At 45.9% G+C, this 60,948-nt stretch overlaps 3 protein-coding genes across 3 annotated transcripts; 1 reads left to right on the forward strand and 2 right to left on the reverse strand.

Annotated features, from left to right (window-relative positions):
* Nucleotides 1-4,959: 4,959 nt before the first annotated feature.
* LOC309374093 (uncharacterized protein C8orf76-like) lies at nucleotides 4,960-16,272 on the forward strand. Its single transcript, XM_081918918.1, has 6 exons — nucleotides 4,960-5,134; nucleotides 7,194-7,289; nucleotides 8,827-8,970; nucleotides 9,799-10,289; nucleotides 13,112-13,244; nucleotides 14,136-16,272. The coding sequence occupies exons 1-6, from the start codon at nucleotides 5,018-5,020 to the stop codon at nucleotides 14,307-14,309; spliced, it is 1,155 nt and encodes a 384-aa protein (XP_081775044.1). The 5' UTR covers nucleotides 4,960-5,017; the 3' UTR covers nucleotides 14,310-16,272.
* Nucleotides 16,273-18,534: 2,262 nt separating this feature from the next.
* Nucleotides 18,535-29,365, reverse strand: FAM83A (family with sequence similarity 83 member A; the record flags this gene model as incomplete). Its single annotated transcript, XM_081919031.1, has 4 exons — nucleotides 18,535-19,859; nucleotides 23,034-23,158; nucleotides 26,025-26,192; nucleotides 28,883-29,365. The coding sequence occupies 4 exons, from the start codon at nucleotides 29,363-29,365 to the stop codon at nucleotides 19,310-19,312; spliced, it is 1,326 nt and encodes a 441-aa protein (XP_081775157.1). The 3' UTR covers nucleotides 18,535-19,309.
* A 5,783-nt stretch (nucleotides 29,366-35,148) lies between these two features.
* On the reverse strand, nucleotides 35,149-60,413 carry TBC1D31 (TBC1 domain family member 31). Its single transcript, XM_081918710.1, has 22 exons — nucleotides 60,258-60,413; nucleotides 59,381-59,527; nucleotides 58,737-58,852; nucleotides 57,231-57,409; nucleotides 56,693-56,844; nucleotides 55,300-55,459; nucleotides 54,132-54,332; nucleotides 53,222-53,398; nucleotides 51,970-52,049; nucleotides 51,536-51,682; nucleotides 51,199-51,332; nucleotides 50,235-50,368; nucleotides 49,947-50,126; nucleotides 47,646-47,878; nucleotides 45,921-46,073; nucleotides 43,528-43,663; nucleotides 42,347-42,439; nucleotides 41,516-41,656; nucleotides 40,812-41,006; nucleotides 39,052-39,202; nucleotides 36,325-36,456; nucleotides 35,149-35,435 (listed from the first exon to the last, which is right to left on the reverse strand). Exons 1-22 carry the CDS (start codon nucleotides 60,332-60,334, stop codon nucleotides 35,296-35,298), a joined length of 3,258 nt encoding a protein of 1,085 aa, XP_081774836.1. The 5' UTR covers nucleotides 60,335-60,413; the 3' UTR covers nucleotides 35,149-35,295.
* Between the last annotated feature and the right edge of the window lie 535 nt (nucleotides 60,414-60,948).

The following is a 60,948-nucleotide window of genomic DNA, read 5'->3' on the forward strand; positions in this document are numbered from 1 at the left end:
AAAACTGGAGAGGGTTTGGAGGTCAACGGGGAACTCGCAAAGAACTGTCCACTCTGCACTAGAGAGATCAACTCCATATTTGAGATCTGTTGCCTGGGGCTGCTCATACTAGATCTCTTTTGTTTGCTATTTTTGTTCGAGTGTGTTGTGGGACACTTTCCAGCAGCAAAAGCAATTTAGCACTGATTAAATAAGCCCTCCAATGTAGTGGTGCCGTTTCTGTTTGCGTTCCTGTTTTTGAAATGGGGGTGGCATTTTGTTTTGTTTTGTTTTGCAAAGCTTCTTTGGCCTGACGATACCCATAGGATGTTGTTTCAGCTTGCCTATGTTTACAGCCCAGCTTTCCCCAACTCTGCTTAAAAAGGAAAATATTGAAAAATGATAGCGTTGCAAGCACAAGGTTGCGAGGTGACGACCAGCACTGTGACGAGATGAAGCGTGGGGCTGCCTGTTATGTTGCTCATTTTCAAAGTGGCTTCCTTCCTAATTTCTGGAAAAACTCTGCTCAGCAATTTGCTGTTTTTCCTAGGAAATGTTTTGGGGTGTAATACAGGGTGAGAGAATTGCACTGAGCGCCTCAAGGGTCCCCAGATTTTCCTTCCATGAAACTGCTGCCGCTTTTCCTGTACGTACCCTAAGCATATTATTTATCCTGATTTGCAGTTTGCAATTACTGTGTTGCGATTTATTCGGGATACGAGAATGGTGCTTTGGTAATTGCCAGTAAAGATTTGAGCAAGTTGCTAAATCTGTTTTGCCTGGTTTATCGTAATAGCGGGTGACCCACTGCTGTTACAAAAGTTTTGGGATTTTTACTTGACTGGTGCACAGTTTTCACCCTTCCTTGCTTCCCAAAGTGATGAAGGGGGAAACAAGTTTTTTGGGGGGGAGGGTGGGAGGGGGAGAGGCAGGCTTGCTCATCTATGGTTTACTGTGAATGATGGTGGTCCTTTTGTGAAAGCAAGAAAAGAACTGGACAGACCTAACCCCAGGACTGGAAGACGCTACAAGGATTGGATCGTCCACGATGTGCCAAAGTTTTTTTTAAAAATAAACACTTCTTCAGATGGCAAATGTTCTGCACTGTAATATGACTGGTTCAATGACAACTTTTACAAAGGAGGGAAAATCTGGTTTTAATACAGACCGTTTTTATTCTGCTACGCGGAGGGGAAGTTTAATGTTTTGAAGACATTTAATTGAGAGGAGAGTTGGTGACCCATTTTTCATCTGGCTTGTACCGATAACTATGTTCTTGGTATATAAAGATGGGCTTTAACTGCCTGTGTTCTTTGATAATGTGATTTAAGCTTATAGCTTTGAGTGACCAAACATTTTACAGAGTAAAAGTTCTTAGAAACAAGTAAACTTAACGGCTATTTTCTGTGTCTTATTTATCAGGATTTGCACAGAGGTACATACATACAGTCTTTTATTTAAAATGGTGGAAGTTGCAGTGGACTTCCATACACAAGCATGTGCAGTACGATGAGTTATGTAGGTGTGGTTTGTCTTCTAGAGCGGATGTCAGTCGCTTTAAGAGATTTGAATTGTTTCAGAAAGACCCGGACCCTCTATTAATCCACACAACTGAAGAAAACGCAACAGGGCTAGCAGCTTGGAACACAGCAAGAAGTGCTCAAAGACCGCTGCAGGAATAATAAAAAGTCTGCGCCAAATATGTCAACAAAGAAATAATATCTGCTTGCTGGTGGTGTGTCCCCCTCCAAGATGGAAGCAGGACGGAGCCAGAAAGCATGTTCATACAAACAGATAGCCTTATGTCCCTCCCAGCATGTTCTTGGGATGTACAAACTCGTACATGCCTGGAAGCCAACTGATTTTTAACTGGAGGTATGTGTTTCTTAATGGAGCCATTGCCTAAGGGCTGGTGAAACTGACCGCCCATTAAATGGTCTTCCTAGCAAGGTGCACTGAATACCTTCTATCTTTGTAACATTAACCAGCGTTTTCTCAAAATTCTGCCCCTAAATCAGGGGGAAAGACCTGTAGCTGCCCAGATGTTGTTAGACTTCAACTGCCCATCACCCTCAGCCAGCATTGCCACAAGTCTTGTTGGGAGTTAAAGTCCAGTTAAGCTGCACCCCCTAAACAGTTCATATGTTTAGTGCTGGCCCCATTGTTCCGACAATGAGAATATGTTTCAGCAACATGTTTTAAGGATCAGGCTACCTACTGAATTGTTATTCGATGGATGAGTTGGTTTTTGTGTATGTTTACAATAGGGCGGCAGGTAGGTTCTGTTGAATACTTCTAATTAAAACAAAAACTCCACCATGAGCTATGATGGTTCCTCTTATAATCTTAATGTGTTTGGATTTTCTTTTGGCCAATTGTGATCTTCGATCAGTCTGCAATTCTCAACATTTTCAGTGCTTCAAAAGTTTGTTTGACATGTTTTCATATACTGCAAAATGAGGCCCTTTAACACACTTATATATTATTACCCTTTTCCACTGCTGTAATAACCACCTGCCATTGTAAAGAGTTTTGCATCCGCATTTCTTTTTACAGGGTGCTGAGCTGACGTTTGCTAGCTATGAGATAATTGGGGAGGGGAATCAGCCCCTATTTGATTTGCGTCTTTTCATAATATAGGTGAGCACCCTGTTGCAATTCTCTCCCATTGATTTTCCACTTACGTCTAAGTGAAAAATCAAACATAATTGCAGCAACGAATGCCTTCATGGACCAGCAAAATCACATTGCCTATCCAGAAGGGAACACATTGTACTGTATTAAAGACTTCAGGCGGCAGTTCTGTGGGTTGCTTGATGCAAAACGTTGTAGGCATCTGTCTGTCTCGAGAGACAATGGAGTGCACCTCCAGGGGTGAAGTCAAAACTCTGTTAGCACCAAAGTGACCTCCCTAGGGTGCAAGCCTGGGTAGTGTGTATGGAGGTCTTGGGATGCCCACCTGAGAAGACTCCCTTTCGGCCTTGCTAATGTGGTCCAAAGGAAAGCAGAGCAATACGTTTGGCACCAACTTGGCTGTAGGAGTTGCCAGAAGGAGGTTGGTACAAGGCAACCATCTAAGCGACTCAACTCTGGGTTTGTGTAGGGTTCACTCCTTCGCCTTTTCTTTTCCTGAAGTTATCCCTCAAGGCTGTGGAGGTTTAGTGAAATATACTCTGAGACAAGAGTGGATTTCATTCTCTTTATTCAGCTCATAGTGTTCAGGAGGAATGGAAGTTCCCCCGAACGTCTGCTTTATATACATTATTTACACAATGGGCTCCACATGATTGGCTAATTCAGGGATTCTCCAGTAGGCCAATCAGGTTGCGGATTCACTTTCACCTGGAGCTGGATTGGGTGGCTCCTGTGGACCAATCAGACTGCTGCATTCTGAATCCTATTGTTCTAGGCATAGCTGTCAACTTTCAGATTTGAAAATAAGGGATCAGCAGCATAGCTGTCAACTTTCGGATTTGAAAATAAGGGATCAGCAGCCTCACCTGTCCCGGAGACAGTCTACGGGATATCTAACAATCCAGGATAGCAGCGGGAAATGGCTCTGAAATAAGGGAATTTCCTGCAAAAAAAGGGAAGGTTGACAGCTATGGTTCTAGGACCAATCAGACTGCTGCATTCGGAATCTTATTGTTCTAGGACCAATCAGACTGCTGCATTCTGGATCCTGTTCAACTCAGTATATAACATTTAGGATCAGAATTTACCTTCTCCTAGATGGGCTACTTTCTCAGGTGGATGAGACCCATCTGCTACTCACTTCCCATGCAAATAAAATCTAAAGTGGCCAGTCCTCAGAAGATAACATCACTACCATTCAAATCTGTTGCCTTGGACATTCCTTAGCTATGGATCCCTGCTGGCATTTTCACTATCAGGAACTGCTTTTACACTTTTGACGCACATCACAGTATGGAGTCAGTACCTGTGATGTTCCTGCGACAGCTGTATGGGTGATAGGTTGGTATTGTTATTTTTTTGAAGGCCAGGCTTCTTGCTTGTGTGTCTCACTGTATAAGATAAGCTTCCTCAACCTCGGTCCTCCAGATGTTTTGAGACTACAATTCCCATCATCCCTGACCACTGGTCCTGCTAGTTAGGGACCATGGGAGTTGTAGGTATCTGAAGAAGTGTGCATGCACACGAAAGCTCATACCTAGAACTAACTTAGTTGGTCTTTAAGGTGCTACTGGAAGGAATTTTTTTATTTTGTTTTGTATACCAGTTGTACAAGTGACGATAAAGTATTTCGATTTCAATATTTCAATTAAATATATATAAGTTGTAAAACTATTTCTGTACCCTCGTGTCATAAAATGTCAGGGCAGTGCAAGAAACATCATAAAAAACCCCACAGCAGAGTGGTTTGGCACTTATGCGCTGCTTGAAGCATATTTCCTACAGTACAAGCATCTGGTCAGCGGCTGTGAACAGGATGCCGGACTAAATAGGCCATTGGTAAACAATGCTATCCTAATGCTCTTCTCCCTATATTCCAGATTAGGGTGGACCACAGTTCACAACAGCCCGGCCATATCAAGGAAAGTCGAGGCTACCCCAAGAAAGCTGAGGAGGAGATGCAAAACACCCGCCAGATGGCAGTGAGGTCTAAATTCAGAGCTGGGTTTTGCATGCAAGCCGGATTCCTCCATCCACAGACATACTTGACGTTTTAACTGCTGAAGCACCGAAAAGAGAGTGGGGTATAAAGCTAAGGAGTAAGCGCGCGAGGGCGACACAGATGCGGTGCAATCGGTGCTACGCAAGCCCCGCCCCCGTTTGCCCGCGCCGCGTTCCAAGCGCCCGCGGACGAGTAATGCCTTCCCAAGGCGACCCGGAAGCTCGCACCTTGCGTACGCCTCTATTTTCATTTGCAAGTCTATGAGTTTTCTCCGTAAGTCCGCCCCGTGACTCAGGCTTGTCTAGCCTGCGACGCAGCTCCGTCCTCTGTGATCCGGAAACGGGATACTCTCTAGGAGCGTGGGCTTCCGGCGCGCTCGCTCGCCTCTCTTCCCAAGGCGGCATGGCGCTGCCTTTCGACTTCGAGGAGTCGGTCTTCGAGGGGCGCTGCCGGGAGGGGAAGGGACGCGGCTCCGCTTCCCCTTCCCTCGGCTACAGCCCCCGGTGCTGTGAGCCCGAGGTGAGGGAGAGAGAAAAGGCTGGGGGTGGGATGGGAGGAGGCCCCATAGAATCCTGGGAAGTGTAGTTTTTAACCCCTTCCCCCCCACAGAGATACATTTCCCAGGATTCATTGGGGGAAGCTATAAATGGGCTTTAAAAGGGTGTTGGTCCAACCTCGCAGCTCCCAGGGCAGGTTCTGTCCATGCTTCTGCCTTCCCTGACCTGGTACCCCACAGATGCTTTGGACTTAAACTCCCAGCAGACTGAAGCTGGTTGGAATTGTCATCCAAAACATCTGGAGATTGCTGCCTTTGTTCTGGCAAGGCGGTTGGGGGGTGATTCCCCCCCCCCATTTGGTGTTTGTTTATTATTGCTATTATTATTATTATTATTATTATTATTATTATTATTATTATTATTATTATTGCAATTATAATTAATATTAATATGCCACCCATCTGGCTGGTTGCCCCAGCCACTCTGGACGGCTCCCAACAAAATATTAAAAACACAGGGACTTCAAAGCAATCCATTACAATTTATTGCAGCCTACCTAACAGGATGGCCCTAGCAGGGACGTGGGTGGCGCTGTGGGTTAAACCGCAGAGCCTAGGGCTTGTCGATCAGAAGGTCGGCGGTTCGAATCCCCGCAACGGGGTGAGCTCCCATTGCTCGGTCCCTGCTCCTGCCAACCTAGCAGTTTGAAAGCACGTCAAAGTGCAAGTAGATAAATAGGTACCACTCTGGTGGGAAGGTAAATGGCATTTCCATGCGCTGCTCTGGTTCACCAAAAGCGGCTTAGTCATGCTGGCCACATGACCCGGAAGCTGTACGCCGGCTCTATTGGCCAGTAAAGCGAGATGAGCGCCGCAACCCCAGAGTTGGCCACGACTGGACCTAATGGTCAGGGGTCCCTTTACCTTTAACAGCATGGCCCCTCTGGAATTTGTCACACGCACACACAAATTTGTAAACCTGCCTGTGGCTACCCAGAGCTTGATCTTTCACGCATCCTTTCAAACATATGTGTGTGGAGAGGATCCCTAATTTTTTTTGGGTGAGGGCGGGAAAAGCGAGAGAGAGAATGAGAGAGAAAAAGAAAACCTGAAATATAGGACAAAACTCTTATCAATACAAGACGTAGCATTTTACATTGAAATATGGGACAATCCTGCATTATACAGGACAGGTGGCAACCCTATCTGGAGAGGACCAGGTTGGGGAAGGCTGATGTATGAAGTAGAAGGGAACTCAGTATCATAGCATTGTAAAGGGACCCCCAAGAGTCATCTAGTCCAAAGAGTCTGTTTAAAAAACTCCAATGAAGGAGAGTCTACCACCTTCCAAGGCAGTTATTCAAACTGCTCCTAATTTTTTAAAGGGACGTGGGTGGCACTGTGGGTTAAACCACAGAGCTTAGGACTTGCCAATCCGAAGGTTGGCGGTTCGAATCCCCATGACAGGGTGAGTTCCCATTGCTCGGTCCCTGCTCCTGCCAACCTAGCAGTTCGAAGGCATGTTAAAGTGCAAGTAGATAAATAGGTACCGCTCCGGTGGGAAGGTAAACTGTGTTTCCGTGCGCTGCTCTGGTTCGCCAGAAGCGGCTTTGTCATGCTGGCCACATGACCTGGAAGCTGTACGCTGGCTCCCTCGGCCAATAAAACGAGATGAGTGCCGCAACCCCAGAGTCGGTCATGACTGGACCTAATGGTCAGGGTTCCTTTACCTTTACCTTTAATAGTTTGAAGAGCCTTGTATGCCTGTTGCAGGGTGTGTATGTGTATGAAATCAGAGTCTTGTAAAACTTTGCAGCAGGAATGGTGGAACCTGTGGCTCACCAGATTATTGCTGGCTGGAGCTGATGGGAATGAAGTCCAGCATCTGGAAGGCCACAGTCTCCCAATCCCACTTTGAAAGTAGACAGTTTATTCTTTTGGCATGAGTTTTCATAACTAAGAGCCTGCTTTGTCACTCTGATGGATGGGTGTATCCGGCATGCAAGAGTCAATTGATATTTATGGAATCGATTGGTAACCCAAGCAACACAACTGATTTTACTCCCCTTTTCCTCCCTGCAGTGGTTTTGTGAGGAAACAGACTGGGATGATGATGCCGAATGTGTCAACATTAAAAAATTCAGAGGAGATTTGGCATACAAGCAGCGAGAATTTAAGGTATTCTGGATACTATTATTTGAATTGTGTATCTTTCAGGCACATTATAAAATCTTGCACATGAGAGCATGCTTATATCGTTTGTCCTCGGGGTATTTTTTGAACGAATAAATAAAATAAATACTGACTCAAATCAGAGGGTTCCCCTCACTGTTTATCTTTGATTTTTTTTTTAATTGTACGTTTAAATTTTGCATCTTGCCCACTTTCCTTTTCATATTTTGGTGTTGTTGCAATTGGTCCCAGGAATTTGGTAAAGGGTAAGGTGATAGGGACGCGGGTGGCGCTGTGGGTAAAACCTCAGTGCCTAGGACTTGCTGATCGCAAGGTCGGCGGTTCAAATCTCCGTGGCGGGGTGAGCTCCTGTCGTTCGGTCCCAGCTCCTGCCCACATAGCAGTTCGAAAGCACCCCTAAGTGCAAGTAGATAAATAGGTACCGCTTTATAGCGGGAAGGTAAACGGTGTTTCCGTGTGTGGCGCTGGTGCTGGCTCGCCAGAGCAGCTTTGTCACACTGGCCACTTAACCCAGAAGTGTCTCTGGACAGCGCTGGCCCCAGGCCTCTTAAGTGAGATGAGCGCGCAACCCTAGAGTCGGACACGACTGGCCCGTACGGGCAGGGGTACCTTTACCTTTAAGGTGACAAGGAGGTGGCAGAATGCCAGCTGGGTGCTAGCCTGGGGTTACAGCAGCATCATGTGCACATCAATGGGACTTGCACCTACATAAGGGTGTATAGTACTGCACACTTTAAACAAGAAACCTCAGAAGCCAAATGCCACACTCCACACTTTTCTGTCTAACCCTCAAGTCTTAAAGGGTAAAGGGACCCCTGACCATTAGGTCGAGTCATGACCGACTCTGGGGTTGCGGTGCTCATCTCGCTTTATTGGCCGAGGGAGCCGGTGTACAGCTTCCGGGCCATGTGGCCAGCATGACTAAGCCACTTCTAGCAAACCAGTGCAGCGCACGGAAACACCGTTTACCTTCTCACCGGAGCGGTACCTATTTATCTACTTGCACTTTGACGTGCTTTCGAACTGCTAGGTTGGCAGGAGTAGGGCCCGAGGAACGGGAGCTCACCCCATCACGGGGATTCGAACTGCCAACCTTCTGATTGGCAAGTCCTAGGCTCTGTGGTTTAACCCACAGCGCCACCCGGGTCCCATAACCCTCAAGTCTTAATGACCATTTTAAAAATGTCTGCCCCCCCTCAAGCGATCTTACCTGGCTGGAACACTTCCTTGAACTGTGATAATGCCCCTTGTTTGCCTTGATGGAAGATGGGAAAGTGGTGTGCATCTGGCCACACCCACCAGTGCCATGTGGCCCCCAGAAGGTTACCTAGAATTGAATGTGGCTCTCAGGCTGAACGGAAAAGGTTCCCCATCCCGCTTTTCAGCATTAATATTATTTCTTACCCTAGAACTTGGGCCTTGATCTTGCTTTATGCCTAATGATTGCGCACAGATCTCAGGCCACTCAGTCTTCCTGAGTTGCACTAAGTTCAAGCTCGGTATTTGCAAAATCTCGTTTCAGAAGGCTCTGTGCGAATATTCCGGCTGCCTTGCGTTGCTGTCTCCCAGCAACGCTGCCATGCGGAGAGATGTGCAAGAGAGCCAGGCTCGTTGCTTTGCTCACCTGGGGAGACACAAGGAAGCCTTGGAGATCGCAGAAACGCTGGTTGGTAGTTTCCCCATTTCCCCCCTCTTTTTTTTGTTGTTGTTGCACATAACACCAGTCTTGAAAGACCTACATTGGCTCCCAGTATGTTTCCGAGCACAATTCAAAGTGCTGGTGCTGACCTTGAAAGCCTTAAATGGCCTCAGCCCAGTATACCTGAAGGAGCATCTCCAAACCCATCATTCTGCCCAGACACTGAGGTCCAGTGCTGAGGGCCTTCTGGCGGTTCCCTCATTGCGAGAAGCAAAGCTACAGGGAACCAGGCAGAGGGCCTTCTTGGTAGTGGTGCTGGTATCTCTACCTTGATCGATCCCACTTCGCTCTCCCCTGGCGCAGATGGGTAAACAAGCCTGAAAAGGGATAGCTTAGCATCCGTGCCCAAAGCTTGGGTTGTGGTTTATTTCTCCCTAACAAATCACAATTGGTAAACCAACTACAAACCATTGTTTGAGGCTGGTTCGCAGGTATGGTTTGTTCAGGCAAAGAAAAGCCCAAATCTTGCCTTTGCTGAGTTTGGACCTAACCCTAAGGTCTCCACTTCCTGTCTTGTTTCCATGCTTCTGCCAGGCAGCAAACGAAATCGGAGGCACTGTGAGCTAATAGCTTGCTCAGGCAATAATTTTGACTTTTCGTTATGTGCTATCATGGCCATGGTGTTAGCTCTATTGCTTATTCTTGCCCTGTTAAATTTGGATATTATTTTTAAGCAGTCTGCGTGTGTACTTCTTTATTCAAGAAAATGTGTGTCGTCCCCTACTTTCCAGATTCTAATAAAAAAAGTCAATACTGCATCCTTTTAATCCTCGAATTTCTTTTCTTTCTTGTTAGAGACTAGGAGCAACAAACACTGACCACATAACAACAGTACTAGGGCTGCAGCTTGCCATTTATCAGACTCTGGAGCGTGCCGAGGAAATAATTGGGTGCTTACAGCCACTGATTTTGTTGCACCCCTTTCACCCAGGGAACTGGAAGCTGCTTGCTGAAGCTTATGCAAAACTTTTACAGTTTCCAGCTCCGTTGTCTCTGTCGGAGGCGGATCTCTTGCACCCCGATGGCTTGACTGCAGGCAATGGTCTCAAAGCTTCGGCAGAGGAATCCAGATCCCAGTGCTGCAAAAAAGACAGCTCAACGAAGGGTTCCTCTTTGCAGTTTTCTCCCTGGACAAACAACAGCTTTGGATCTTGTGAGGAACACCAAACAGAAAAGGGGCATTTTGGTGCCTTGGGAAAGACAGGGGCATTGCATGCGACGAAGGCGGGACAAGCAGGGTCTAAAGATCTTTGGCTATATGCTTGTGCTTCTTTCATCAGAGCAAGGTAATGTGCAACACTGTCTATAAAATTATCACTGTGTGTGTACAAAATATTCCATACGGTTCTCTTTAAAAAAATAAATTATTAGACAATTTCAACATAGCAAATTATCAATCCAAATAATCAATTACATTATTTTTTCCGCGCTCCCCCCCCCACTCCGCCCCACCCAGGACTTCCCTCAGCTCCCCTTTCTGGTTTCTTTGCACATATTATTCTCTGCATGTTATAAACAAGTTATTTGTTTTTCTTGGCAGGTCTTGTCCTACAATCCCTAATAGAAATCCTTCTGGTATTTTTTTACAAAAGTCATTTTAAACATTTTTTCCAGTTCATTATGTATGATTTCCCAATTTTTTTTAACTTCTCTACATTCCCATCACATATGATAAAAAGTACCTTCTTTTTCTTTACATTTCCAACATATGTTTGACCCGGTTTTGTACATTTTTGCTATTTGTACTGATGTAGTATACCATCCGTGCATAATTTTCATGTAATTTTCTTTCAAAAAAGAACATTCTGTAAATTTCAGACCTACCTTCCACAGTTCTTCCCAGTCCTCAAATTGTATATTATGTCCTATATCTTGTGCCCATTTGATCATGACTGATTTGACCTCCTCGTCTTTTGTTTCCCATTCTAGCGGAATACATACAGTTCTCCTCTTGACATATATTTATTAATAATATTTATATCCCACCTTCCCAACAGAACATTGCTCAGGGTGGCTCACAATAAAAGGAAAACACGTCAGACTAGAAACTGAAACTTATTAAAATACACACCATAGAAACAAGCTACACTTGAAACCAAGGGGGGCACTGCAATCAGCTGAAAGGTTTCTAAAGGTCACCTACTTTAAAAAAAATATGTTGGTGTTGAGTGAAGCCATCTCTTGACTTCTTCTGCGACAGACACAAGGTTTACGTGATTAGTGGGGGGGAAAGCAAAGCCTCACCTGGCTCAAAATCATGTAGTATTAGCAAGAGCACCTTATGGTACTGGGATACTTATGACCCTGGCTGATAAATTTTGGTCCAGGTTTCTACATTGTTCACAGGAAAAATAATCCGTATTGCTATCTTAGGGGTGAAAGAGACATGACCCGGGAAATCTATGATTAGACCTCCCCCCCCCTTTTCCCAATTAAAACTGCTCTGTTTTGGTTGGTGAAGTGTTGGGAAATAGCTCCTTGCTCTGAAGTTAGTACAGTGGTATCTCAGGTTAAGTACTTAATTCGTTCCGGAGGTCCATACTTAACCTGAAACTGTTCTTAACCTGAAGCACTACTTTAGCTAATGGGGCCTCCTTGCTGCCGCTGCAACGCCGGAGCACGATTTCTGTTCTCATCCTGAAGCAAAGTTCTTAACCTGAAGCACTATTTATGGATTAGCAGAGTCTGTAACCTGAAGCGTATGTAACCTGAGGTACCACTGTATTTTCCTTGCTGGGAAAAAGCATACAGATACTTGTACAGGAGGCAATTTAGACCAGGAGAATGGCATGGAGGGCAAGTGTTTAAAAACAAACAGACTCCAACGCTCCCCTGAGTCTCCCATGTCTGTTGTAAAGTCGCCCAAGAAATGTCAGAATCTGGTCATGGTTGTTCCGTGTCTAGCTAATGGCACCACTCATGTTGTTAGTTGTACTGCTTTCCCTGGAGTTTTCACACTGCAGCAGTGTTGCAGATAAGTTATTGGTCCACAACAATTTTTGCTAGCCTGCCATCTGTTCTCATGTATCTGTGCTCATTTATAGCTTGTAAACAGCTTCAAACCACAGTTTCAGATACAGTGGTACCTCGGGTTACAGACGCTTCAGGTTACAGAGTCAGCTAACCCAGAAATAGTACCCCGGGTTAAGAACTTTGCTTCAGGATGAGAACAGAAATCGCACGGCAGCGGGAGGCCCCATTAGCTAAAGTGGTACCTCAGGGTAAGAACGGACCTCCAGAATGAATTAAGTTCTTAACCCAAGGTACAACTGTACTAGATTGGTGGTCCTCTTGAACCAAAGTTTCTTTTTTAAAAAATAATGATAATTTTATTAGTTTTCAATTACAATCCAGTAATAGCCCCATTGTAACAATACCAATTTATAATACCAGTTATTAATACCAATCATTCAAATACTGAATTATATAGATAAATCTAGCCCCCCGCGTGCTAGATTTGCTGGTTTGATGATTTTATTTTTGTGTTCCAAAATCTCATTAATTTCCATTACTTTCCAGTCATAATAATAATCCCTTAAAGAACAACTTCAATATTAATAACTTCTATTTGTGCTGACACATTAAATGATTTATAAAGCTACAAGTGAGGAACTCAAACTATATCCTTGTTCTTCCTGTGTGTGGCAATTATTCTGTCCGTGGTGTTTCTTCCTGTCCTAGAAAGATGTTTTGTCTTTCTTTCCTCTGGCTGTCGCTGTTATCCGTCATGCCTTGGGCGCAGCTGAGACCCCACTGTTGTTCCAGAAATTTCTCCATCTCTCCGTCCCATGCTTCGTTGTTTTGCAACTTTAACAACAGCTGCAAAAGTCACACTGTCCCAATAAATAACCTGTTTTCACCAAGGTTTCTTTTACGGTTTTGATATTGTGTTAAACTTTGTTTGGGTTTGAACCTTTTCTTTAACACTCTTTTCAACTTGGACATTTGTAAAGAAATAGCTCAGCTGCAAAACACTCACACTTCCCATATTGGGAACTCATCCTGTGAAATCTTTAAATTCAACAACGTTGTCATGTATTCATTTTGGCTGTCAAAACTCTTACGACTCCGCTGTGTACACTCAGCTTTAGTTTTCCTTTTCCTCCAGGCTCTTGCTGCAGCTCATGCAATCGAATCAGTCTTCCTTTGCCTTAGAGCGTAACTTGAAGGCTCAGCAGGAAATTGAAGACAAAATCGCATCCTTTGGCGTGAAAGGCGACGTCTTGTTTTTGATGACTGAGGTGAGTGGAAGTTCTTTGCCAGGTTAGGGAACTTGTGGCCCTCCAGCTATGGCTAGACGGCAGCTTCTATAACCCCTGCCATGGTAGCTGGAACGGATAGGAGTTCAAGATCTAACAAGATCTGGAGGGCCACAGGTTCCCCACCCCTGCCAGAAAATGCCAGAAGCCATGCTGAATATATAGAATAATAATAATAATAATAATAATAATAATAATAATAATAATAATAATAATAATAAATTTATTATTTATACCATGCCCGTCTGGCTGGGTTTTCCCAGCCACTCTGGGCGGCTCCCAACTGAATATTAAAAACAATACAGCATCAGACATTAAAAACTTCCTTAAAGAGGGCTGCCTTCAGATGTCTTCTAAAAGTCTGGTACTTGTTGTTCTCTTTAACATCTACTGGGAGGGCGTTCCACAGGGCAGGTGCCACTACCGAGAAGGCCCTCTGCCTGGTTCCCTGTAACCTCACTTCTCAAAGCAAGGGAACTGCCAGAAGGCCTTCGGCGCTGGACCTCAGTGTCCGGGCTGGATGATGGAGGTAAAGACGCTCCTTCAGGTATACAGGACTGAGGCCATTTAGGGCTTTAGAGGTCAGCACCAAAACTTTGAAATGTGCTCGGAAACGTACTGGGAGCCACTGAAGATATTTCAAGACCGGGGAACCCTATTCAGCCTGAGGACCACATGTCCTTCTGAATACCAGTTGCTGGAAACCACAGGAGGGGAGGGCGCTCTTGTGTTCAGGTCCTGCTTGCAGGTTTCCGGCGGACACCTAGTTGTCCACTGTGAGGACAAGATGCTGGACTAGATGGACCATTGGCCTGATCTAGCAGGTTCTTCTTACATGCTAGTGTACCCTGCCTTTTTTCCCCTTCCCTGCAGGTCATGGGAGAGGACCTTGTCCCAGAAAAGCTGAAGGAGGATGCTCAGGGAGAGGTGAAATGCTTAGGTGCTTCAACCTTGGCATCCATGATGACTGTGACTGCCATGGAATTTGAAAGGAAGTGGTTTCAGAAGCTCAGAGTCCAGTTGCCGCACTTGGACTGTCACACATAGCGCAGTGTGCCTGCACAGAGACTCTTGGATTCATTTCCCCCCCTGGTTATCAAGATGATTTGTATGTAAGTGCCTAGAGGATTGTGAATTCCACTCCTGAAGCTGATTCCATCTGTCTGAGCCTGGGATGGTTGCCCTCTTCAATGTTACATGAGAGTGGCTTGGCTGGCATGGGGAAGGTTATGAACTTGTTTTTGGCAAGGCGATTGATGAATGGCATGTCAGGAGTTCAGCCTACACTCGAGTAGGACTCTGGCAGAAACACATTCCCGACTGGCATGTTCTCTCCCTCCTGGTCGATCGTTCGGGAGCTTCATAAGCTTTCTTCAGCCCGAACATCACAGCGACCAATGCCAACCGACACGGCACACTTAGGGATCCGCAGAGTTTGCACAGCTTTGCGCGACGGACCTCAGCAACTCAGCATTTTGGCTAATCTACTTTATTTACATATAAACACACACGGAGCACTGCAACATGGCTCCCTCTCTCTCTCTAGCATCAGACAGCAAAGAGAAAAAGAACAAAGGAGAATAGTCCCACTTCATGGAACACAGTAACACAAACATCAGGTCTCCGTCACTTCCCACTCTGTGGAGTCAAGACATATAACGTCATGTGATAGACAACAATCCCATGACTGCAATCATGGAGCAGGAATTCTAACAGCAAGCTATTTTCCATGCTCCTGGTTCATGACCCATTCACTTTTGTGTCTCCCAGTGCATGGATCTGCTCTGTGGAACGATAGCAGAGCAGCACGGGCCTCAAAGAAGGTTTGACAAACCTCCCTGCCCATTTGCAAAAGGGATGTCCATGTGAGAAAGTAACCCGGGGGATCTTGAACAGGGGCCTGTCTCCCATTTGTCTGTTACATGTGCTACAGTCCTCTTCTTAGAGGTTTGGTTCTCTGTAAGTATAACTTGTTGTGAGCAGCTTCATGTCATTCCCCAGATCAGAGCAGGCTAATGACAACATCTACCGTATTGGCGGGACGCAGGTGGCGCTGTGGGTAAAACCTCAGTGCCTAGGACTTGCCGATCGTATGGTCGGCGGTTCGAATCCCCGCGGCGGGGTGAGCTCCCGTCTTCGGTCCCAGCTCCTGCCCACCTAGCAGTTTGACAGCACCCCTAAGTGCAAGTAGATAAATAGGTACCGCTTTATAGCGGGAAGGTAAACGGCGTTTCCGTGTGCGGCTCTGGCTCGCCAGAGCAGCTTTGTCATGCTGGCCACGTGACCCGGAAGTGTCTCCGGACAGCGCTGGCCCCCGGCCTCTTAAGTGAGATGGGCGCACAACCCTAGAGTCGGACACGACTGGCCCGTATGGGCAGGGGTACCTTACCGTATTGGCCTGAATATAAGCCTCACTTTCCCCCTCAAAAATAATGGAAAATTAAAGTGCGGCTTATATTCGCAACCTTACGGTAAGCAGCCAAGAGTGCATCAAAGTGGCGCCCTCCTCATGCATGGTCCCCTGTCCTCTCCCCCAAGGCTGGGAAGGGAGAGAGCGAGAAAAGTGAGTGGCTTATATTCTGTTAATTTTTCTCTCCCCAATTTTAAAGGTGCGGCTTATATTCAGGTACAGCTTATATTCGGGCCAATACGGCATTATGCTTCCCATCTCAGAATAATCCACATTCCGGGTAGTTAATAGTTCAGTCCTTGGTATTTTCCAGCTAAACAGTCAGGTAACAGGTGACGGGGAGATCCAGTTACCTTGACATTCTACCTAGCAGCTTTTCATATATTAGGCATCAGGCAAAAACGTTCCTCTTTAACCAGGCCTTTGGCTGATTGACATCAAATGTACTTTTAAATGTGTTGTGGAAGAGGGGATTATTGGGTTGTTTTTGTTTTTATTATGTATTTTGTGTTTTTATATTGTGATTTTATGTTGTAACCCACTGAGATCCACAGGTAAAGGGGTGGTATACAAATTTAATAAATAATACTAATAAAATAATTGGGGCGGCTCACTTTTTTTTCAGGGTAGGTGTGGGGTCACCTGCCAATGTAGGTGTAGCTGAAGTGTAAAAACAGGCAGGCTTGAGGTCTGCGGCTCAAAAGGCTGCCGTCCAAAATGTTTCCCTATCAGCTAGTGGAAACTGTTTTTAATGATTTTATATTATTATTACATAAAGGCAGAGGGAAGTGTGGAGCAGCTGGGGCTTATCAACCTGGAAAAGGAGCCCATTTAGGAGAAAGAAAACTCTGATCCTAAACCTCTGCTCCCTTTGTGGGATATCTTTGGGAGAAGAAACGGCGAAGGATTAAACCCTACACAAATCCGGAATGGAGTCTCTTAAGACCAGGGGGCAGCAAGGTTTATCTTCCCTGGACCGGATCGGTCCTGCAGAGATCCTTCCATGGGCCGGATTGTGTGTGCTCCCACGGTTTCTGGCGTCTGTGCATGCGCAGACGTGATTTCTGGCATCTGCGTCTACGGAGACGTGATTTCCGGTGCCACGGAAGCAAGTCCCGGCACTGCGCCGGTTTAGCACAGCGTGCGAGCGGGTGGCTCAGTTTGGGGGCGGCTCGTGGACCAGTCAAACAACCTCCCATGGGCCTTAAGTTGCTGACCCCTGCTTAAGATGGTTGGATGGCACCGTGTATGCCATCCAACTCCTGCAGCCAAGCTGGTGCCAGACATCTTTGGACCACATCAGCAAGAAGGAGAGGGGGGTCTTGTCGTTTGGGCAGCCCAGGACCTCCATACACATACATGCCCAGGCTTGCGCCATAGGAGGTCACTTCAGGGCTGCTAATGCAGCGGTTTGACTTCACCCCCGGAGGTGCACTCCATTGTCTCTCAAGACAGGCAGGTGCCGACAACATATATAGGGTGGAATTCAATGCACCGCTATGCCGAATGTTCCATCTGAGCAAAAATTTCCAGCTTGCTGGGCGGAAATGTTTCCTGCAAGGTTTTTTAATTTTGCATATGTTGAAACATGAAGTACAAATGAAGAGCAGATATACATGAAAGCAATATACATGAGGAAGATGCCGTGCATACGTAGCCCCAGCGACCTAAAAGGATATGGCACCAGGGATTGCAGGTTTGAGAGTGGGTAAAACAGATCCTGCGAGTGGGTGTTTTGCCTAAATTAGCATCACTCATACAACAAGGTTCTCTCTCCTTCCCCTCCCCAATGTTTTTCCCCCCTCTCTAGCCCACAGAATAGATGAATACGTAGGGGCAGAAAATGCACCGTCTTCAGCCTAGGTTTTGCGTAAACAAGTCTTAATCCTGCAGCCCTAAGTGTATTCACCAGGAGTAGGACTTCTGAATAAAAAGGCATCTGATTGTATTTACAGTGATCTGGCCTAGTTCACACAGATGTCTAAAGAGGTGCTGAAACGTTTCTCTGGGTTACCAGAGCTGGGGGTGGCTGGGGCCTTTACAAAGCTAACATATTCAGGAGAGGACTAGGTTTAGAAGTCCCTGACAACTGGTTTAAAAAGGCGGATTATTATTATTTTTTAAATTAAACTGAGGAGCATTCGTTCATTTGATTCTTTCATCATTGATCTGAAGTGGTGCAGTCCATGAGCAGTTCTAAGATTTCATGTGTTCTCTGTGATTTGCATCCTACTCAGAGTAGACCCATAGAAAGTGGTGGGCACAACAAACTTGGATCCGTTAATTTTAAATAGCTCCGCTCTGAGTATAACTTAGTTGGATACAAACTTTAGACTTCAAGATTATTTTCAAATGCAATCTTAAGGTCTTGTATTCTTTCTCACACACACATGCACGGAGTTATTTGTGTGCGCACGAATTTGACCTGTACGCTGATCTTCAGGGTTTGGCAAGAACGAGGTCTACTCAGAGTTTTTTCTTAGGGTGCATTTCTTTCTCCACTAATGAATATGGAGTCTGTTTACATCTAACTGAATTCAGCGTTTGGTTTCACAAACTCCTCAAAATCATGAACTGCATACTCTTCCTGATCAGCTTTCTACTAAAGTGGTACCTCGGTTCTCAAACATAATCCATTCTGGAAGACCATTTGAGTTCGGAAATTGAGGCGCAAAGGGCTGTCTACAAATTCAATTGAAAAACACACAGCGGAAGCCGTTCGACTTCTGAGGCGCGTTCAAAAACAGAAGCATTTACTTCCGGGTCTTCAGCATTCGGGTTCCGAAACATTATCAACCCCCCTCCCCCGGATTTCCATTTCTAAGGCATCTAATGCAATGCTGTGATGTTTTCTCCTGGTGTTTAGCCACCCTAGAGATTGTCACTTTTCACCTTAAAGAAAAAAAAGACAACTGAGATTCTCAGCCTGTGGAAAGAGCAACCAGGTCACACTTTCGGGCTACTGTCTCGCCGTACTCAAACCATTCACGCTCATCGCGATGAAAAGACTGTGGGATGTAAACATCAGGTGCAGTCAAACACAACATTGCTAGAGTAGACATGAAGGTTGTCTCAGTCCTCCAGATGGATCTTCCTGCTCTCCAGGACTGAGACGAAACTTCCTATGTGTAATTTGAGTTGGGCGTGGCCTCTCCTGAAGTAGAAAGAACCAGAACCACAGGCTGGCGACCATCTTGTCTCCATCAATGCCATCTTAACAACAGCTAAGATGCACCCTTAGCTCCAGTCCAAGAGATGAAAAGGGGAGCTTTCTCCCATAAGGAGATAGTCACCACATTTAAACTATGTTCTAACCTTTTAAGTCTGCCTTCTGGGAACCTTTGTGTGAACAGATGATTACTTCTGAGTAAACATTTTATACTTTACCAAAGACTCTGTAGCGTCTTATTTTAGGAGGGATTAAACAGGGAAAATACCAGGAAATATTTACAGAGACTCTAGCGAGTCTGAGCAAGCTATCTGCTGTGCGTGTGTTTAAAAAAAAGGGGGAATGTTAACTCTGCTGATTTTGTTGAACTTGTAAAGACAAATTGGGATAGGATACCTTAGACAATATATCCTCCCCTGCATTCCTAAACATTCCCACAAAGATGGCAAACCCCTGGCCCCAGTCAAGTCATCCAATCAGCTTGGCATTGTGAAGGCACCTCCAGACTGGGTTCATCTGTGCCCTTTTGACATCCTCTTGCCTCATCCTCATAGGCCTGTAGATGTTGACTTTGTTGTAAAGGACCGCCGGCGAGTCGCTGATGTATTGCCGGTGGTAGTAGTTGACCTGGATACCGTTTGGCTGTGGGTTCATGTAGGTGGTGTAACCGTGGAAAGAATGGACCCTGCTGAGAGGCGACGGAGACGCCGGGTGGTTGCTGCGGACAGGAGCCTTGGGAGGCTGCCTGCTTCGCGAGCCGCTGTGGTTCGACGGGCAGCTGAAGGGGTCAGACGGGGTGCGGAGGCTGCCCTGGTTGCTGCTGTTGGTGAGGCTGCCTTGGGTGGCCGCCGTGCTCTTGTTGAGAAGGAAGAGGGACGTGTGCGACGGAGGTCTCAACCCGGCCACAGGCTTGGATAGGGCGTAGAGGTGCCGGAACTCCTCGTCGAACAGCTCCACCACTTGGCCCGTGAACTTGGAGAGGAAGTTGCGGTGAACTTGGCCGCACAACCACGTGAAGCTGGGAGGCAAGAGGAGGTGGGTGGTTGGGTGCAAAGCGGGGGAAAGATGGGGAAAATATCCAGGTTAACAACTTGGAAAGGCATAATAATTATTATTATTTATACCCCGCTCATCTGGCTGGGTTTCCCCAGCCACTCTGGGCAGCTCCCAACAGAATATTAAAAACATGATAAAACATCAAACATTAAAAATTCCCTAAACAGGGCTGCCTTCAGATGTCTTCTAAAAGTCAGATACAGTCATACCTCTTGTTGCGTCCGTTTCATGTTACGTTCTTTCAGGTTACGTCCCACAGCGACCCGGAAGTACTGGAAAGGGTTACTTCCAGGTTTCACCGCTCGTACATGCGCAGAGCACAAAATGACATAATGCACATGCACAGAAGTGGCGAATGGCAACCCGCACATGTGCAGATGCGCCGCTGCGGGTTGCATTCTTTTCATGTTGTCAACGGGCCTCTGGAACGGATCCTGTTCTCAACCAGAGGTACCACTGTAGTTGTTTATTCCTTGAGATTTGATGGGAGGGCGTTCCACAGGGCGGGCACCACTACCAAGAAGGACCTCCGCTTGGCTCCCTGTAACCTCACTTCTCGCAGTGAGGGAACAGCCAGAAGGCCCTCAGAGCTGGACCTCAGTGTCTGGGCTGAATGGTGGGGGTGGAGAAGCTCCTTCAGGTATACTGGGCCGAGGTCATTTAGGGTTCTACAGGTCAATACCAACACTTTAGGGTGGCGCTGTGGGTTAAACCACAGAGCCTAGGGCTTGCCGATCTGAAGGTTGGCGGTTCGAATCCCCACGACGGGGTGAGCTCCTGTTGCTCCTGTTGCTCAGTCCCTGCTCCTGCCAACCTAGCAGTTCAAAAGCACATCAGTGCAAGTAGATAAACAGGTACCGCTCTGGTGGGAAGGTAAATGGCATTTCCGTGGACTGCTCTGGTTCGCCAGAAGCGACTTAGTCATGCTGGCCACATGACCCGGAACCTGTACGCCAGCTCCCTCGGCCAATAGAGCAAGATGAGCGCCACAACCCCAGAGTCGGCCACGACTGGACCTAATGGTCAGGGGTCCCTTTACCTTACCAACACTTTAATGGTCAGCACCAACACATAGCCACTTCTACACATAACTCAAGGGACTGATGTGGACTTAAGAACGTAAGCCCATCTAGTTCAGCATTCTACCCTCACCGTGGCCAACCAGATGCCTGTAGGAAAGCAGTCAAGTCATAGACTCATAGATTTGGGAGGGACCACGAGGTTCATCTTGTCCAACCCACTGAAATGCAGGAATTTTTTGCCCAAGGCGAGGCTTGAACCCACGTCCCTGAGATCAAGAGTCTCGTGCTCTACTGGTTGAGCTAGCCCAGGCTATATAAGAAAAAGTGTTTTGACTTGCAATTTTACTAAAGAAGTTCCATGTGTCCAGGTTTTCTTCTTGTTGAGCAACTGGGTGGAAAATGGCTTGCATGGGTTTATAAAAGTTGCTTTCTTTACCCCCTCTGCAAGTAAAACTGGCTAGAATTGCAAGGGATCTGGAATATCCCCAAGTGCTTGAGGGGTTTTATCCCGCCTGCTTCCCATCCCCTAACTGGCTCTGCCCATTCTTAACCAAAGGAGGAAAATCCCGATTTCAGCTTGTTTTCTTACTGTCACCAGCTGTTTTTCAACATGCACCGTTTGGGGGCTTGAGGGGAGATTTTAGGTTTCTGCATAATTTAGCTTTGCATAGCTAAAACACAGGCAGGTGTGCCAGATATTGCCTAATGCCGCATATCAATGTCATGACGAGGCAGGTGCATTTGTGTGTGTTTGTAAGAAAATTAATTGGGTGTGAAGATCTCTTCTAGCCCAAAGCTAGCATAGTTCTGTTTAAAGTTGGTTTCTGGGGAAAAGAAGAACCAGCATAAGGCGGGACTTGGTTTTGGAGAGTACACCTCTAAATCACGCTCCTCAATCCCCTATGGTTGCAAGCAGTGACTATTATTATTATTATTATTATTGGTGCTCACTGGTACAGGGTACCAGTACCTCTCTCATTTTTATCAATATATGAGTACTGGCACTGCATTATTATTTTACCCCCAAAAAGCAGTGATTGCAAAAGTTCAGGCACAAACAATGACACCTGTATGAAGGCTGTCGGAACACTGGGTTAACTGTTCAAATTTAATACTGTATGATGTTAAACAGCATCTTAAAAAGCAGAGGCATCACCTTGCCGACAAAAGTCCGTATAGTTAAAGCTATGGTTTTCCCAGTAGTGATGTATGAAAGTGAAAGCTGGACCATAAAGAAGGCTGATCACCGAAGAATTGATGCTTTTGAATTATGGTGCTGGAGGAGACTCTGGAGAGTCCCATGGACTGCAAGAAGATCAAACCTCTCCATACTGAAGGAAATCAACCCTGAGTGCTCACTGGAAGGACAGATCCTGAAGCTGAGACTCCAATACTTTGGCCACCTCATGAGAAGAGAAGACTCCCTGGAAAAGACCCTGATGTTGGGAAAGATGGAGGGCACAAGGAGAAGGGGATGGCAGAGGACAAGATGGTTGGATAGTGTTCTCAAAGCTACCAGCATGAGTTTGACCAAACTGCGGGAGGCAGTGGAAGACAGAAGTGCCTGGCGTGCTCTGGTCCATGGGGTCACAAAGAGTTGGACACGACTAAACGACTAAACAACGTGTTAAACTTGTCTTTGTGCTGTTGCATTTAGGAATATGATGGGGCTACTTGTTTGATATAGCATATGCTTTTTGGTGGGGGCTCTCCTGAAAGGTTGCCCATGAAGTGGACTGAAAACTGTTGTCATGATTAAAATGCATCTTGTAACTTCAAACATTATTTTAGTAAGTTGGCAACCCAAATACGCAGAAGCACTCGGGCCAACTTGTGCATTTGGCAGCCTAGTAAGTTAATGTTTATTAGAGATATTTATGCCTGTGATATAGTCACATAGAAGATCCTTTTTTTAAAAAAATGTATATAGCAGCAAGGGAGGCGTAGTAGCCTGGCAGCAGTTGCTGCTGCTCATCTGCTTAAATTGTTCCTCTCACCAGCCAAGCGGCGCAAATGAACTGTCAAGTTATTTTTCCTACAAGCTTCAGCGCAGACGACAGCTGTGAGCACAACCCTATTGCAATGGGGTGAATGGATGTAGCAGGTGAGCTTACCTGTACGATCCAGACAGAACGTATCTCCAGTCAGAGATGATGAATTTTTCTTGGATTTGCCCGGAGAATTTTCGACCCGATTTGGCACAGTAAACCTCCCCTGTGACGCTCCGCACGGAAATATTCTGGGAAGTTATCAAAGAATGCTACAAGTTAATCACAATCTCTTGGCCTGGCCTACCACACAGGGTTGTTGTGTGGTTAAAATGATGCAAAGCCATCAACTCCTTGGAGGAAAATATTGACATATAAAATATTAATGGTTATTGTGCATCTCACGAATCAGACTAAAGTCCACAAAAACTTATGCATTTTTTTAAAAAGATTGTTAAGGTGCCACAAGATTCTTGGTTGGTTTTGCTGCAAAAGGACTAGAGTGTCTGTTTCTCTGGAAGCTGTTATTAATTGTTTTTCATTAATTATTTGTGCTCTTCTATAGTTACTTGTAAATAATACCAGTTGCATTCTGATGCACTTCTGAGTTCCACTAGAAACCTGCCCCATTCCGGCCAGAGAATTACGAAAGTATGTGGAGCCCTCAGATATTTTCCAAATTGCTTTCCCAGTTGCCTCTGCTACCTCACTACCGTCCATCTCCCCAACAAATCTGACATTCCTTCAGGTGTACGAAGGTGAAATTCCAGCTCCCGACGCTTTATCCTTCAAGTGGGATATGCAGCAAAACGTCGGGTCATCCCAGGTTTCGGCACATATATGATGGGTTTGTAATATAAGGTAAAGGTAAAGGGACCCCTGACCATTAGGTCCAGTCATGGCCGACTGGGGTTGTGGCGCTCATCTCGCCTTATTGGCCGAGGGAGCCGGCGTGCAGCTTCCGGGTCATGTGGCCAGCATGACTAAGCCACTTCTGGCGAACCAGAGCAGTGCACGGAAATGCCGTTTACCGTCCCGCCGGAGCAGTACCTATTTATCTACTTGCACTGGAGTGCTTTCAAACTGCTAGGTTGGCAGGAGCAGGGACTGAGCAACGAGAGCTCACCCCATTGCGGGGGATTCGAACCACCGACCTTCTGATCGGCAAGTCCTAGGCTCTGTGGTTTAACCCACAGCGCCACCCGTGTCCCTAATATAAGGTACAAGCATCTAATATGAAGCTTGACAGTTGCAGGCTGGAAATCTCTCCGTATGGCCCACTTCTGCCATAAAGTATGCACTTGAACTCATCTATTGCTCTCTCCCATCGATCTGCTTTCCAAGCTCCTCCTCAAGGGTTTGTTTCTCCCCCATGTTAAGCACAAGTAGGTTTACAGAATATTGCTGATGCAGATTTTAGGGCTTGATCTATTCACTAGCCAAATTCCCTGACATATTATCTCCTTGCTCCTACAAAAACAGACAACCCAAGAGCTGACGGTTTGCCATCCTTTAATCCAGGCGTGGTTTACTCCCAAGGCCCACCCAACCCAGCAATTGTGCCAATAATCCAAAAACTGGAGGGGGGGAGCCATGTATCTTTATTGCCCCCTCCTAGTCAGCAGATGGGTCGCTCGATGAGCAGCAGTTGATCTGGGCAGCCTCGTGTCCTGTTTGTTTCTGCGTGGCATGTTTTGTGCCAAGGTCCACACCTGCTTTGGGTCACACCCACTGTGGGTATGTTCCTTCAGCTCTGAGGGTTGGCCAAGGGTGAACCGCAGCCCTTCAGCCGAAGGAAGATTAGACAGCATTGTGATGATCCCATCAAAAGAATCTGCTACCTTGAATTGGCCACGTCATCAGATATAGGACCAGCCCTAACTACAACCAGATACCCAGAGGAAGACTATAAGCAGGACCAGAGCTCAAGAGGGTTTTCCCCTCCTGTGGTTTCCATCAGCTGATGATCAGAAGTGTACTGTCTCATGACTGGCTGATGGGCACTAGCTTGGATAGCATAGTTCTGTTTTAAAGTTAGTTTCTGGGGGAAACAGAACTAGCATAAGGCAGGACTTTGGTTTTGGTGAGTACACCTTCAAGAAGTGTACTGTCTCTGACAGCAGAGGCAGAACAAAGCCATGTCAGTATCTAGCCACCAGAGTTGGCAACCACCGATAGTCTCAGGGCAGATCTGCACCATACCTTTAAAGCACATAAAGGTAAAGGGACCCCTGATCATTAGGTCCAGTCTTGGCCGACTCTGGGGTTGCGGAGCACATATCGCTTTATTGGCCGAGGGAGCTGGCGTACAGCTTCCGGGTCATGTGGCCAGCATGACTAAGCCGCTTCTGGCGAACCAGAGCATCGCACGGAAACACCGTTTACCTTCCCGCCGGAACGGTACCTATTTATCTACGTGCACTTGACGTGCTTTCGAACTGCTAGGTGGGTAGGAGCTGGGACCGAGCAACGGGAGCTCACCCCGTCGCAGGGATTCGAACCGCCAACCTTCTGATCGGCAAGTCCTAGGCTCTGTGGTTTAACCCACAGCGCCACCCGCGTCCCTTTTAAAGCACATAGAATTGTTGAATTGGAAGGAACCTCAAGGATCATCTAGTCCAACTCCCTGCAATGCAGGAATCTCAACCAAAGCATCTCCGCCAGGTAGACATCCAACCTCCGTCAAAAAACCTCCGATGAAGTCCACAACCTACTGAGGGAGTCCGTTCGACTGTCAAACAACTCTTACTGTCAGAAATGTTTGCCAGCACATAGCAACCCCCAGAGAATCCTGGGAACTGCAGTTTGCTAAGGGTGCTGGGAATTGTAGTTCTGTGAGGGGGAAACTGTGGTTCCCAGGGTTATTTGGCTTTAAACATGTGTTTTTAAAAGCATGGTGTGGATCTGCACTGATTCTCCGTGAATTGGAGGAAAATAAGTCCTCTTTTAAAGACATCTAAGCTGGCGGCCGTCAGAAAATAATGAGGGCGAGGTTTACCCCCCCCCCACTCCTTTACTTAAAACAAGCTAAGCCAAGACAACACACATGCACCAAAACAACCTTTCTATCACTGTGTTTTGATTCAAGCTGGTTGATTCAAGAGACTGCAATAGTACCTTGAAGTGACCTTCGGCCACATGGAGCTTGTCGCACATTTCGGTGAAGAGCTTTAGGTTGCTGTGGTCGAGCAGCAGGTAGACAAACACTCTCCGCTTGTTTGCGGCTTCCAAGACGTCGCAGAATATCTCGGTGTCAGTGAACACATCCATCAGGATAGCCAGGACCTGGGATGGGGTCCAGAAGGAGGAAGGGAGGGAGGAAGATGAAGGCCAAGCCGAAATACACTCTGAGGACCTGGGAACATCGTACCTGCCAAGCAGACAGTACAGTGGTACCTTGGTTCTGGAAGTCCGTTCCAAAACCAAAGCGTTCCAAAGCCAAGGCGTGCTTTCCCATAGAAAGTAATGCAAAATCAATTTTACTATCTAACAAGACCATTCATAAAATGAAAGCAATAAGCAATGTACTGCAGTCACACAAGCAATCAATCAGTAGCTGAACTGGGTTCCGCATATTCACACAAGAGAAGAGCCGCAAAAACAAAAACGTAAATTAAATAAATAAGCAAAAAACAGACAGATCTCAGGGTAACACTCAAAATGGAAGTGTGACACTGAGATCGGAAGCATAACACTCAAAACAAGAGCACACTCGGCTTTCAGAAAAAGTTTGCAAACCGGAACACTTATTTCTGGGTTTGCAATGTTTGGATTCCAAGTTGTTTGAGAACCAAGGCATTTGAGAACCAAGGTACCACTGTATTTATTCAGAACTTGCTGAGCATTCAAAGCAAGCTTTAACTCAGCCATCCTCCCAGCAGCCCTGCAAAGTAGGTCAATATTGTAAGTCCAAGTCCCTGCGGATTGCGTTCTGCTTAAATCGCAGAGGCCAGAGATGGCAAAGGATCGTCCCTCTCTTTTTCCATCCGTATGGGTGCCTCAGTAAACTCAAAGAAGCACACGAAACCAAGACCCATGGCTTGAATGGGTATCATAAAGCACATTCTAGGCACTGTAGGGTCTTCTGGGAGCTGTAACTCTGTGATGTGATCTACAGCTCCCATAATTATTGGACAGAAATAATGGGCTCCAAATAATGTACTTCAAAGGTATCATGTGTATTCTCTGCAAAACGACCGTCTCCTGGGAATCCTTGCAAAATGCTGGAGTAGAGAATGCTCTCCCCACCGCCTTTCTAGCTAGCTCCTGAAAAGGCAAATACCAGGTCCTTCCCTGCCAAAAGGAAGCTCTGTATTCATTCAGGTTAAAATGTAAGAGGAGATAACCATAAATCTGAAAGCAAGATTTCCCCAAATATTATTGTCATCTGTCCCCTCCTGCCACATATTAAGCAAGGAAGGCTAGGGACTTTGCTGCTTCCATGCAAACGGAGCACACCGGAGTTCAGAGGTAGAGCATATGCTTTGCAGCTGAAGGTCCCAGATTCAACCCCCAACATCTCTAGGTACAGCTGGGACCATCCCATCCCTTAAACCCTGCATAGCTGCTGTCCGTCAATGTAGACAATGATTCAGTTTAAGGTTCTTCCTATATACAATACAATAATCTTTATTGTCATTGTCCCATACAGAACAACGAAATTGAAAAATCTACATCAGACATTCAAAAACCAACAGGCCTGCTATTCCAGCTATCCTAGCCTGGTTAACCCCCTAAAAATTCTGATACCCCATAATTAAGTACAATATACAGTGGTACCTCGGGTTACATATGCTTCAGGTTACAAACTCTGTTAACCCAGAAATAGTGCTTCAGGTTAAGCACTTTGCTTCAGGATGAGAACAGAAATCGTGCTCCGGCGGCGGCGCAGCAGCAGGAGGCCCCATTAGCTAAAGTGGTGCTTCAGGTTAAGAACAGTTTCAGGTTAAGAATGGACCTCCGGAACGAATTAAGTACTTAACCCGAGGTACCACTGTACTCCCATAGAGCATAGCTGTCAACGTTTCCCTTTTTAAAAGGGAAATTCCCTTATTCCAAATACGATTCATCGCAAGAAAAGGGAAAAGTTGACAGCTATGCCATAGAGACTACCTTACACTGCGTTTAAAACCAAAATCGCATTTGGATAGAAACTGTTTCTCAGGTGGCTAGTCCTAGTCTTTATAACCCAGTACCTTCTTCCAAAAGGCAGAAGCTGAAAGAGATCATTTCCAGCGTGCGCACTATCTCTGCAGCTTTCTTATGACACCTGGAAGCATAGGTGGGAAGAGTGCACCCAATTATTCTCTCCGCAGTCTTTACAACCTTGGACAGCATTGTTTTTCCCCTGACCATGCAGCTCCCAAACCACACACACAGAACATAAGTTAATATCCCAAATGACCTGCAGCATTGCAGAGGTACAATGCCCACTGTGCTGCTGACATGTTGCGCTCATAAAAATCATTGAATTGCAGAGTTGGAAGGGACCCCAAGGGTCATCTAGTCCAACCCCCTGCAATACAGGAATCTTTCACCCAACCTGGGGCTCAAACCCACAGCTCTGATATTAAGAGTCTCGTGCTCTACCGACTGAGCTATCTGCCATCCTTTTCACCACATCAGAAACCATACAATAGCTCTGGACTCTGGCACAGCTTCTGGCTTATTTATTATTATTTCGTTTGGCTCATTTAATGTTTTATTATTCCATTCCTATCCCACCTTTCCTCCAAGATGGCGTACATGGCTCTCCCTTTCTCCATATCATCTTCCCAACAACCCTACCAGACAGCTTGGGCTTAGAGTTGGTGGCTAGCCCAAGGTCACCCAGTGAGCTTCACAGCTTGAGTGCACCTTTGAACCCGGGTCTCCTTGCCTGACCCACCACAGCCCTTGAGCCTTGCCTCTCCGGGCCTAGCCTGCCTGCATATTGAAGCTCGCCCATTTGCCCACCCAAATCCCATCTGCCATACCTGACTGGTCTTGTTGATACAGCGGCGTATGAGGTCCCGGATATTGCTGTTCTTATCCGTCTGGAAATACACTGTGGCGCTGGACTTCTCCTTCAGGTAGGGCTTCTCGGACGCACTCCATGTGTGGAGAAGAGCTGGTTCGCTGCTCTCTGAGACGAGAGGGAAGTACGTCCCTGACTGGAGGGACCTGGTGTCATTATTCTGCCTCGGCCCGGCTTCGCCATCGGGGTGCGTGTCGCTGGCGTAGTAAGGCTCCCTCGCGTTCCTCTTGATGTACTGAGCTTCCACTGTGGACAAGAAGTCCACTTCTCCTTCTTCGTCCAAGGCCTTGAGATAAGACTGGAGCCCACCATCTAAGAGGGCGTCCGTGGCCAGCCGGACACTTTCGTTGTGACTGAAATCCAGTTTTGCCAACCGGAAGGACCAGTTTTTGACGTCCTCCAGCCGCCTCCGGATCTTGCCCATGTGTCTTGATCGATTCATGGTTCTTCACTAGGCCCATGCGCTCGAACAGAGGGCTGGATCCGGTCTGGCCTGGCGTGGTACTGACTTAGGCAAACAACAACAACAACACACCACTTGCACGCTGCGTAGGGTCCCACATCCAACACCTGGAGGTGCCGGATTGCAAACTCTCTTTTGTCAAGAGCATAATTTGTTAGCGAAGAAACCCACAAACCCTCAGCGCCTAAGGCGAATTGTCCTAACCACCTCTCTTCTCGATTCCACAGTGCGGGTGTTTCTCTAAAGAGAAGGAGTCGAGCAAGCTTAGCAGATGCACTTCGGTAACAATTATGCTCCAGGTGTCCCAAGCTGATGAGTTTGCTCATCTAAGAAAGCTACACCTTCTCCTCAGGGCCAAAGAAAGTGGGTGGTGGGTGGACCAAGAAAGAAAGGAGGGGGGAAAACCACAACCCACCAGATGCTCATTATCCAATTATGATTTCATCAACTGATTTCCTTTTCTCCTGTCATTCAGTCAGGCAAGGCAAGGCAGAGCTCAGGCGGAAGCAGAAGCAGCATTTCTGAATAACATTGGAATAGCTCAGTCTTGACAGACACCTACAGATTTAAAGAGGTGCGGTGCAGGTCATGTTTAGTCCAGCTCCCTTGCAAGATGTCCACAGCTAGAGAATCACCAAGAGATGTGGAAACTTGTTTCCTGAAAAGACCACTCACTGCCTTCTTGATTCATCCAGTGCTTGCCAAACAGGTGCTCCTCAGATGTGTTGGACCATAACAGCTCGTTTAGTCTGCATAACCAATTGCCAGGGATCCAACAGCAACATCATCCAAAATATCTGGAGGGCAACAGTTTGGGGACGGCCAGACTAAATCACCGAAGGTTGCAAGTTTATTCCACACATACCCATGTCTGCATAAAAGCTTGGTATTAAGGTTACAGGGGATCTGGTTTGATTTGATTTTTTAAACAAGGTTATACCACATGGAAGGGACGCGGGTGGCGCTGTGGGTTAAACCACAGAGCCTAGGACTTGCCGATCAGAAGGTCGGCGGTTCGAATCCCCGCAACAGGGTGAGCTCCCGTTGCTCGGTCCCCGCTCCTGCCAACCTAGCAGTTTGAAAGCACGTCAAAGTGCAAGTAGATAAACAGGTACCGCTCTGGTGGGAAGGTAAACGGCGTTTCCGTGCACTGCTCTGGTTCACCAGAAGCAGCTTAGTCATGCTGGCCACATGACCCGGAAGCTGTACGCCGCCTCCCTCAGCCAATAAAGCGAGATGAGCGCCACAACCCCAGAGTCGTCTACGACTGGACCTAATGGTCAGGGGTCCCTTTACCTTTATTTTTATACCATATGGAGGGATAAAACTATAGGAAAATGTGTCTATTCTCTAATGAAGAGCATTTATGTTTGACATATGTCAGTAGTTTATTGTTATTGTAATTAATAGCAACGCTGGGCTGGGTTGGGCTTGCTGGGTCACAACTTGAGCAGGCCAGTTTTAAACAGGAAAGGCATTTAGCAATTCTAATTATCACAGCCTGCTGTAAACCGTTGAGCATAAAGTCCCAGTGCAGAAGTGTATGTGAGGAGCAATATACAAAGATCCTTTCCCTGCCATTTTCAATCATGCACCAGCCTTTAAGGTCCAGTTCGTTAACTTGACATTAACGAACCACAGTTTTGCCCTCAACATCTGCTTGCAGCTGCACCAGGAACAACAACAAAAAGCAATTAGCCAGCAACCTGCTAAGGGCAATTACATGGGAGAGAGTCATTTGGCATCATTAACTGGACGGGTAAATAGCGGCCTGTCGGCTCGTATCAGACCAGCTGAAATGTGAAAATGTATGACATATGCCTAAATTACTGGGGCCTTTTCTTGTTCGGTCTTTTAAAATGCTTTTGTATTATGCAGGCTGTATTATCATGCATTGCTCAGCAATGAAAAGCCGTAAGTAGATTTGAATTTCTAGGTGTGCTCCCCCCCCATTTCCTACACCTAAGAGGAGCCTGGAAGGCAAATATTCAAATGCTAAATATTTTCCCAGCATGGAAAGGCAGGGGTGGAAATGTTTTGCCTGTTCAACTGCTGTCTGTAATGCAGCTGTTGAAGGAAAGCCTAGAGGCTCTGTCTGTGATAAATACATAAAAATGCTTCGAAGGTTGCACACCTATTGGAAAAAAGACATGAGACTAGAAAGCTGCTTTGTTAGCAAATGCTTCCCCCCACCCAGCTGCATAGAAAAGGGAATTTTGTACTGAAGAAGAACGAAAAGTTGGGTGTGTGGAAATGGTCAGCAATAGTACAATGCTACCTTAGTTTCAGTACAACATCAATACAGCATAAATAATACAGAATAATTAATAAATCAGAGACATCACCTTGCCAAAAAAGGTCTCTATAGTTAAAGCTATGGTTTTCCCAGTAGTGATGTATGGAAGTGAGAGCTGGACCATAAAGAAGGCTGATCGCCGAAGAATTGATGCTTTTGAGTTATGGTGCTGGAGGAGACTCTTGAGAGTCCCATGGATTGCAAGAAGATCAAACCTATCCATTCTGAAGGAAATCAGCCCTGACTGCTCACTGGAAGGACAGATCCTGAAGCTGAGGCTCCAATACTTTGGCCACCACATGAGAAGAGAAGACTCCCTGGGAAAGACCCTGATGTTGGGAAAGATGGAGGGCACAAGGAGAAGGGGACGACAGAGGACGAGATGGTTGGACAGTGTTCTCGAAGCTACCAGCATGAGTTTGACCAAACTGCGGGAGGCAGTGGAAGACAGGGGTGCCTGGGGTCACAAAGAGTGGGACACAACTAAACAACAACAACAGCATGCTCCTTTGCAGATCTGCCTGATCTGGAACTATTTTTGCTAAGCAACGATTTGGAGCAGCAAGGAATTGGCAGCTCTTTTGCAACATAATACATTTGTTTATTTCAGGGCCATCCTTTTAGTTTTGCATTTTATTTTATCTGAAACCAGTGGGGGAGAGAGAGAGGGTATTGGGCTGGGAAGGGAGAGAGCCCTACTCTTTGTAGCTTGCAAAGATCAGTACTGTAGCTGCAAACCTCATTGTCTCCGCCCCCTCCCCACCTTACAGGGCAGGAAGGATCAGCTGACGTCGAGGGTGTTTCCCCGTTTCACATGGAGCTTTGCCTAAACACCGCTCCGAGCGCCTCGTTAGCGCAGTAGGCAGCGCGTCAGTCTCATAATCTGAAGGTCGTGAGTTCGAGCCTCACACGGGGCAAAGGCGGCACTTTTTTCTGAACCCTTAAAAAAAACACAAAACCCCAACCCTTGCAACGCTTTCGTTGCAGCACTTTGCCCCCCGAATTTCCTTTTCTAGGGTTGCCCGTGAAGCTCCTCGCCTGCATCAAAACTGACCTAGATTGCACGGTATCCAAACTACAGGGGCGGAAATCCAAGCAAACTGCTTGGACGGTTTTGCGAGAGCATGTCTTTTTTTCAATCGTTTATTTAATCAGCTTGCATTGGGTTGGATCCCTGCGGGCCGGATCCTGGGCACGTGCAAGGAAGAAGTAAATCCCACTGAGTTCAACGGGACTCCCCAGAAAGTTATTCATTATGGAGGATGCATTTAAAATTGAAGTTTGCAGCACCTCTGCTTACTTCCGAGTAGACATGTGCAGGATCCTCTTGCAATATGTCAGCCGCTTTATGCATGCTCACTCAAAAGCAGGGTGGATTTGATTTAAATCAAATCGATTTAAATCACTAGTCAGTAAGACTTGATTTAAATCATTATTATTTTTTACAGAAAGACTCCTTATAATCTTAATTTTTACAACCAGATGAAGGTTTCATTTTTGGAATAATAAATTTTCAGAGTCGTTTTTACAGTTATATCAAAAATTATTGATTTGGTTATGCTATTAGAAATACATACAGATAATTATGAAATTATGGTGAGGTTTAATAAGTTAACTGTTTATATTTGGACAACTTTTCTGCTGTATTGGAAGGAGAAAGATAATCATTTCACTAATAACAGTTAGAACAATTTATTTAACTAAAACAGTAACATTATAGCATATGTATCCATGTTTGTTAACTGATGTGGTGAAACAATTTTTTAAAAGGTTTTTTTTAAAAAAACCTTAGACTGAATTGGCACACACGAAAAACTTAAAACAAATCCTTATTTACTGACGAATAGCCTTTGGACTATAATGTAACTTAAATAGAAAATGATCTTTAGGAAGATTTCCCCTCCAAAAACATTTTATTTTAAAAATCCAAATATATATATATATAAATTTATTTGCTTTCGTAAATTTATTTTTATCCACCCTGCTCAAAAGTAAGCCCCATGCATCTGATGAGTAAGAACCCTGCTGCTTCCTAGGTGAATTGGATACCGCCTTCTTTTGCTTTGGAGAGAATTCAGCATAATTTAAAATGCCACACTGCCCACGGTTTAAGCACCCAGTGCTCATCAGTCCTTCAGACAAGCAGCTCCTAAACTTTTCTCATTCACCTTCCACACACCCTTGCACCTACACTCTCAAAACACAAAACCAAGTCATACATTTAGGAATTCCCCCTCCCCTGCATGTTGATGGGCAGGAGAAACGGGGCCTTTTCTGCTGTGTCCCCTCCCTCCTTCAAGATTAAGGAATCCCCTCCCTATGGAGGTGTGGGTGGCCTAAACTCTTCAAATTTTTAAGTGAGGTTAAAAAAAAACCCCAGAAAACTTTTTGAGTTTGAGCCACCTCTGTTAACCTGTTCTTTGAACCCATCTATTTGCAGTTCCTAGTCATTTTTAAGCTGGCCTTTCTCTTTTAATACACCTGTGGCATTGCTGGGTTTTAAATGGTTAGTTTTCAAAATCAGTTTGCTTTTATGAGATGCAAGCTGCGATGTGTTGCCATAGATTCGGAAAACTGCAGCCCATGTTGGCAGTGTCGTTTTTAAAAAAGCAGCTCAACAACTTTTCTGTCTGGATTTTCACTGTTTGAAATATGGCAGCCCTAAATCTGCCCCTCTTAGGTAGGCTGTGCCTTAAAAGCTGGTGAACAAATAAATTTATAAATGGCTTTGTTTGGGGGCGGTGCAGTTTATATTTCTTGTTTTTAAACAGTGAGTATTGTATTTTCCGATCTGGTTTTATCTTCCATGGCATGCAAGTTTCTAGAGGAAGAGAGAACTTGAAAACATTGAAACCACACCCACCCAACATGTTATGGGGCTGAAACAATGTGTTTTCTCTTTATGTGACATGCTTCTGTTTGGCATCAGTGAACATCATTTTTGTCAGTAATTTAAGAGATTGCACATAGACTCCATTAAGTTGGGTTACTGGAATTTGTGCAGATTTAGTCCTCTTTATACAATCAGTGGGGCCAAATAAGCTTGAATCCAAGCACTACAGTATTGATTTGGTAGAATTGGTCAAAATATGTCACCAGACCTATTTCTGATAGGGACACTGAGCTGCATGCTTTTATGCACCATGTATTGCTGGTGTTATGTACTGAAGTTCTCACCCTGGGCCAGCAGGGGGATACTGTAGATAGTTATGCAAATGAAGGATCAAAAGTGACATTCAGTGATTGGATAGTTTTAGAAAGTTGTTACAGTAACAAGGTACTGGAGCTCTATATAAGCAGGCTGACAGAGCCCTTCAGTTCAGTTCTGTTCTGGCCTCTGAATAAAGAAGAGCTGTTTGAAGAATCGCTATGTCGTCTGATATGTTCACCCACAACTTAACAGCTGGTGTTTTATTTGAAAATACTTGTGTCTTTTACTTTAAAGATTTGCTTTAAAAAACAGCTACACCTTTCGTTTGGTATTTTATTTTTATGTACAAAAATATTTCTAAAGGCATTGAGAATAAAAATGGTCTTAAAAAATCAGTCCCTTTGATCTCTTAAATGCAGCTCCTAAGTGGAAAAAGTCCATCTGCAGGCAGATGTTGTCCCTTCAGCTGCTCCACTGCGCATCTGTTGGTGGGGCTTGCTTTCCACGCGCCTGCGACATGACCTTTCGCCTGAGCTGTCTTACTTCCACCAGCAACTCCTGCTCTCTGGATTCCAGCTCTTGCCGTCCTCTGTCTAAAGAAACTAACAAAAAAAGGAAAGATAAGAATTAAAAGCCCCCCCCCTGGGGATTACAAGGGTGGAACAGCAACTTTTTGGAGATCAAAGCGGCATGAAGTTGTTTTATCTGGAAAGTGTAATTGCACATGTGAAAAGAACGTAAGACGAGTGTACAGGATCGGGCACCTAGTCCAGCATTGTGTTCTCTCAGTGGAAGGGATACGGGTGACGCTGTGGGTTAAACCACAGAGCCTAGGACTTGCCGATCAGAAGGTCGGCGGTTCGAATCCCCGCAGCAGTTCGAAAGCACATCAAAGTGAAAGTAGATAAATAGGTACCGCTCCAGCAGGAAGATAAACGGCGTTTCTGTGCACTGCTCTGGTTCACCAGAAGTGGCTTAGTCATGCTGGCCACATGACCCGGAAGCTGTACGCCGGCTCCCTCAGCCAATAAAGCGAGGTGAGCGCCGCAACCCCAGAGTCGGTCACGACTGGACCTAATGGTCAGGGGTTCCTTTACCTTTACAGAGAAAGCATTATACATCTGAATTCTCAAAATATTTTGACAATTCCCTTGCCAAAGGCTACGAATGAAACCTGATGAGAGATGTGCTGAGTGTCCTCCTATTATCCTATAGAGACAATCCAGCGCTAGACAGAAAAAGTTCTAACTGCTTGGATCCGTCTCCTGCCTTTGGCCTCAAGAGTGCTGAGACACATAAGGTGCACAAAGTTCATAAAACGAACTGGCCAAACTCCTGCAAATCAAGCTGGATCGCTACATCTTTATTGTGGAGGTGGGGTAGGGAGATCAGAACAAACCATTTGGTTCCCAGCTAATCTCATCCACAGGATGGAGAACAACCTATTCGTTTGTTTGGAAGGAGCCCAAAAGACTTTGCTTAGCCACTTACAGTGTTTTGATGCTTCTTCTGCCGGCGAATCGTTTAAGCAGACATTGCCAGGCTGTGATTGAGTCTTGCTGGGTGACATGAGGGATTCTGTACTCTTTCGGGTCTGGGAGGCTCTCAAGTCGCGCAGTCTCTCTGCAGAAAGGGGACAGGCGGGACCCAGGAAGTTCTTGCTAAGTTACAGGCACACTTTGAGCCAATGTATTTTATCAATTTTACACCAAAGCCACATCAACTTTATACCCTGAATCATGATGAAAATGATGCCATTTTTGAAGCTGTCATACAAAAGCACTTCATTTATTCATGGAACGTATTATCTGAATAATAATTATTTTATACCCTGCCTGTAATGGTTGTATGGGGTTGCTCGTGCGTAAGTTGCCGCCACTCCTGGCTAGGTAGCCTGGTTAAACCTTTCCTGGCTGGACAGACCTTCACTTCGTGGCTGTTCAGTCGCTAGCAGAATCCGTCAGTGGGTGTTTCTTGAATTTCTTCCAGCAAAGAAATTCTTTGACGCCAAGTCTATGCCTACTTTCCCTGCACGGAAGTCTTCTGCGCAGGGTGGGTGTGGGTAGCGGAGGACCTGTGCTCTCCCCGCTGGTCTTCGGCGAAGAGTCCTGGAGCCCTCTCTCCGATTCCCCCATCCGCCCCCCTTTATCCCTGGTGTAGCGCTGATTTCCTTACCCAGCTGCTGAGTCTCCTCTCTCCCTGCTGGGCCCTTCTCCGGCATCGCTTGGGAGCCCTGCCTCCACTCCTAGCTCTGATGTCAAATCCCTGACACTGCCCATGTGTTATCCGGAATTGTGTTTTGAACACTATCAGGACACTGAATACAGGCTTTCATATGCCGCCTTGGTTCATTCCTACACTAGCCAAGACCTTAGAACAATCTTCAAGAGCAACTCCATCATGTCAGTCTAGCCTCAAGGCTCACAGAAATACAGAGCTAGTCTAGGTTATCTGTGAAGCAGGATGACCCAGGAATCATCAAATCATACGAACTGAAAGGGACACGAAGGGTCATCTCGTCCAACCTTCTGCAATGCAGGAATCTCAACTAAAGCATCCATGGTAGATGGCCACCCAACCTCTGCGTAAAATCCTCCAGGGAAGGACAGTCCACAAGGACTATCCAGCCCCTAGTCTGTACACAATGAAGTAATGATGGAGAGATTGATAAACTGAACACATTGAACGTATTATCAGCATGATTCCAGTGTACTACTGTTATCAAATTCCCTTGTTTCTCCAAGGAACTCAAAGTGGTGTGAATGGGGGTTATCCCATTTTATTTTTATTCTAACCCTGACAGAATCATTTAGGAAGTTTGAATCTGGGCTCAAGGTAACTTAAGACAGGGAGGGGGATAGCAAGTGCCTGGACCAAGGTCAAAACGTGGAGGGATGTGACTATCCTGATGTTCTGTAATACAGTGGTACCTCGGGTTACAGACGCGTCAGGTTACAGACACTTCAGGTTACAGACTCTGCTAACCCAGAAATAGTACCTCAGGTTAAGAACTTTGCTTCAGGATGAGAACAGAAATCGGGTGGCAGCAGCGGGAGGCCCCATTAGCTAAAGTGGAACCTCAGGTTAAGAACAGTTTCAGGTTAAGAACGGACCTCTGGAATGAATTAAGTTCTTAACCTGAGGTACCACCAAGGTACGTGAGGTTCTTAACCAAGGTACCACTGTACAGTGGTACCTTGGTTTACGAACTTAATCCGTTCCAGAAGTCCATTATTAAATCAAAACCGTTCTTAAACTGAGGCGCGCTTTCCCTAATGAGGCCTCCTGCCGCCAGCGCCCTTCCACCATTCGGATTCCATTCTTAGACTGAGGTAAAGTTTGCAAACCAGGACACTACTTCCAGTTTTGCGGCGTTCATAAACCGAATCGTTTATAAACAGGACTGTTCTTAAACCAAGGTACCTCTGTAGTTAAGACAGTTGGACTACGACCTGGGAGTTCAGGGTTCGAATCCCCACTCAGGCATGAAGCTCCCTGGGTGTCCTTGGGCCAGTCACCATCTCTTAGACTGACCTACCTTGCAGGGTTGTTTGTGAGGATGAAAGGGGGAGGAGGGGAACCAGAAACGCCACCTTGAGATCCTTGGAAGAGAAAGGTGGCATATAAATGTTAAAAATCGGCTTCCATCAGCCTCAGCCAGCACTGCCAATGGTCAGGGATTATGCGATCTGTTGCCCAAGGAGATTTGGACGGCCACAGGATGCTCACACTTATCGTATCCATGATATAAGCACACTAGCTTTCAAATGGACCACAAATGTTACCACCATGTGCTTCAATTTTGATGTCTGAGAAGAAGAAGAAGAAGAAGAAGAAGAAGAAGAAGAAGAAGAAGAGGAGGAGGAGGAGGAGTTTGGACTTGATATCCCGCCTTTCACTCCCTTTAAGGAGTCTCAAAGCGGCTAACATTCTCCTTTCCCTTCCTCCCCCACAACAAACACTCTGTGAGGTGAGTGGGGCTGAGAGACTTCAGAGAAGTGTGACTAGCCCAAGGTCACCCAGCAGCTGCATGTGGAGGAGCGGAGACTCGAAACCGGTTCCCCAGATTACAAGACTACCACTCTTAACCACTACACCACACTGGCTCTAGTATTAGGTAGTATTAGGTAGTATTAAGGGGGGGGGGAAGGTTTACAGAAATGCCTGAAGTAAATGAACAAAACACGTGGACTGCATGCAGGAGGCTTAAGCACTCACCAAAATAGCTGTCCTCGTCTTGGAGCTTCTCAGCCAATTCTACAGCATCGTTCATTTCCCGTTCTAGAAAGCGTTTCCTGTTGGCATCCAAAGCAGCGGTCACAGCCTGCTCTGCTGCTAGCTGCTCTTGCTTTTCCAGGAGTTCCTCCCACTGAAAGAAAACAGGCACAGAGAAGATGCTGTATTGAAAAAGGGAGAGAGAGCAGTTGAAGAAGGAGGCAGCAGCATCAGGGACCAGCACTCTTAAAGGTGCTGACCATTAGGTCCAGTCGTAACCAACTCTGGGGTTGCGGTGCTCATGCCATAATAACTGTAGATTCCTTTAGGGTGCAAAAAGATTATTTTTTGTTGCTGCAATAGGCTCACACCTGCTTTGAAAGCTGTCTGCTTCTTATTGCTCTTAACTAACAAGTGCATTAAAGGTAAAGGTAAAGGGACCCCTGACCATTAGGTCCAGTCGTGGCCGACTCTGGGGTTGCGGCACTCATCTCGTTTTATTGGCCGAGGGAGCCGGTGTACAGCTTCCGGGTCATGTGACCAGCATGATTAAACCGCTTCTGGTGAACCAGAGCAGCGCACGGAAACGCCATTTACCTTCCTGCCGGAGGGGTACCTATTTATCTACTTGCACTTTGACATGCTTTGGAACTGCTAGGTTGGCAGGAGCAGGGACCGAGCAACGGGAGCTCACCCCGTTGCGGGGATTTGAACCGCCGACCTTCTGATTGGCAAGTCCTAGGCTCTGTGGTTTAACCTACAGCGCCACCTGCGTCCCCTACCCCAGCCTCGAATTCCTGCAGAGCTTTCTATGAAGGCGATGGAAAGAGGCATAAGTGCAGGGATCCCAGTTGGTGTGGGGCTCAGGTGGGACTGCTATGAGGAATTATGAAAAATGGAGCATGCCATTGTGTCAGCGATGAAAGCATTGCTTTGACTGGGCTTGATTCATTGACAATAATTTCTGATCAAATCCCACGAGCCTCTGCACCTCTGCCCATTTTCTCTACTGTCCATTCTCTCTGCCTGACAGTCATGTATAGCATATTACACAGGCCAGTTGCTTCACCAGGCATCCTGGGCCATAAATATAGAAGGCAGCTTTTGATATAGCTTTTGTTAGTTTTGTCAATCTTAGGGCCAGGAAGAGAGTTCAGGAAGAGAGTTCACAAGGAGATGGTAGATACTACCTGTCCTTCCTCTCCTGTTTACTGCTGTTTATGACCTCCAGGGTTTGCTAAAAGCATTCCTCCTTGATTCCTATTTTATTTACTCTGAACTACGTATGCATCCTCAAGTAGGAAATAGTTTCTTTGTAGTTAAAAGGATTTCTCTGATCTAACTTTGTCCCACATGGGGATGTTTTTGAAATGCTCAGAGGACATCTGATTGGTTTTTACAGCACTGGGTTATAGGTTCTTTTGTTAATAAAAGGGACCTGGGCCAGGGTGTGACAGATTATTATACGCAATTCCTCCCAGAGTCTTGCTGGCCAAGCCTCGTGTGTATTTTATTAATCAGGGTCCAATCCTTCCTTGCCTTTGGAACGCAACAGTTGGGACTGCAGCGAGGGAGCAAACGGGCTGCTGCATTTTGAAGAAACAGGAAGCAACACACCGTAAGTCGCCCAACCAGAGCCACGCAAGAGGTGAACTGAATGTGCGGTTCATCAGCCACAGAAGTGGTCCCTCCCCGTGCCCTGTGACCCAACCGCGTCCACCACCAGAGGCACAAACAACTCTGGCCAACCTCTCAGCACTCACTTTTCTGGCTTCCTCCTCTTTCATTGCCCCAAACAGCTCTGACTCCGCCATTCTGTTGTTACGGAGGTGCCTGGCCAGCTCTCGATATCGCAGGTCGCGATCCAGGTCGCTGCTTCGTTGCTTGCGCAGGACCTGAGTCCGCCAGTCCGTGTTAATGTGCTCTTGATCGGCTTTGGCCAAGCATTCTTCAACCACCTCAAAAAAAGAAAAGAGAAAAAAGATACCATTTGCATCAGGGAGAGACAGGCTTTGAGTCTGTTCCCTCGAGGAATGCGCCAGGTTTGTAAGAAGAGCCTCATTGCTTGCCTATGAAGGGTGACAATTGTCGGCAGGCGATCAAAAAAGGAGGCTTTGCAAAAAGGAATCCCCCCCGCCATTATCCGCAAATCACTAATAAATGAGTATATTTGGGTAAGTGGAGCAGACCTTTTGTGAACTTTCTGTGTAACCCTGAAAGTACAGTAGCTTGCTTTGCTTAAAAGACATCTAGAGATGAATAGGCATGTGAAGCCAGGAGAGACTGGCCTGGTTTGGGGGCACAGAGTCACACTCCCCAACAGTAGGCGCCACTACCATTCACTGAGACAGCGTGGGGCAGGATGGGCGCAAGGTGTGGGTCACAATATTGATTATGAATTATGGGAAAACTTGTGTGTTCCAACACAAGGTTAAAAATCAGGAGCTACAACAATTTCTGCTCTTACTTGCTTTGCGTTCGATTCTCCGTCCTGCTCAATTTCAATCAGCCTCTGAAGGAAAAGGTCTTCGTGATCAGCTTTTGCCCGGCTCACGTCCAGCTCCCCTTTCACTTCCTGAGCCACACTTTCCTGCTCTTTGAGTAGTTTCTGCCGAGGTAGAAACTTTGGTTAGAAACAAGGATGGCATGGAAGAGTGTTTTTTATCAGCTGGAGTTTGTTTTGTATCAGAAGTAGTAACAGGGATGCATCTTCAAAAGGTACAAAAAGGACTGAACTGCCATGCCGAACAAGAGGAGCTGGAGTGATTCTGCAGGTTAGAACAGCCGGATTTCTAGCCTGTTGCCAATTTGAAAATCAGATCGGGCAGCACAGAATCACAGAGTTGGAAGCAATCCCTGAGGGTCATCGTGTCTGGCCCCCTGCAATGCAGGAATCTCAACTAAATCATACATAACAGATGGCCATCCAACCTCTTCGGTCCCTCTCCAACATAGTAAACTTTCCAAGCCACTCAGATTTCCATCTGCATCCAATCTCAGCTTTGACAGTGAGGAGGATAAAGCTCTAACCAATTGTAGAGATGCATCAAATGTCTACCAAACCACAGTGAAATACAAGGGCAAGGCATAGTCCAAACAACAACAACAAAAATTTATAATAATAATAATAATAATTTACTTATACCCTGCCCATCTGGCTGGGTTTCCCCATCCACTCTGAGTGGCTCCCAACAGAATTAAAAGCACAATAAAACCCCAAACATTAAAAACCTCCCTAAACAGGGCTGCCTTCAGATGAGATACGACTGCAGGGTCCCAGCAAGTGAAGCACACAAACCTGCTCAAAAAGCCGCCTTTGTGCCGTGAGCTCCATCTGCCGCACTTCTACATCCTGAACTGTAGCAGCAGTTTCTTGCTCTCTCATAGACGCCTAGGACAGAAAGAGATTGTTAGCCCAGAAGAGCAAGGATGTCCCTTCTTTTGTTGCCAGCATCTCCACATACAGTGGTACCTTGGTTCTCGAACTTTATCTGTTCCAGGAGCCCCTTTGACTCCCTAAACGGTTCAAAAACCAAGGCGTGGCTTCCAATTGGCTGCAGGAGCTTCCTGCACCCAATCAGATGCTGCGGAAGCCACGTCGGACGTTCGGCTTCCAAAAAAAGTTTGCAAACCAGACCATTTGTGGCGTTGGGGAGCCAAAACGTCCGAGTACCAAGGCATTTGACAACCAAGGTACAACTGTATATATTGAATTGAAATACTTTATTGTCGCTTTTACAACTTGTATACAGTGAGATTACATGAGCACCCCCCACTCAGCTCTCTTAGTCTTAATTCCCCTTGTTTACTGACGCACACCCACCAAACCCGAAAGTCAGTTGCCCTGTTGTTATCTTTTCATTCAGCAGCCTAACAGCCCACGGATAGAAGCTGTTCTTTACCCTGTTGGTGTGATTAATCATGCTTTTATATCTTCTGCCCGAGGGCAGGAGCTCAAGAAAGTGCCGGCCAGGGTGTGAATCATCCCTGAGAATTTTCCTCACTCTCCTGAGGCAACGTTATATATATTTATATATATATATAAATAAATAAATAACAACCCACCCACCAGGGTGAGGGGAAGCGGTATCGTTAATCAATACAGCCTCTTGTAAAAAGGCATCTTCCACCTCGCAGCCTCCCCTTACAGCTTTCCTACTTGGATCTAGACCAGCAGGGACTAACTTTTCAGATGAACCCAACCCCATAGTGAAGTTGTTTGGGGCTGAATCCACACACTCAAATGATGGCTATGTGGCCATAGAGAGACCAGCTCACCTAACTCAAGAAAGCTGTTAGATGGCCCTGGGAAATGAGAGAATAGTCCAGAAACCCTCAAAGAAGCGACACCTGCTGGTTTCACAATCCACTTTCGGCTTAGTCCACACCCAAGCAGGAGAAAGATGCAGGAGAGCAGTTTAAAGGCAGAAGAGCAAAGCCGAGATGGGGAGCCTTTGGCTCTTCCCAGTGTTGCTTTACCTTTCTTGCAATTTCGTCATCAAGCCTTTTGAGCTCCATTTCCCGCTGATCTTGCTGGTACTTTAGGAAACGCCTCCTTGCGGCTTCCAGTAACTGCAGCTCCTTCACTTTCAGCTCTCGCTTCACAGCGGCTAGTCTTCAAAATGCAAACACAGAGGCAGGAATCAAGGAGGGCAGGAACAAGTGACCCTCTTATGATATAGAAGTGACACTGGGCATTAGTAGCCTTTTCTAAGCAGCTGGCCATCTGCCCCAGCTACCATTGCCAGGGATAATGGGAAGTGTAGCCCAAAAACTGATGCAGTGTGAAATTCTGGAAGCAACTTCCAGCTGCCTACTGTAGCAATTCTGACAGGGTGGATAAAAATAAAATATTATTTTTAAAAAACAACAGATTTTTAAATTTTTAATTTGGACTTTTAAAATAAAATGCTTCTGGAGGAAAAATCTTTCTAAAGATAGTTTTCTATTTAAGTTACATTATACAGTGGTACCTTGGTTCTCAAACTTAATCCGTCCCGGAAGTCTGTTCCAAAACCAAAGCGTTCTTATATATTAACAAAGCTGTATTCGACGGATGAAAGTACATGATGTTTGACATGATTGAGAATCATGGACTGAGGGACAAAGAATTATGAAGCGTTAAAATCAAAATGTGGAAAATATGGAAACAATGAGAAGAAGCAGAACTAAGATGTGGAGATATGCTTCAGAGATCCAGACCGTGGGGAGCCCTCCAAAATTAATAAATACAATTTGGACTATAGTTTGGTCTTTTTTATTTTAGTTTTTTTAATTTTAATTGGAGTATTAGGATTGGATACATTAATTGGATGTTTTCTATTGGAAAATCAATAGAAATGATTAAAAAACAACAAAGCGTTCTTAAACCAAGGCGCGCTTTCCCATAGAAAGTAATGCAAAATGGAATAATCTGACCCAGACAATTAAAAACAACCCCTAAAACAGCAATTTAGCATGAATTATACTATCTAATGAGACCACTGATCCAGAAAATGAAAGCAGTAAACCAGGCTGCAATCTACTACCCAGTATCAAAAACTGACAGTGATCTTCTTGTTGTTGTTGTTTAGTCATTTAGTCGTGTCCAACTCTTCGTGACCCCATGGACCAGAGAACGCCAGGCACCTCTGTCCTCCACTGCCTCCCGGAGTTTGGTCAAACGACAGTGATCTACCCATTGCCAGTGACAATAGACAGTGATATACCCATTGCCATTGGAGGGACGAGAATGGAGGGGGGAGTTTAAGTGGGGTGTGTGTGTGGAAACATTCAAACTGGAGGGACGAAGAGCGAGCATGGGTGTGTGGGGGGAAGGAGGTGGCTAACTGGATGCAGGAGAGGGCAGTTTAAGTGAGGGGAAGGAAAGGGAGGCAAAAGTTCTCTCTCCCCCCCAGTCCACCCGCCCCCCCCCTCTTGTCAAAGCAGCTGAGCTGCAGAATGCTGCCAGGACACTTTTATCCAATGCCCCAATCAGCACAATTTTTCTCTCTCTCTTTCATCCAAGCAGCTGGGCTTCAGAGCGCTGCCAGGACACTTCTCCTCACCAGCCCAATCAGCGCGATCTCTCTAAAAATGGAAGTGCCACACTAAAAACGGAAGCTCAGGACACATTTGACTTCCAAAAAGAATTCGAGAACCAGAATGCTCACTTCCGGGTTTGCGACATTCGGGTTCTAAGTTGATTGTGAACTAGGCTGTTTGAGAACTAAGGTACCACTGTAATCCAAAGACTATGAATCAGTAAATAAGGATTTGTTTTAAGTTTTTCATGTGTGCTAAAACTCTATGGTTTTGTTTTTGTTTTTAAATTGTTTAACCACATCAGTTAACAAACATGGATACATATGCTATAATGTTATTGCTTTAGTTACAAAAATTGTTTCAATTGTTATCAAGGAAATGATTATCTTCATCCTTCCAATAAAGTAGTATGGCACAAAAGTTGTCCAAAAGTTGTTAATTTATTAAACCTCACAATAATTTCATAATTATCTGTGTATTTCTAATAGTATAACCAAATCAGTAATTTTTGATATAACTGTAAAAACTGTAAAAAAATTATTATTTCAAAAATGAAACCTTCATCTGGTTGTAAATATTATACTAGCAAGAATGAGTCTGTCTGTTAAAAAAAATGATTTAAATCAAGTCTTACTGACTAGTGATTTAAATCGATTTGATTTAAATCAAATCCACCCTGCTCTGTGACCCAATAAGGTAGAGCTTTTTACAAATGTAATCTAAACAGGGAAATGATATTTTGCAAGATGAAACATTATTTATTTTGCAAGACAAGTCCATCTGCAGAAGAGCAGTTCTTCCAGTAATATTCCCGTGGTCAGTACCAGGGATGCTAAAACGGAAAATACCTCCGTCTTTGCTCTGCTAGTTTCTCCTCTTCCTTAAGCAGAATCTTCCTCCTTTGCTCCTCAGCCTCCTGAAGCAGCTCTTGCTTCCGATACCAAGTTTCGTCTTCCACTCTGCGCTCGGCTGCTTTGGCCTCTATCTCCTGGACCAATTGTCTGCAAAGAACAATCATAGGGAAGTTTTCAAATGTTTGAGGTTTCATTTTGCTTTTACATTTGTTGGAAGCAAATGTAGTGTGTGGGGTAATGCAGTTAAGTGGGCAGGGTTCAAAAAATAAAATAATTTCAAACCTGTTTAATGAAGCAAGAGTTCAAGCAAGTCCATCACCTTTTCAGTTCAAAGAACAAAACAGTTTTTAATCTCAAATACTATACGTAGGCAGTATAGATCACTATAGACTGGCCTAGATTATAAAGCAATGCAGGCTAAAGAGGGGGGAAAAGTTTGTTGTACATTAAAAAAAACACCATTGTTCCAAACGCTATACATTTATCTACAGTTGTACCTCGGAAATCGAACGCAATCCGTTCCGGAAGTCCATCCGACTTCCAAATGTTCAGAAACCAAGGCGCGGCTTCCTATTGGCTGCAGGAAGTTCCTGCAGCCAATCAGAACCCATGCCGGACATTCGGGTTCCAAAACAACGTTTGCAAACTGGAACACTCACTCCCGGGTTGGCAGCGTTCGGGAGCCAAAATGTTCGACTCACAAGGCGTTCGACGTCTGAGGTACAACTGTACTGGCAATAAATAGATGGGCAAGTCCAAAAACCCAAGATATTTTTCTCTTCAAATGTTCAGTTATTTCCTTTCAAAGGGGCATCTGCCTGTCAAAATGACACAAAGATGTCGGGTGGCCTTTTTACTTTTGCCTACATAGTTAGAAATCAAACCACACGGGCTAAGGAACAGTGATTTGCAAGTGTCACTCATTAATGGTGCCTGCATCTCCTCCCCTTTCAGCCAAAAAGCCACCAGACCTTTGCAAAGCAGACCTCACTATTTCCAATGGGCAGGCTGTTTCACGGTCAAACTGCTCTTGACAGTGGGAAGTGTCACCCAAATGTTTAGCCAAAATCTGCTTTCCTTGCAATTTCCACCCACTGCTTCTAGTCCGGAGCCACAGACAAATACAGTGGAACCTCGTGTAACGTACCGTCCTCCTTGCGAACGCTTCGAGTTATGAGCTCCGCTAAACTGGAAGTAGATGCTCCCAGTTGCGAACTTTGCCCTGGGACGTGAGTGGAAGTCGCACGCTGGTGGCAGGAGGCGCCATTAGCGAAAGCGCGTCTCATGTTAAGAACGGTTTCGGCTTAAGAACCGAACTCCGGAATGAATTACTATATTTTTCCATCTAGAAGACGGCCCCCTGTATAAGACGTCCCCTATTTTGGGGGACTCCAATTTAAGAAAATGGGGGGAGATGGCCTCTGTGTATAAGACGCCCCCACATTTTTGACATTATTTTAAAGGAAAAAAACTTTGTTTTATACACTGAAAAATACGATAAGTTCGTAACCGGAGGTACCACTGTAGGAACGCAGCATCTTCTAATGCAACTGATCTCCAAAGAAGATAGTCTAAGTCCTGGTTTACAAGACTGGGCTAGATTGCCCTCTTGAAGGGCAGTTCAGTTTCCCATCCCGCCCCCCGAGTTGCCAGTCATCTTTCCATCAAATCTGCAAAACAGGCCGCCCAACTAATTCCCCGCTGCCACCGGTTCAATACCTCTCTCTCAGGTACTCGATCTCATCCTGTCGGATTCGCTCTCGCTCCTGAGCCTGGTAATCCACAATGAACTTGGGGTACTTGTTAAAGATGGGGTACTGGCCCTTGGTCAGCGGCACAAAGTCCTCCAGCATGCGGCGTGGGTGGATGTCAGCCGGGGTGCATTCCATGAGGTGGTAGGCCTCTTTCAGCACGGCGCCGATGTCGAGGTTGTTCCGATGGTGGAAGAAATACTGCAACGAAAGTGGCCTTTGGTTTAGGACAGAAATAAATAGGGGGAGAGGGACACGGGTGGCGCTGTGGGTTAAACCACAGAGCCTAGGACTTGCCATCATAAGGACGGCGGTTCAAATCCCCCTGACGGGGTGATCGCCTGTTGCTCGGTCCCTGCTCCTGCCAACCTAGCAGTTCGAAAGCACGTCAAAGTGCAAGTAGGTCAATAGGTACTGCTCCGGTGAGAAGGTAAACTGCGTTTCCGCGCGCTGCTCTGGTTCGCCAGAAGCGGCTTAGTCATGCTGGCCACATGACCCAGAAGCTGTACACCGGTTCCCTCGGCCAGTAAAGCGAGAAGAGCGCCGCAACCCCCACAGTTGGCCACGACTGGACCTAATGGTCAGGGGTCCCTTTACCTTTACTAAATAGGGGGAGGATCCTATTTGGAGCTGGCTCAACTTTCCTGGGATTCTGGCAACTGGACCTCAGTCCTCCAGGCTCTGCTGAACTACAACTCCCATCATCCCCAACTGTCAACAAGGCTGATGGGAGGTGGAGTCCAACAACATCTGGAGGGCCACAGGTCCCCCAGCCTTGAACCTGACGGAACCTGCACCAAAGGCATTAACAGATTATACAATTTTGGTGGTCCCTCCCGCCCCACGTGCTAGAATTGATGGTTTGATTATTTATTTTGTTTCTGTGTTCCAAAATCTTATAAATTTCAATTACGCTCCAGTCAAAATATCGCAACTGCCGTTTCAACGACTTCCATATTGACACATTAAAGGATTTCTACACCTACATATGAAGCGTTCAAACTCTCTCCTTCCTGTGTGTGACAATTATTCTGTCCAGTGTTTCTTCCCGTCCTTGTAATATATTATATCTATCTTTTGTCAGTTGTTGCTTTTCTCTAGCATGCCCAATAAATAATAAATTTCCAATAAATTTCCTGTTTTCCCTCACAAAGGCCCTGTACCCATGCCTTTAAGAGATGCATGAGGGTGAAAATCAACAGAAGGGGGGGGGGACAGCAACATCTCTCCCTCTCAAAGAGTCACCACATGGGGTCCTGTCTTTCTCATTTACATTTATTTAGCAGATGTCAATCCTTCCTCCAGGGCTACCACCTTCTGTCAATGACACGAAAAACAGGATAAGAGGTGACACCTCTTCTGCTTGGGATTTGCTGTCATAGTTGGGACCCCCTTCATGCCAAGGGGCACTAACTTTCACCTGGAGCAGTGATCTTCAGCCCTTGGTCCTCAGATATTGTTAGACTACAACTCCCATGATCCCTGGCCACTGGACTAAGCTGGCTGGGGTGATGGGAGTTTTAGCCCAACAACATCTGGGGACCCAAGGCTGAAGAATGCCGGTTGAGAGCAAGGGTGGTTAACCTGGGTCTCTCCAGATTAGGGAAGGGTAGACACATTAGGATCTGGTCTGTCCCAGTTCTGCCTGGTGAGGGGACTGAGCCTGTTCCACTCCAATGCTGAGCAGACTCTGAAAGGAAAATCCTTAAGAAATCTGCACAGAAACATAAAGGCAATGAATAAAGATCTAATAGGGCTTATATAATGGTCTGAGGGCTGCAGAGATTATAAAAACAGTTTATCTGCCTATCTATAGTCTGGGAGTGGCTGGGCGACCTTTTTTTTTGAAAAATGTGAGAAATACCTTTTATCAGAACAGAAGCAGCACTGCAGCTGTCAGCCTACCTTGTAAAGACTCTGGAAAGACTGCAGATTGTGAAGTGGATCCGCGATCTGATACAGGTTGTAATCCACCCAGATCGAGTCAGGCGAGTATGCTTTGGAGTACCAATTTGGTGGATTCCTCACACATTCCCTACTCCAGATGTTGCTCCACTATGTCTCCAATCAGCTCCAGACAGCATGGCCATTGGCCAGAGATTATAGGAACTGTAGTTCAGCAACATCTTGAGGGTCACAGGGTAGTCACCCCGATATAGAGCTTAGTTATCTACTAGTGTGGACTGGTCATACAGCAAGATCCAGGCTCCCAGGCGAACAGAGTTAGGCCCCCTGAATAGACACGCTGACCCAGCAGCAAGATGCTCACCTCAAAGTCTTCCTTCTGACTGCAGTGAAGCAAAGGAGCTCTGGAAGAGATGATGTAAGCAGCAACCACCATCAGAAAGTAGGAAGGGTGGTTGGAGAAGATGTTATCGAACATTTTCAGCCATTCCTCCCTTGTCAGAACCTCCGAGAACATGGTTTCCAGAAGAGGCCAGGCGTAAACCTGGTGTCAGGTGGCAAAGACAATTAATGGTCACCTAAGCACAACACATCGAACAATCTCATGCTAATACTGTTCCATGCGAAGGTTGAATATGTATTTATTTTTAACCTGTGATGTTATATTGTAGCTCATGAAATGCTGAAGCAGCTCTTTGTCATGATGTGCCAATATGTTCTCCACCATGCCCAGGATGTTGACTGGAGGGTTGGGGAAAAACTCAAACCAGTGCTGACACCAATTAACTAAAAAGAAAAGAAACAGAAACAGCTCATTGCACTAACAGCAGCACACAAATCATCTGCAGTTTTGGTCCTGCCAATGACTAACTCATGTTTGAAAAGTTGGTGGATGCAACAAGGGGGCAGTGATACTGAATCTTTCTCCCAAATGTGCCTTCCACTTGACATTTTTCAATGACAGCATTACACTCTGTGACATTTTGATGAAGCTCCCGCTAGCATGTGAATGGCCGCCATTCAATCTTATTGGGAAAATCCACATACTGTGCTTGGGGACACTTTTGAGCAGCGCAAAACCTCTCCCACTCATTCCCAATATTGGGTAGCCCAACCCTTATTGATAGAGGGGCTCTTGGGGGTTGAATGTTGCAGCGCATCCCACAGAAGTCCTCATCATACCAGTCCTCCCTCCAGACATCACAACAAGGGGCATTTTGCTAGCTGGTAAACAATTTCCCCCTTTAATGGACTCACACACCCTTTACTGTGGAAATCGAGTGGATGCTGGACTCCATAGCTATGCCAGCAATTCACAGCTCTCTGCTATGTGCAAGCTGTCTCTTGGAAGCTACTTCAAAGGCAGTGCCTGTGCTTGGACAATCATAGCTTGGCTTAATTGCAGCATTTCCCAAACTTGTGTCTCTGGCTGTTTTTGGACTACGATACCCATCATCCCTGACCACTAGACCTGCTGGCTAGGGATGATGGGAGTTGTAGTCCAAAAACAGACCCAAGTTTGGGAAACCCTGGATTAACGGAACCAACATATAACTATTGAAAGACAGCCCACAGTATAGGAAGTGTGTCATCATTCAAGAGGGCTCCTGCCTTACCTATTACAGTAGCAACCACTTCAAAGCAGATGAGCTGGTTGTTCTGGAAGAGTTTGACAAAAGGGAAGGCCAACAGAGGGACGTAGGGCATCTCGCCAAAGATGGCGGACCAGTGAGCTAGAGCAGATAAGGTCCTGTACATGGACAGAAGAAGCAAGTGCTCAGAGAAAAGTTGGCCAAGAAGAATCTCATTTAGTGAAGAGTTTAAATCAGCCTTAACTAAGCTGGGCCCTTCGGATGGTTTGGACTATAACTCCCATCAGCCCTAGTCAGTGTGGCTGAGCTGGCTGGGGCTCATCTTCCCTTCCTTCCCACCTGAAAACATGTCCATATTTACCTTTGTAGGACTCTCAAGAGTTTCCTGCTTTTAATAGGGTATTCATTCTGAAGGTGCACAAAAGCCGAATGGGTCCCTTTATCCAACAGGCTGCTAAAGGCCAAGTGGTTTTCTGGGAGATGAAGTAAGGACCGCCAAACAAACATCCTGTAACGACAAGGGAGATTTGCAGACACAGGCCAGTTTGTGCAGAAGCGGCAGAGCCATGATGCTAGCTTCCCAACAGGTGTGGTCACAGTTGCTTACTGCGAAGGATGAGGCAGCGGAGAAGTCAGCAGGGTGCAAATGCATCGGCAGGAGTGTCTCCACCAGAGCATATGCACCACGCTGGCTTCCCCACTTGCAGTAAGCAGCAGCAACCCCCCTGCTGTGGGGCTGGTGCAGTAGCTCCACTTTTGGTAGAAGGAAAGACATCAGGTTTGCACCCCACGCACCTGTATTTTGCAGGATACTCCCCAAATCCTTTCAGCAAGGTTCGCAGCCGCTTCTTGTTCAATCCATCAGGCAGCTCATTCTGGAACAGGAGCCACAAATTATTTCTTGCACTGAGATGGCCTTTTCGCACCCTTCTTGTCTCTCCTCTCTAACCTCTTTCCTCTGTTTTGAATTCTGCACCTTGCAGTCTCTACTGCAGGTCCACATTATGACCAAGCTACCCTTCTTTTCTGTCCTTCACCTTGAAATGCCATCTATTGATTTTCAAAACCAGCTGGGTGCTGCCTTAGAGCGGCCATCCTTTAAGGCACAACTTTTGAGTCAACTGTGCATAATCACCAGCTATCTGGCGAGAGGGGTGTTCCCAGACTGGGATGTTTGCATCTCTCTAGCAGAACTCATCTCGGCCAAGTTGTAAGGGAAAAAGAGCTGGGAACTGGGAAGGAACAAAATGTGGAATGAAACATGTATCTTCCAATTTTTTTTAGCTCAGAAACATATTGGGGAAGAGTGCCTGCCTTGGCTTTAGTGGTCGTAAAGTAAAGGTAAAGGGAGCCCTGACCATTAGTTCCAGTCGTGGCTGACTCTGGGGTTGCGGCACTCATCTTACTTTATTGGCCGAGGGAGCCGGCGTACAGCTTCCGGGTCATGTGGCCAGCATGACTAAGCCACTTCTGGCGAACCAGAGCAGCGCACGGAAACGCTGTTTACCTTCCCGCCGGAGCGGTACCTATTTATCTACTTGCACTTTGACGTGCTTTCGAACTGCTAGGTTGGCAAGAGCAGGGACCGAGCAATGGGAGCTCACCCCATTGCGGGGATTCGAACTCCCGACCTTCTGATCGGCAAGTCCTAGGATCTGAGGTTTAACCCACAGCGCCACCCACGTCCCTTAGTGGTCGTAGCAGAAATTTGAACCTTGGGTGCGCTATTTCCAAGGAGGAAGATTTATACTAGCCTCCTCCACCCTGGTGGCCTCCAGACGTTGGACTCCAACTCACATCAGTCCCAACCAGCATGGCCAATAGTCAGGGAAGATGGGAGTTGTAGTTTAGAAAAACAACAACAACACGTCTAGAGGGCATCAATGGTAGGGAATGCTGTTCCATACAGTCAGTCACAGTAGTGGCGACCTTCTATTTCTTATTATTTTATTAATTCCACCCTTCCTCCTAAGAAACTCAGGGTAGTGTGTGTGGATTTTCTACTTCAGGAATCAGATCTTGGCCCTGCCCTGCCGAAGGTTCTTACCTCTTTATCCTCATGCGACACATCTGGCTGTGGTTTTAACATTTTGGTTTGGATCTTTCCCCTTTTCGATTGCCAGGGTCTTTCTGAGATGCCGGGTGTCACTCTCACTGTCAGCTTGCTAGTGTCAAATTTGCTTTTAGATGACTCTTCAATCACTTTAAACAGAGGTGGGGGAGGCTAAAAAGCAGAAAATCCAGGAAGGAGATCCATTACAAACCTTTCAACGCCGGAATGCAAAATGTATTCTGTAAAACCTAGTTAAAAGTCTAAATAATCCTGGTCACTGCCTAAATACAAACCAATATGCTGCTGAGTAAGAAATGTAGAGGTTATCTAATTCTAGAAGCCTGTCTAAATTCTGCCCTATAACTCATAAGAGGCATTAGTGGATAAGGCAATTTTAGAAAGACTCAAATCTGGGTTGATCGTTTTTAAACTTTTAAGGTAGATATTTCCCCCCTCAATTCATTAGAATGGCTTATATCAATGTGCAGACTAAATCAAGTAGTTTCCGACCCACCTTAAATCATAAATCAACTCATAGCCATTATCCTCCAGGGAGAACTCTTCACCTGGTTTGAAATCAAAACTCTGAGATGTACAGTATATTTGCTAAGGTAACACACATGAGGTGTTGCTTGCAGGGGAGAAAAAAAACTGGTTGGGAGGAAGAGTCCCCTGCCCATTGATTTTCCATTGCAACCCGCTCCTCCCACACTGAAGCCATAGCTCTTCCACAGCAGAGCATTGGAACTGGAAGCAACTCGGACCAGAGGAAAACACATTAGAAGTGTTTTCTAATGCAGTCCCAAAGCAACAGTTGGCAGGGACTTCCTAAAGGCATCTGTCAGAACAGAATGCTGCACTGCATGGGCCTTTGGTGTGATTAAAGAGGATTCTTCTGATGTACCTTGTTTACTTCTTTTGTCAGTGCCTGGACACTATATATGTTAAGGCTGCCGTTCTCCATGACTGCTGCAATGTACCTCCCATTAGGGCTCACGGCGACAAGGCTGATTCCCTCCTCGTGGCTGCCGACATCAAAGAGTAGCTTGCATGTCCTTATGTTGATGACTCTCATGATATTATCTTGACTCAGCACTCCAAGAACCTAGAGGGCAAAGAAGAGGGTGTAAGAGAGCTAATGTGGAATGGACAAAGAGCTTAATTTGCTTTATTAAGCAAACAGACATAACGCTGTGATCCTAAGTAGGACTTCTATCTGGGTAAGCATGCGTAAGATTATGCAGTAATATTCTGTAGGCAAGAAAATGGTTTTCATTTACATATGGAGACTCTAATGCAACAGGTTTTTTAAAAAAATTATGCAGACATAGAACTGTTGCGTGTCACATGTCTGTTTATATTCCAGTACAGTTTGCTGGGAACTTCCGTTGTGTGTATAGCCTTTGCTTTTCCCCGTCTCTCTGAGAAGACAAAGAGACAACATGTTTCTTTGTCCTGATTTATGATTAATAAATCTGTAGTTGTAGTATGCTTCCACAAGCCTCACGCCTATTCTGTGTGCGCAGTTCGCTCTGCTAATATAGTGTGCCCTGGCTTTGAAGCTTGGGTGCGCAACCCGAAAACGTGTAACCTGAAGCGTCTGTAACCCGAGGTACCACTGTATAAGATGATGCTTTTTTGCTTTTAAAAAAAAAGGCAAAAATTGGGCGTCGTCTTATACACAGATAGCGAATGCAAAGTGGGGACGTGCAATTAATGGCAGCAGCAAGCAGGAGATTGGCAGCGGTGATTGGGCGGGTGATTGGTGGCTGTGGCAAGGCCTGCTGGCGATTGGCTGGGCCAAGTGGGTGGGTGGGCTGTTGGTGGCAGCGAGTGGGCAGGCAATTGGTGGCTGTGGCAAGCTGTGTGATTGGCAGTGGCGGGCAAGCGATTGGTGGAAGTGACCTCCCCCACACCCCCAGAAAGCTAAACAACTTAATTTCTTAATTATGCGGTAAAAAAATATAGGGATTGTCTTATACATGGGGGCATCTTATACACGGAAAAATATGGTATGTGTCAGCTACCAGGAGCTTAGTGAACACCATTCTGTTTCGAACTCTGCCACGCACCTGATTAGAACCACCGTCAAAGCTGTCTGGGAGGAATTCGAGGTGGCGAACAGCTCGCACTTTGGTGGGCATCTGGATGATCCGAAGCAGCTGCTTCGACTCCAAGCACCACAAGTGAAGGTGGTTTGATTTGCCCCCCGCTGCAAGGACACGGCCATCTCTGCACCCCAAAACAAGACATAGTTGACGTGAATGGAGGGGAAGGGTCTCAGCGCAGTGGTAGAACACCTGCTTTGTATCCAGAAGGTGTGCATGTCTCCCACCTTGACTGCCTGGATAACCGCTGCTAGTCTGGGTAGCTGATACCAAGCCAAGTGGACCAACAGTCTGACTCAGTAAAAAGCATGTGGCTCTGCCAGCTGATTGGAGGCAAGCACCTCTGCCCAACAGCAGAGGAAAAATAAATCAAAAAGGATGAGACATTGACCAGAGGAGGAATGACTGCTGGGAGGAGTGCAGAGAGAAAAAAACCCATGGCACACCTGTACCAGCAAAACTAGACGCCTTAATCTGCCCCAGCTGCAATAAAACAGATTTCTCCCATACGATAATCTTTATTATCATTGTCCCATACAGAACAATGAAAATGAAAAAATCTACATCATTCAAAAGCCAACAAGCCTGCTATCCCAGCCTGCTTAACCCCCTAAAAACTCTGATACCCTATAATTAAATACAATATACTCTCACAGAGACTACCTTACACTGTGTTTAAAACCAAAATCACATTTGGATAAAAACTGTTTCTCAGGCGGCTAGTCCTAGTCTTTATAACCCTGTACTTTCTTCCAGAAGGCAGAAGCTGAAAGAGATCATTTCTGGGGTGCACACTACCCTGCACTATCTCTGCAGCTTTCTTATGAGACCTGGAAGCGTAGATTTGATCCAAGGTGGGAAGAGTGCACCCAATTATTCTCTCCACAGTCTTTACAACCCTGGGCAGCACTGTTCCCCCCCCCCCGACTGTTCAACTCCCAAACCACACACACAGACCATAAGTTAATATACTCTCAACAGTACAATGGTAAAATGCCATCAACAAGTCCTTTGAAAAATTATTTTTCTGGATGATTCTCAGAAAATATAACCTCTACTGTGCTCTCTTCATCAGGTCTTTAAGTTAAAGAGTAAGTTGTCTTTCCTGCATCACTCCCCCAACTGCTCAACTTCCTTCCTATAGGCCGCCTCCCCCTCTCCATATCAGTCTCTATAGCCAACAGTCTCTATAGCCATACATATCATGGCTCTATAGCCAACTGTAACCTTCCAACAGTTTGACTTCACCACTGTAGGCGCAATCTATTGTCTCTCAAGACACACGGATGCCGGAAAATCTAACCATAACTCAGCATTACCTAGAAGGACCTCTGCATGGTTGCAGAGTGTGAATTACCTTGTAACAGCAAAAACTTTATAGCTCAACGAAGATCCTTCAACGGGCGAAGGCAGCTGAAACTTGCAGCGAAGGGTATCAAACTCCCAGGCAAAGATAGAGTTATCTTTAAAGCAGCTGAGGATGGTGTTACTTAGTGGAAGAAAGAAAACCTGAAATCACAGGGAGGAAGACTTGGAAAGAGTCCATGCATTGAGCAGGAAATACTTCCAAGGTACAGGAGTCTAAAATATGCGCTTCCAGATTTCAACTGTTTAAACTCTATTATACTTCTGCAATGGGATAGGACCACATGAGCTTCGAGGTACCAAAATACTAGGACTCCAGGAGAACCTGTAAAATGGGGGAAGTCAGGCTTGAGTTTGTGCAGCACAATCAAGCTCTGGTAAAAGGAGGAAATACAAGAAGCGATCACTGAAAGCAAATACTTTGCAACAATGCCTGGAGCAGGCCATGTGGTACTGTGGAAGGGGAAGCCTCTCTGAAAGTGTCAAAAAGGTTGGCAAGCTGGGCAAAGGAAATGTTTCTTTGGACTGACCTTCTGAATGCCCACAGACTGGCGGACTTGCAGCTTTCTTTTCCTCTGAAAAGTGTCGAGATCCCAAAGCTGGGCTGTGTCGGTAGACGACGTGATGGCGTATCTACCGGAACCATGAACGGAGATGGAGGACACTGAAGATTCATGTCCTCTCATCCAACTAACAAGCTCTTTGGTATCTAAGGAAAGAAGAAGAGCAAAGAGATAAGACCGTGGTGGGACCTTCTAGCACAGTCTAATTCAAGCTTCTGGGGGAACTCTCAGAGGTGTCCGGTGCAAACAGGGGAAGCCATATGAGAGTTGACTCTGGCAGAGATGGTTGAAAGACAGCGTTTCCACCCAGATTCACTTCCAGCCTGAAAAGTGAATCACCTGTCAGATGATAAGCGGGTGCCCCCCCCCCCGGTGTCAAAAACGACCAGTGGAAATGCTATCATAGCACATATTTTGTTATGTTCTTTATCTTTGGTTTAATAATAATAATAATAATAAATTTTATTTATACCCCGCCCTCCCCGGCCAGAGCCGAGCTCAGGGCTGCTAACACCAGTAAAAACATAATAGGAAAAGAAAAAAACCAATTTAAAATACAGGTTAAAATGCCATTTAAAATGCAGCCTCATTTTAAAAGTAGCCCATAGATCAAAACCATAAGGGGAGGAAAACATAAGGGTCAGACTGAGTCCAAACCAAAGGCCAGGCGGAACAGCTCTGTCTTGCAGGCCCTGCGGAAAGATGTCAAGTCCCGCAGGGCCCTAGTCTCTTGTGACAGAGCATTCCACCAAGTCGGGGCCTGTACTGAAAAGGCCCTGGCCCTAGTTGAGACCAATCTAACCACCTTGAGCCCTCCAAAGTGTTGTCATTTGTGGACCTTAAGGTCCTCCGTGGGGCATACCAGGGGAGGCGGTCCCGTAGGTATGTGGGTCCTAGGCCACATAAGGCTTTAAAGGTCAAAACCAGCACCTTAAACCTGACTCTGTACTCCGTAATAAAAATGTGTTGTTTTAAAAAGGAGAGCAGTGGAGGTTGGGTCAGTTCTGGATCCTGCCCTCAGGCTGAAAAGGGTTCTGTATTCCTGGTTTAATCAAAGATAATAAAACTCCAGTTCTCAGGTTCCTAAACTAGTCCATGGACCTCCAGTGGTCCACGAAGATCATTCTGGTGGTCCATGGTGTATTAGAGGATTTGTGACTGAAGACAAGAGATGGGAGACCTCTTGCATTAACATTAATATTGCTTTTTAACTGCTGTATGGTTGGTGTTTTTAAAATAAAGCAACTAAAAATCACACAGCATCTAGATCACCACATTACAACTGCTACAACAGGAAGAAAAGCCATTAAGTGGTCCACCAAGATCCTCAACAATTTTCAAGTTTTTTGAATTTTCAGCGAGAAAAAGTTGAAAACCACAGCTCTAGTTTTATCATCACACACATGAGATGAAATAGACACTGAGAAGCAGTCATATATAAGGAACACAGGTTTTGTTAACCATGCTCAGTACCTGTATCAAAGCATTTAATGGAATAATCAGCCAAAGCCACAAGGAATTCTGTTTTCCTGCGGAGATTAAACGCCAGAGCAGTACAAGCTTGCATTGTTCGTTGCACCAGTTTGAACCTATTTGAACAAATCAAAATTATTACTTCAGAAGACAAGGAAAACTCATTGCAGCCATAAATCAAAGAGTGATTGTTGGTAAGACACATGCCTCAGTACAGCATTTGTGATTATATCACAGGCTATATAGTAGCCAAAAGACAATCTTATGAAATGAAGAATAACAGTTGTTAAAATCAACCAAAGTTGAAACGACACAATAAACCATGGTTAGCAAAAGCTTCCAAACTGCTATTTGTGCCTGATCTTGGCAACAGGGTGGGCAGTGTTTGAGATAAGGCTTCCTTAGGCTTGCTTTTGCAACACTAAACTATGTTTTAGAGTTACGGAGAAAGCAGCCCAGTTTTTTGAGTATATAAACAACTGGATAGGAACTTACTAGGGCCAGGAAGGGTAATCTAGAAAGAGCTCACCTCTCTACTTCATGCTTAAAACTGTGCTAGTGTATGTATCCCTCTACTGACCCACGGTTTTTATATTTTTAATCAGAGCACATCAAAAGATCAGAGACAAAGAAGCAGCACTTGCCTGTTGCCCACCAAGTCAAAAACATAGATATTCCCTTGATGATCTCCAGAAAGCAGTGCATCTCCGGAACTGTCAAAAGCCACATTCAAAAAGCGAATGGTCTTGGAATGATAGCCTGTGGCACTGTGAATAATATTTACGATGACTCTGAAAACAAGAAGGTGTCAAAAGCATGGTGTTATGAAGTGGTGAGAGCACCTTCCCCTACCCTGCTTTTTAAGATGCTGTCTAGGTTTGTCATTGCTTTTCTCCCAAGAACAAGGCGTCTTTTTAAAAAAAAACCAAAAAAAACCCGTGGCTGCTGTCACCATCTGCAGTGATCATGGAGCCCAAGAAAGTAAAATCTCTCACTGCCTCCATTTCTTCCCCTTCTATTTGCCAGGAGGTGATGGGACCAGTGGCCATGACCTTCGTTTTTTGGAAATCAAAAAAAATTGTATAAGATGTCAATACAGTGGTACCTCGGGTTAAGTACTTAATTCGTTCTGGAGGTCCGTTCTTAACCTGAAACTGTTCTTAACTTGAAGCACCACTTTAGCTAATGGGGCCTCCTGCTGCTGCCATGCCACCAGAGAACAATTTCTGTTCTCATCCTGAAGCAAAGTTCTTAACCCGAGGTACTATTTCTGGGTTAGTGGAGTCTGTAACCTGAAGCGTATGTAACCTGAAGCGTCTGTAACCCGAGGTACCACTGTATATGTTTTATCACTGTGTAAAATGATATGCTGAAAATTATTTTAAAATTATTTTAAAAAAGAAGAAAAGGCCAATTCAATAGTGAATACATTGGAACCGAAAGGGTAGCCTGCTCTTGGACATGGGAGCTCCACAGGGTCCCCCCCAGCCCCCCTAAAGCCCGTTTCCCCGCCCGGTTTACCCCTGCTGCGTGGCCGGGGAGGGCTTGCGGTGCCAAATCTTCCCGTCCTCCCGGCTCCCCAGGTCCGAGCTCTGCATCCTGACGGGGAACTGAGGCGAAGCCGCCGCCGCCGCCTCCCGCTCGAAAAGGTTCCAACCGCCCTGGCCCCGCCCCGCGCCAACCGCCGCTCGCCTTCCCTGGCCCCGCCTACTTCGGAAGGCACCAAAATCCCGCCGCGGGTAGGTTTAGACCTCCCTCCCGTTCTTTGAGGGTTCCCGAACGCCAAAAGGCAGGAGAGGCTTCTATCTCTCGATCCCCCCTCCGCTTTCTTCTCAGGGTGGGCCAATCCACCCCGTTGCATGCCGGGAGTTGTGGTTTCTTTTCTTTCCACCCGCGCAGGTGAAAACTGGGCTTGGGAGGCGTTGGAAGCAGGCGGGCAGGTTCAGGTGTAAACGGCCAAGGCTGTGGGGTTAGATTCAGGAGGCTTTAAAGTTTGCTTTTATGCTTTAGCTGCAAGGTTGTCTTGGGTTCTCATTATTCCTCCTTTTTGTGGTAAAAACCGATTTAAATGTATGCATTCTGCGTTTTTATATTCTGATTTTAGCCTGTGAACCGCCTTGAGATTTGCGGGTGTAGGGCGGTGTATAAATTAATTAAATGATTATACAGTAATAATAATAATAATAATAATAATAATAATATCACTTACTGA

The sequence above is a fragment of the Podarcis melisellensis genome (genome assembly GCF_964234715.1).
Source record: "Podarcis melisellensis genome assembly, chromosome: 7".
NCBI lineage: Eukaryota > Metazoa > Chordata > Lepidosauria > Squamata > Lacertidae > Podarcis > Podarcis melisellensis.

Coding starts and splice junctions, on each gene's coding strand:
- TBC1D31 (XM_081918710.1), bottom strand. CDS start 60,334: ATGCAGAGCTCGGACCTGGGGAGCCGGGAGGACGGGAAGATTTGGCAC. Junction 47,879..49,946: donor GTCAGAAGGAAGACTTTGAG/GTGAGCATCTTG, acceptor CTTTCGTTGCAG/TATTTCTTCCACCATCGGAA. Junction 36,457..39,051: donor AGACGAGGACAGCTATTTTG/GTGAGTGCTTAA, acceptor CCCTTTCTGCAG/AGAGACTGCGCGACTTGAGA.
- LOC309374093 (XM_081918918.1), top strand. CDS start 5,018: ATGGCGCTGCCTTTCGACTTCGAGGAGTCGGTCTTCGAGGGGCGCTGC. Junction 5,135..7,193: donor CCCGGTGCTGTGAGCCCGAG/GTGAGGGAGAGA, acceptor TCCTCCCTGCAG/TGGTTTTGTGAGGAAACAGA. Junction 13,245..14,135: donor TCTTGTTTTTGATGACTGAG/GTGAGTGGAAGT, acceptor CCTTCCCTGCAG/GTCATGGGAGAGGACCTTGT.